General features: G+C 33.2%; 8 protein-coding genes across 12 annotated transcripts; 6 read left to right on the top strand and 2 right to left on the bottom strand.

The window, feature by feature from the left end:
• Positions 1 to 5,272: 5,272 nt before the first annotated feature.
• LOC107936786 (protein LIGHT-DEPENDENT SHORT HYPOCOTYLS 1) lies at positions 5,273 to 7,075 on the top strand. The gene is made up of 2 exons (XM_016869553.2): positions 5,273 to 6,441; positions 6,862 to 7,075. Exons 1-2 carry the CDS (start codon positions 5,841 to 5,843, stop codon positions 6,873 to 6,875), a joined length of 615 nt encoding a protein of 204 aa, XP_016725042.1. The 5' UTR covers positions 5,273 to 5,840; the 3' UTR covers positions 6,876 to 7,075.
• A 5,653-nt stretch (positions 7,076 to 12,728) lies between these two features.
• On the bottom strand, positions 12,729 to 13,562 carry LOC107922312 (uncharacterized mitochondrial protein AtMg00310-like). Its single transcript, XM_016852298.1, has one exon. The coding sequence runs from the start codon at positions 13,560 to 13,562 to the stop codon at positions 12,729 to 12,731; it is 834 nt and encodes a 277-aa protein (XP_016707787.1).
• Positions 13,563 to 27,435: 13,873 nt separating this feature from the next.
• On the bottom strand, positions 27,436 to 34,214 carry LOC107922325 (putative lysine-specific demethylase JMJ16). 2 transcript variants are annotated; one of them, XM_016852316.2, is made up of 11 exons: positions 32,555 to 32,665; positions 32,307 to 32,467; positions 31,902 to 32,045; positions 31,236 to 31,760; positions 30,830 to 31,054; positions 30,336 to 30,497; positions 29,853 to 30,221; positions 28,583 to 29,759; positions 28,405 to 28,508; positions 28,131 to 28,328; positions 27,436 to 28,053 (listed from the first exon to the last, which is right to left on the bottom strand). In XM_016852316.2, exons 1-11 carry the CDS (start codon positions 32,613 to 32,615, stop codon positions 27,727 to 27,729), a joined length of 3,453 nt encoding a protein of 1,150 aa, XP_016707805.2. In that variant the 5' UTR covers positions 32,616 to 32,665; the 3' UTR covers positions 27,436 to 27,726. The 2 variants fall into 2 exon arrangements, with proteins under 2 accessions (XP_016707805.2, XP_040965171.1); XM_041109237.1 differs by adding an exon at positions 33,854 to 34,214 and having other exon boundaries at positions 27,437 to 28,053; positions 32,307 to 32,629.
• A 6,933-nt stretch (positions 34,215 to 41,147) lies between these two features.
• Positions 41,148 to 44,042, top strand: LOC107936792 (RNA-binding protein 42). Of its 3 annotated transcripts, none has more exons than XM_016869567.2 (6): positions 41,148 to 41,598; positions 41,931 to 42,121; positions 42,251 to 42,348; positions 43,400 to 43,496; positions 43,594 to 43,679; positions 43,770 to 44,042. In XM_016869567.2, the coding sequence occupies exons 1-6, from the start codon at positions 41,498 to 41,500 to the stop codon at positions 43,821 to 43,823; spliced, it is 627 nt and encodes a 208-aa protein (XP_016725056.1). In that variant the 5' UTR covers positions 41,148 to 41,497; the 3' UTR covers positions 43,824 to 44,042. The 3 variants fall into 3 exon arrangements, 2 of the variants coding, with proteins under 2 accessions (XP_016725056.1, XP_016725051.2); XR_005923075.1 differs by lacking the exon at positions 43,770 to 44,042 and adding an exon at positions 42,439 to 42,483 and having other exon boundaries at positions 41,161 to 41,598; positions 41,944 to 42,121; XM_016869562.2 differs by having other exon boundaries at positions 41,163 to 41,598; positions 41,944 to 42,121.
• A 2,116-nt stretch (positions 44,043 to 46,158) lies between these two features.
• On the top strand, positions 46,159 to 57,273 carry LOC107936807 (pentatricopeptide repeat-containing protein At1g08610). Its single transcript, XM_016869578.2, has 2 exons — positions 46,159 to 46,322; positions 55,084 to 57,273. Exon 2 carries the CDS (start codon positions 55,243 to 55,245, stop codon positions 57,028 to 57,030), a length of 1,788 nt encoding a protein of 595 aa, XP_016725067.2. The 5' UTR covers positions 46,159 to 46,322; positions 55,084 to 55,242; the 3' UTR covers positions 57,031 to 57,273.
• LOC107922332 (uncharacterized) lies at positions 47,239 to 48,723 on the top strand. The gene is made up of 3 exons (XM_016852328.1): positions 47,239 to 48,083; positions 48,160 to 48,175; positions 48,475 to 48,723. The coding sequence occupies exons 1-3, from the start codon at positions 47,239 to 47,241 to the stop codon at positions 48,721 to 48,723; spliced, it is 1,110 nt and encodes a 369-aa protein (XP_016707817.1).
• LOC107922339 (uncharacterized mitochondrial protein AtMg00810-like) lies at positions 49,788 to 50,905 on the top strand. The gene is made up of 2 exons (XM_016852336.1): positions 49,788 to 50,148; positions 50,256 to 50,905. The coding sequence occupies exons 1-2, from the start codon at positions 49,788 to 49,790 to the stop codon at positions 50,903 to 50,905; spliced, it is 1,011 nt and encodes a 336-aa protein (XP_016707825.1).
• Positions 57,274 to 58,767: 1,494 nt separating the features above from the next.
• LOC107936814 (probable serine/threonine protein phosphatase 2A regulatory subunit B''delta) lies at positions 58,768 to 65,411 on the top strand. Of its 2 annotated transcripts, XM_041109235.1 has the most exons (13): positions 58,768 to 59,311; positions 59,854 to 60,096; positions 60,216 to 60,321; positions 60,403 to 60,502; positions 60,806 to 60,911; positions 60,991 to 61,081; positions 62,001 to 62,142; positions 62,351 to 62,498; positions 62,670 to 62,779; positions 63,275 to 63,431; positions 64,154 to 64,279; positions 64,419 to 64,569; positions 64,843 to 65,411. In XM_041109235.1, the coding sequence occupies exons 1-12, from the start codon at positions 59,162 to 59,164 to the stop codon at positions 64,557 to 64,559; spliced, it is 1,620 nt and encodes a 539-aa protein (XP_040965169.1). In that variant the 5' UTR covers positions 58,768 to 59,161; the 3' UTR covers positions 64,560 to 64,569; positions 64,843 to 65,411. The 2 variants fall into 2 exon arrangements, with proteins under 2 accessions (XP_040965169.1, XP_040965170.1); XM_041109236.1 differs by lacking the exon at positions 58,768 to 59,311 and having other exon boundaries at positions 59,903 to 60,096; positions 60,190 to 60,321.
• Positions 65,412 to 71,012: the final 5,601 nt, after the last annotated feature.

Raw genomic sequence — 71,012 nt, 5'->3', positions numbered from 1 at the left:
TCGGTTGGAGTTGCCCGGTAGCTGGAGAACTAAAATGTAATGTAGATGCTGCTGTTTTTTAAGAGAACTGATGGTCGAGTTTTGTTGCGGTAGTTCGAGACCATGATGGCCAGTTGGTGAGAGGGTTATCGATCACTTTGATGTGACAATGAATCCTCATATAGCTGAGATAAGTGCTATTCGTGAGGCATTGAAATGGCTTCGTAGGCATAATATGGATGATCTAATTAATGAGTCGGACTGCCGGATTATGATTAATGCGCTCAAAGAAAATCATAATGACGTGTCGGATTTCGGATTATTGGTCCAAGATTGTATGTTTTTGCAATCAAGTTTCACCAACTTGTCGTTTAATTGGATTAAAGAGAAGGCTAATAAAGTAGTTTACCACTTAGCGAAGGTAGCTTTGTTACAAGCACCCTATTATTAGTTTGAGGAATTGTTAGAAGTTTCGTCTCCAATTATTCACGCAGATTTATTTGATTACTCGAATGAGCTGAATGAAGTGTATAGGAACAAGTGTATGGGATAAATTGAATATAGTATTTGGCCCCTCTTGATTTTTTTAATTATGTGATTTTGCTTGAAATATTGCCTGATTAATGATATTTTGAGTTTTAAAGTTAGAAAACAAAACTTTCGACATAACTTAACATGATTTTATGTTGTTTAACTAGTAAAAAAAATTAATGTAATAAGTTTATAAATTATAGCATCGTAAACTATTATTTTATACATAGAAAACTTTTCTTTTAATAATGGTGAATTAATATATTAATTTATACAATAAAATTAAATGGAATACATATTTTTTTTAAGGGGTCATGTCAGTTTTTAAGTGAAAATCAAACAGAAAAGGAAACAGTATAAAAATCCAATGGTAAGATGCCATCTACTTTCACATAAATCAAACCATTTGATGGACTTTTTTTTTTATTATCAATAATTTTCACATAAAAATATATTAGAATTGAGCAAGTATAAACTCATTTCAATCTAATTATTAACTTATAAAAATAATTATAAATTTTAATCAACAGAGTAAATATTTTTTTTATTTTCCTAATAAGAAATTTTAATTTTTAAAAATATATACTAATATTTTTTTATATAAAATTTTTGAAAGATTTATTATTAAATAAATATAAAGTAGAACCAAATCAATACAAATACGATAAATAAATAACTGTAAATAATTACTAAAACTCGTCTAGGCCAAAGATGCATCTTGAAATTAAAAACTTATACATTACAATTATGTAGGATGAGATTTGAACTTAAATGCTCAATCCTTTGAATCTTAATGTAACTTTTGTAGAGATCAAATGATTTTTTATACAAATAGTAAAAAAATTTAACTCCATAAGTAGGGTTGAGATTTTGTTGCATGTCTTAATTATTTTTTAAAAATTTTTTAAATAAAACTTAAAGACACGTAATAAAATTACACTTTAACCCCTTAAAATTTATAATTCATTTTTTGCACTTCACATCATTGAATTATATATATATATACCTGCTCATCAATTACCCTTAAAAACCCTAAGAAAGGAACAAACAGAGCTGAGGGAAGAGTGGAGTTAGATTCCTTTCCTTCACAACATTGAATTATATATATATATATACCTGCCTAGTGCCTGCCTATAACTAGCTCCTTGGTTCCAAGTTCCAACAACTATGGAACTGGGCGTTGAGAGTGTGTGTTGGATTGTGATTGAGATTCCAAATGTGTGGGTTTCTTACTCTTAGTGGGAACAATTTGTTTTCTATTTTTAACAACCCCTCTTTCTCGAAGTACTTATTACCATCATGGCTACTGTTTTTTAAGGTAGGGCTAATAACATTTGGGCACTGTTTCTACTTCTTCCAATAATTCAATAATACTGTAATTATTATAATATATATAAAATTTTAAATTTTAAATACGAAAATATAATTATATCGTAATTTTTATATTATATTTATTAGTGTATTTTAATATCTAAAAAATAACATCATTTTATTATTACACCGTTAACGTTAGTTAATAATTCAGTGATCATAACATAATGAATTGTTAACGTTAGAGACCATATAATATTTTTTTAAAAGTTCAGTGACTATAAAATAATTAATACCGTATGTAAATGACTAAGCTTGCAGTTTACACAATAAATTATTATTTTTTGATATTTTCTTAAAAGGAACTGATTTTTTATCTGTGATAATGCTAATTAAGTGATCTAAAAGGTAATTTATCCCATATTTTAGATTTGTGAATTTTAAAGAAAGTAATTAACATAAGGGTAAACTACATAGATAGTCACTTGATTATAATTTTTTTTCATTTTAAGCACTGAAATAAAAAAAATTACAATTTAAGCATCCACGTCACAGTTTGATCATTTTAATTATTTCCATTAAAATTCAAAAAAAAATCTGTTAAATAATAATATTATTTTAAAAATTACACCTTTAGATTGTTTGTTTCATCATCATGTTCATCATCACCATCCATCATTACCAAAACAGTAAAATCCTAGAAAAATTCACTAAAAATTGAATCAAATTTTTAGTGAATTTTTCTAGGATTTTAATGATTTGGTAATAAAGGATGTTGACGATGAACATGATGAAACAAAGACACCAAACGTGTAATTTTTAAAATAATATTATTATTTAACAAAAAAATCTTTTATTTTTTAATGGGAATAATCAAAATAATGAAATTATAAAATATGAATATTTAAATTACAATTTTTTTATTTCAGTGCCTAAAATAAAAAAACTTTTGATAATTGGATAACTATACCCTTAAATAGTGTGTAAAAGAAGAAATTGAAAGGTTAATTCACCATATGTCCCTAAACTATAAGTCAAATTTTAATTTGGTCCGTAACATTCACTTCTCCTTTAAAAGTCGCCAATACATGATACCAACTGATAGTGACAGATGTTAGTGTTATTTATATCTTAAAGTATTTTAGAGTATAATTAATTAGAAATTATTTATTTTTATTAATTCTTTAAAAATATCATTTTATATATATAAATACAAAAAATAACTTATATACTAATCTAAGTAATATTTTTGATAAAAAGTGAAAAAATATATTAAATATAAGGAGTAAAAAATTACTAAAAAATAAAATGAATAACGGGAAAAAGACAAAAAAAAACATTATTATTCAAATATAAATATTTACTATGATGGTGCATTCATACTTTATCATTATTGTCTTTTTCATTTAAGAGAGGCAATAAAATTACATTAAAAGAAAGACAAAAGAAACAGCCCAAACTGTTGTAAGATAATCCGTCATTTTCATGTGTTGGTGGATTAGTAAAATTGTGTAAATTCCAATTTCGTTATCCAATCCACAACTCGATTCATATGTGGATAAATGTGTTGCAAAGTTAGTGAAATGCTTTGAATCTGTTTTGTTTAACTTTAGTGAAACACTTCATCAATTTTACCTAGAAGTGAAATGGACAAATAGTTTTAAGCTTAGCTTGAAAGATGGATGCCAATTCTCCAAACAAAAGATACAGCATTAATCTAAAGATTAAATTTCCTTGGGAGGACAACATGAGATATCAATTGTATCCTACAAGCCTTCAAGGGGGAAATCATGAGTAATAAAGGGTAAACAAATTGAGAGGGATTTGGGCAATTGCTGTGAAGGTTCCTATACCATACAACATTGTCAACTTACCCATCATTTCTTCTTTGGTTCTTGGAATTCAATTGTAATTTTATGGATTTTTAGTGTTTGGTAAATCATTCAAAAATTTTAATCTATTGTTTTTTTTTACACATGCTTGATAATATGAAATTAAAACAACCAGATAGAATTTTTTTTTTCTACAAAGAAATGTGAAAAATAATAAATAGAACAAAGCCACCTATCTTAATGGAGAATATTTTTAATTAAATCAAATTTATTTTATTTATTTTAATATTATACTATTTTATAAAAACTTTACTTTTAATTTTTGATTTTTTGTTTAGAATAAGGTGAAACATTTAAAAATTAAAGATAAAATGTAGAATATAATTTTTTTTATAATTTAAAATCTATATTTATCAATCAATCTAATCATATTTCATAATTAATTTTAATATATATTAAAAAATATAACTTAAATTCACCACTTAAATTTTCAATACTTAATTTTTCCGCACTTAATTTTCAGTTTATCAAATAGCACCTTAATTAAGAACTTTATAATAATTTAGGTATATAGTATGTTAAAATACTAAAATATAATACTTACACATGGATCATCAAAGTCAAGTTAGAGATGGAAAAGTTGATTGAGTTTTAGCTCGGCAGACATCAACATTATTACCAATATAGGAGGACATGGATTTGAGCACGTTAAAATATATTTATCCTCCTATGTAAGGGTTAGGTAGGAGTTATGGTAATTCTAGGCAATACATCAAAAAATTAGAAACAAAAAATCTTTATATGTGTAGATTAAACCCTTCCGTTTGGAAGAGTTTGGATAAAAACCTTAAGTTTGAAAAATAAATTTACACAAAAAAAAAGATTGTTTAAAATATGGATCAAAGTTAGACTTTTAACGTTCAAGACTCGAATCCAACTCAGTTCGATTTTATTCATTTTCTAATTATTGTGATATATTAGGTTTTTATATTACATAAATTTTAAATCTATAATAATATATAATACTAAATTACAGGACACTCACAAAATGAGTGAAAAAACTATACAATTTTATAAAGAAATTATATTAAACCAAATACAGTTTTGGTTGAAACAGTAAAGTGTGATATTTTAGGTTTAAATCTCAATATTCTCATAATATATATATTTCTAGATTTATCAAAAATATAAAAATAGCTTTTTTTTTGTAAAAATAGAAATAAAAATAAAAATGTTGATAGATGACACCATCAAACACGCTATAATATAAAAATTACAAAAAAAATATTAAAATTTGGTAAAAAAATAATAAAAAGGTTGGATTATTAAATATAAATTAAAATAGCATTTTTTTGTGAAAATAGAAAAAAACAATTTTGGGTAATTTTTTAAAAAATAGCTTAATTCGATAATTTTTTTTTAAACGACATTGTTTTAGTAATTTAGTATTTTACGGCAGCTCAACGAAGGAGAGAGAGTTTCAAAGAGAAGAAATAAAAGCGGAAATATTGGGGTACAGCCCAATGTCACTATCAACTCTGCCTTCACTGCCAACTTGTCCTATTTTTGGCAAAACAGTTCCTTTTAATTATTTAATACAACTACTTATTAGCCACTGGTGTTTCACTTACTGAACCTTTCTCCATTTCTCTTGACCCATTGGTCTATAGCATTATATTCTCTCTTTCCTTTGTTTTTTGTTTCACTTCATCTCTCTCTTACTTTATCAATAGTGTTTTAAACTCCAGTTTGCTTCTCCTTTTCGCTCATAATTTCATCTCTGATCTCATCTTTTTCTTTGCTCTTTTAGCCCTATTTTCCTACCCTCAAATTGTTGCAGTCTCGTCCAACTGAAACAATTTGCTAAATTTTATTAACAATGTGTTCCTTCTCTAAATGGAGAAACAATTACAACCCTTTTTCGGTGTCTCTCTAGTTTGATTGTATCTTTCTTTCAATCTCTTTGTTATTTTAATCAGTTAACTGTTATGGAAGCCATGCAGAATCTTGCATTTCATCATTTCTTGAGCTATCATCGTCACCCATATACCTGAAGTTCAAAAAGAAGGCTTTGAAACTGTTCTCCCTCCTTAATTATCTATCTAGGTTCTGTGAGGTAATCCTGATCGGGTTATATAGAAGAAACAAGTGACACCCTAAAAGATTGAGGACATCATCAGCAAAATAATGGACTTGGTTTCCCCACAAAGCAATCCAAATAACTTTCCGAGTCCGATTGTAGGCTCAAACCCCATAGCAAACATCACTGCAACGCCTGCTTCTAGCACTGCAACTCCACCCACTCCGAGTCGGTATGAGAACCAGAAGCGCAGGGATTGGAACACTTTCTGTCAGTACCTGAGAAACCACAGGCCTCCATTGTCGCTTTCAATGTGCAGTGGCGCTCATGTTCTGGAGTTTCTTAGGTACCTAGATCAATTTGGGAAGACCAAGGTTCATAACCAGGCATGTCCTTTCTTTGGCCTCCCAAACCCACCGGCTCCATGCCCATGCCCTCTAAGACAAGCCTGGGGTAGCCTCGATGCACTCATTGGTCGACTCCGAGCTGCTTATGAAGAACATGGGGGTAGACCAGAAGGGAACCCTTTTGGAGCTCGAGCTATAAGGATTTTCTTAAGGGAAGTCAGGGATTTCCAGGCCAAAGCTAGAGGTGTCAGCTATGAGAAGAAAAGAAAGAGGCCTAAGCAAAAGATGGCACCACCACCAGCACCACAACAACCACCTCCACCACCAGCACCACCAATACTTGCCGATGCCACTGCTGCAAGTAAGTAACTAAACACCTGAAACTCAAACTCTCTTTGATTATATATTACTGCTAATTTTTTCCATATTTCTTTGTATAGGGATCTTTATTAGAACTCAATAAAATTTTATGTTGTTTACTTTTTCCTTGTTTGGGACACTGCCATGTTAAGTGGGTACCCTTCAAATTGCTCTTTACGGGACAGTTTGAATGGTAGTGACATGGATGATCAGTTACTAGGAAGCAGAGGTAATTGGGAATGAGTAGTACCAAAAAGAAAATGATGGTCTATATTTCTGGTCAATTCATATTTCAGATTATTGTGTACATATATAGGCTTTCTAGTTTTGGTATGCTTGGTTTTTCTTGGGAATTTTTTAATCACAAATGTGCTCTTTTGGGTTGATGCTAATGGATACATTTCTTTTTCCCTTTTTACAGGGAGTACTATATAATTGGAAGAAGCATAGGGTCAATTTGCAATCAACATATAGTCTGGATGATATGGTTTTTATGGGTTTTGATTGTATAAGGTATTTTTTTCTACTTTTATATTTCAATGGCTTATTTGATAATGTTATACACAATATTATATATATTAATGTAATGATATCTATGTTGCTTTAATATATAAACGTGAAAGCTATTTATATCCTCTCTTTCTGTCATCAACCAACCATTTTTGCTTAATTAAACAATATCTATAGAATTTACCCAAATTAAGAAAGAAAAAAAAGGTGTTTATATCGAAAGACAAGGCACTGGAAGTCAAGCAAGGTCGGTTTATTAAGGTATATTATAGTAAAAAAACACATATTTTTATCGCGAAAAGGACAAAACCTAGATTCATCTTTTCTAATATTAGTGAATGACGACATCTGAAAATACACCCAAACATGCTATAAATATTAATAATATTATTATTAACAAGTATTGGTGCATGCATTTGAATTTGTTCATTTTTTTATATATTTATGTTAGTCACAAAGTTGGAAGCACAAAATCTAATGGACTATAACTATAAAGAATGTAGTTTCCATATATTTATTTTTGGATATATATTGAGCATTGGAACTGTAACTATAAAGAAGCCATATTTGTCTGTATTTGAGTAATGAGTTCCAACAAACCATTTTCATGGTTTTTTTTTTTTGAAGAAAATAGTCCTCGAAATGAACATATAGAATCCTTACTGCACTGCACCGTCCAAGAAAACTGGCTAATTTCTTAGCTTTCAACCTATATATATATACATATATATAACTGCTTCATATAGGCATACATACGTGGATGTCCCAACATGAGTAGTCATATACATTGCAGCACAGAACTCGACAGTGCCTTTACAGAAAGTGTGTCGGGGTCATACAAGAATTTCCTTTGGATATTTGTTTTATGAAGCTACCTTTACATTTGACTGTTTTTGCAGATCTTATATACAATAACCCAAAGTTTAAATTATATACAAGAAAGAGTTATAAGAATATTAGCAAAGCAAAAATGCATGATTCAAGTCGCGTTTGCATTGAATTACACATTTAAGAATATCAATGGAAGTGTGTGTGTGTGTGTATTTTGACTCAGCCTTGAATATTGCAGCAATGGTTAGATCTTACGATAGAAGCATCCTGCCAAATTATAAGTTGCTATGTATAATATATAAATACTTTTGGATTCTGTGTTTAAGGTATTTCGTATTTATATTTATATAAATTTCAATGCGTTAATAATTCGTATTATATGTACAATTTTAAATATTAATATATTCTTATCAACGGTGAAGATTCAATCGCGTCGAGTTGAATCGAGTTGGCAAATCCCATTTTAGCAACCGAACTCAATTTGAAATTTTTTCGAATCGAGTCAAATCGAGACGAGTTAACGAATCATATTATTTATACTCAACGTTGCATTTACATAGACAGATTATTTAACTAGTAGACAAAGTACAATATTATTTAACTACATAAACAATATAATGATTTTGTCTTTTAATTTAATATGTAAACATTTATCAAAACAACCTAGTTTTGACTTTTAACTTTAGAAAATGTAAATATTTATCTAAACGACGTAGTTTTGCCTTTTTTATTCAGATTTTTATTCGAGTTAAACCGAAAATTTTAATTTTTTATTCGAGTTGATCCGAATAACTCGAACTATTTAATTCAAAATTTAAAAATTTTATGGAGTTTTTTGAATCAAATTAGATTTTTCTCACCCCTAATTCTTATTATGTGTTTGTATATACTTATCTGGTATGATGTTTTAAAAGTTAATTGCATCAAACATTATCAAATTATCATATTCATCTTAAGTTCCCCTATATATGATTGGAGCAAAGATTAAAAATTTTATTATAGATAATATGAATTCAAATTCCATCATCTTTCCTTTTCTTAATATCGTATAATAGAAGAATATCTAAAATTCAATCGCAATAAATATTAAATTTGAGAAATAATATAAAAATGAATATTATGGAGATTTTTTAATAAAAGGTGGTACATAAAATATATATTAAAGTTTAATTTTTGATAGCCTCTCCTCTATGGATAATGTTGATGGTTGAAAGCTTAGCAAAATCCTATTTGTTGTGGAGAAAAACCAACCAAAGTGTAATAATTCATGTATTAAACAATAATAAAAACACTATTGTTAATATATTAATATAATAAAAGGAATACCAAAAATTATTATTTTATTTTGAAAAGGAAGACAACATTTGCAAAGGCTACCTTGGACGCACAAGGCACGATCCCCTATAAACAAAAGAAAATGAGTGTCCGTACAAAAAATCCCGCAATCTACGGTCAATAGTGTGGAACTTGACACGTGCGCCTACCGTGTGGTCCCTACCAAGCCGCGTGCTCCCACGTGGACAATTGTACAGCTTGTCGGGAACACAGGACAGTAAATTTTGCCTCGTCTGCCGTGTTCACGGTTTCCGCTGTCCGATTTTTGCCACGTGGTTTTGCATAATCCGTTGATATACGGCCTCTGTGTCCGTACGACATGAGAGCTTTTTTCTAAAATTTTGTTCTTTCGGTTTCTTTTCTGCCCTTCTCAGGCTGTCGCCTACTTTTGCCATTTAGGGAGTGAAACCTTTTATAGTTCTATTAATGATTTAATTTGTTATTATTATTCATTACTTAAAAGTAATTTTTAAAATATTTTTTATACCATAAATATTAATTTTGTTATAATTTGAATTTATTTAATTTTTTAATAGTATAAGGATGAAATTAATTCTTTTAATAATAAATTAATTAATTTGATACAGTTCCTATACGGATCATGTAAATACTTTAACTTATTACTGAGTAATAATAATTACAGATAAAGTCAAATCGAATTTGAGTTGGATTTATATATAGTATTATTGCAATTCATGTTTGCTTAAACTTGGTCAGACTGCAGCTTTGATTAGGCGAATCTGTAATATCTTAAGAAAATCATTGGATTCTTAGATATATTTCGAGAGAGTATAATCAGGTTGCAGATGTTTAGCTAAGCAAGCTTTGATGGAAAAATTTAACCTACAGGTGTTCGATGTTCCACCCGAAGTTACTAGTTCCTTTATCGATGGGGATAGGCATACAGTCAGTTTTTATGCTTAAGTTTATTTTGTAATTCATTAGCTTGTTATTTTCTTCACTAAAAAAAAAAACTTGGTCAGATTGAAATACATCTCTCAAATTAAATTCGCCCAGATTTGTGAATAAATAATACAAATTTGTTTTAGGTCTACATTTATTATTTTTAAATGTTACTTTTAATTTAATATTCGGTAAATTTATAATAAAAAAATTTAAACATAGATAACATATTTTTATTGTTTACATTATAATATTATATATTATTGTACATATATATTTTATGTGATATAAATTACATAATATAAAAAAATAAAATATCATATTACAATATTTACAAACAAGTTAGATCAGGTTGGACTCGAACTTTCAATGTTGGAGTTCTGTGCTAAATGGAGATTACAAGGTTTAAATCCATATCATTTAGGTGTTGAACGATAACTCTAATCACAATTCTAAGTCTTGGTTTGACAAAATTTTTCATCTATATTATGTTTAAAGTTCCTTAATTAAATTTGTGTTGGAAATGATTTGAAAATTAAAAAAATATCATTTATCTAGAATTAAGGTTATACTTTAAATTGAATCAATTTGCAAGTTGTGCTTGAGTGGTAACGGGTGTGTGTGAGGTTGAGATTTTATTGTTAATTTTTAAAGGCTTGTTTAGGATGCATTTAAGGATATAACATTATCGAGAGTAATATGAGATTCTAACATAGGGTTCATAAGCATTTGGTTCAAAGAATGTCAAATTTCTCGAGGTAATTATCCTTTCAGCTTTTATCGTTTTACCCTTAATTGTATATTTATCTCCTCAATTCATATAAACAAAGTAATTATTTTTAAGGTTTATCCCATTAACTAATATATACAATAATTATTTTTAAGTTAAAATTTAAATTTGGATTCAAGTTTTGGCAACTCATTTCTTTATATGTCAAATGCTGATTTACTTATTTTTAATATTTTTCCTTTTTTTTAAACATCACCAAATTAAAATTTAATAACTAATTCATTTTGCATTTTGTAATTGATGCAATTTCTTAAAATATTTTGCTTTTAATCATAAAATACAATGAGGACAGCGCGAAGCAAAAAAAAAATTTTTAGGGGCCGAAATGAAATATTAATTTTTAATAGTCTATATTTTTATAATTTTTAAAGGATTAAATCAAATTTTTATAATTTTAGGGGGCAAAGTACAATTTTAACTTTACTTATTTTTTCCGATAATATTATTTTTTATAACAATTTACCATTCTTTTTTATTATTATTTTGGTTAAACTAGTCCTTAAAAAGTAACAAATAACATGTTTCAATAATTTTTTGAAAAAAAATTAAGAATGGGCTTTATTAATAGAAACAATATGACAAAACTTATAAACCTATTATCCTAGAAAAACCGGCCCAAAACAGATGGCCAAAGTTGAAAAAAAAATCTAGATATTAAAAAGAAAGTTCTGAAAAAAGAGAGTTCTGGAACCTATAATAAAAGCACCGACTATATGCCCAAAATCTATCATTTCGTCTTCCCATCATTTCATTTCCATTTCGACGATTTCTCTGACAAAGCTTCTTTTGAACCGTTTCACTTTCTTCAGTTTTGAAGCATTTCTTCCTTTCTTCCCTCATCTTCTGTCATTTTCTAGTCTGGTTCACGCGACCAGTCATATCTTCTCTGCTCCTTTGCATACTCAGGGACCTCCATTTCAAGGTAAATCTCCTTTTTCCTCTTTAGGGTTTCTGTTGCAAGAATGTGTGCAAGATTATTTGCAGATCTTGGTGTGTGCTGAAATCTGACTTTATTAAACTTACTGATTTCCTACTGGATATCATGAATATAAACCCCTATCATTGATCGATCTTGACCTGTGGTATTGCATTTTTTAATTGTTGCGAGGGAATCTCCCTAAAAAATGACTGATTGCCATCCCCGATCGACTCCGATTTGGACTGCTCTCCAACAAGCTATTGCTTCAGCGGCAAATGCAGAGGTAATGTCTTTCTGTAACTCTGAATAGGATAACAAAACTCTTCCTTCGGCATCTCTGGCCACAATACCTATGGCTGAGCAATACTGACTTTCATGATATGCTCCATCAAAATTTATTTTAATAAACTCACGATGTGGATGCTGCCATCTTTGCTTTCCTGTGATTTTTGCCGATTTCCTTATTTCAAAGTGAGTTAACTCAGTAATGTAATTATTGATGAAATTTGCAGTTTTTTTGCCGTTGCTAACTTTTCCTTCGTGTATTCTTCTGTTTTGATCTCCCCATATGGCCCATAGAGCGCAGCAGAATAAACGACTTTGACAAGGATTGAGTTGTTCAAATACCCAGGTAATCCACTATACAAAATCCATACTCTAGTCTATTAAGAAAACCTTGGAATGATAACGCAATCCATACATCAATTGTGACAGGGCACTCTCGAAAAAGATGGTCCAATGTTTCAGCTCGTGCTTCACAACGGGGACATGTTGTGATGTTTGAAAGCTTCCTGTGCTGCATATTCACTTTTGTAGGCAAGAAGTTCCATGATAACCTCCATATTGTAATTACAATTTTAGCTGGTAGATTTAGGCTCCAAAGTTTTTTGTAGAATTTCCTATAGATAAGTTGTAATGCATAAGCACTAGGGTCTTCATTCGAACTCTGTAATAGTTTATAAGCACTTCGGACCGTGAATTCACCCGTCAACTCACCTCTCTAGATGAGGAAATCCTCGTGAGGCGTTCGTGCCAGAAGGATCTTAAGAATTCTTGCAGCGTCTTCTTCTGTGAAGGTATTATTTATCAACTCCCTCTTCCAAAGCCTGGTATTGCAATCAATTAACTCATTAACTTTGAGATTACGCATTGAATTATTCACTGTTGATAATCTGAAATTTACTGCCTCCGGAACCCAAGCATCCTCATTAATGAGTATATTAGAACTCGTACCAACTCTCCAGCATAACCCTTTTGCCAGTAAAGCCTTCGCTGCCCAAATACTTTTCCATACATAAGAGCCGGAATTTCCCAAACGAGCATTTAAAAAATGATCATTTGGAAAATATTTCGCTTTAAGAACTTGCATAACAAGAGCATCCTGATTATTGATAATTCTCCAACCTTGCTTAGCAAGTAAAGAAATATTAAACTGAGCCATATCTCTATATCCCATTTTGCCCTCCTCTTTAGAGCTGCGCATAGCTTTCCATTTACACCAATGAATCCCTTTCGATTTCTTACTTTTTTGCCACCAGTATCTAGCGAAAATATTTTCGAACTCCTCGCATAATGATTTTGGTAGAAGAAAGCATGCCATAGCATAAGTTGGTATAGCCTGAAGAACAGATTTTATAAAAACCTCTTTGCCCCCTTGTGATAGAAACCTTGTACTCCAATTCTCGATCTTCAATTTAATCCTATCCTTAAGGTTCTGAAAGGATTCCTTCTTTCTCCTTCCTACCATATTAGGCAGTCCTAAATATTTCTCCATATTTGTTGAACGCTTTAATCCCATTTCAGTTGAAATAGCTGTTTTGTCCCCTTCCACCATATTGGAACTGAAAAAAAACGTGGACTTGTTAAAATTCACACATTGGCTTGAACACCACTCGTATTCCTTCAAGATGTCTTTCAAAATCATTGTTTTATTTTTTGAAGCTTCACTGAACAAGATACAATCGTCCGTAAATAATAAATGTGAGATCGTCGGGCCCCTTCTACTAGCTTTAACTCCTTTTATCAAACCTTCTACTGTTGCTATCCTGAGTAAGGACGAAAGTCCCTAACTACAGATTAGAAAAAGAAAAGGACTAAGTGGGTCCCCTTGACGGAGTCCTCTAGTAGGTTTAAAAACAGTACTCCTCTTTCCATTGATGTTTATCACATAAGAGGCTGTAGAAATGCATCTCATAATTAGTGATATCCATTCCTCTGCAAAGCCCATACGACGCATTACTTCTTTCAGGAATGTCCACTCAACTCTGTCATATGCTTTGCTCATGTCGAGTTTCACTGCCATGAATCCTTTTTTCCCCTTTTTTTTTTGTCGAAGTGTATGCATAAGTTCATAGGCAACCAAGATATTGTCAGAAATTAACCTCCCAGGAATAAACGCACTTTGAGCATTGTCAATACATCCACCAATGAATTCCTGAAGACGATTAGCAATAACTTTGGCTATTATTTTATAAATAACTGTGCATAAGTTGATAGGCCTAAAGTTGACAAGATTTGTGGGGTTAGGAATCTTTGGGATAAGTACTATATCAGTAAGGTTGAAATCACCAAGGCTTTTTCCATCATTCAAAACTCCCAAGCAAAATTCTTCAATATTTTTACCCACAATATGCCAGTAATTCTGGAAGAAAAGTGCTGGAAAGCCATCATAACCTGGTGCTTTAGTGGGTCCCATGCCTTTTATTGCATTGAAGATCTCTTCAGCCGTATATCGTGCAAGTAGAATTGTGTTGATGTCTGGAGAGATGTTATTTTTAATACCTGATAAGAGGTGGGAAAAATTCCCCACCCCATTAGATAGAAAAAGATTCTGGACGTACTTTGCAGCAGTCTCAATTATTTCTGCTTCTTCAGCAATCTCCCTTCCATCATCTGTATTTAGCCTGTTAACCGAATTAATACGTTTTCGTATTGAAGCATATTTGTGGAAAAATGTCGTATTTTTGTCCCCTAGCTGAAGCCAGTTTGCTCTTGCTCGTTGTTCCCAGTACATCTCTTCTTTATCAACTTCCAAATTTAAATGGATTCTCGCATTTATTATCTGTGCCATTGTATCATCTCTGTCCTTTTCCAGCAGAATTTCAAGCTCCTTTGTGAATTTATTTGTCAACTCTTTTCGGGCCTTCCTTATTGATTGTGCCCATCTTGTCAGACTAATCTGTAAACTTTTGAATTTTTCAACTAGAGATCTATTTGATGACTCGCATGATTTCTTAATCTCCTCTTCAGTCGATTCCTCTGCAGTCCACCATGCCTCAAACTTAAATCTTGGAGTTCTTTTTAACCTACCCGCATTTGTTGTGCTAATCAAAAGAGGGCAATAATCAGAAAGTGAAGACGTTAAGTGATGAACATTGCCACTTAGGAAAGATTCCATCCATTTTCCATTTGCAACGCCACGATCCAATCTTTCTCTAATGTTTGTACTCGGTAGATTCCCTCTTTCCCACGTATACCATACTCCTGAATATCCTACATCAGTAAGTTGGCATTCTTCAAGTACATCACGAAATGCTTCCATCCTTTTTTCCTCCCTTGCCTGACCTCCCTTTTTTTCAAAAGAATACATTATTTCGTTAAAATCTCCACAAACTAGCCAAGGATAGTTATGTTCCTGCCCCAGAGTTCTTAATAAATTCCATGAACTAGTTTTATCATGTATATAAGGTGATCCATAAAACCCTGTGAATCTCCATTCTGTACCACCATCATCTTCTTTGATCAAAACATCAATATGATTATTTGAAAAGGTTTGAAGACTAACCTGGGTCTGCTCTTTCCATGCTAGACAGACTCCTCCTCGCGAACCTACTGCTCCTACATCAAAACCATTCAGAAAACCACACCTCCGTCTAATACTCTCCATTTGCCTTTCACTAATTTTAGTCTCCATGATGAAGACTATTTGGGGATTATTCTATTTCAGTAAAAACTGAAACCTTCTTATTGCCCGTGGGCTCCCCAATCCACGGACATTCCAATAAATGATTTTCATTGCGTCCGGTCGGCTTGCCTTTTGGCAGCCGCCGATCTATTCTGAGTAAGGTTGGCAACAGACATATTTGTTTCCACCTCATGTAATAACTCCTTTCCTTCACATCTCTTCCTCTTTGTTGCCTTATCCCGTGATTCTTCTGTGATGTAATCATCATAATCAACATCTGTCAATTTCCTCTTCTACAATTTACTCTCAACTCCATGACATTCCATCGGTTCTAACGGTTTAACTCTCCTCCAATTGGATTTCTTAATTGGCTGTAATAATTCTTCGTCGGTTTTGTCTTTTCCTGAAATATTCCTGTCTTGTTCTCCTTCCAGTTGCTTCCTTATCTCTGTTCCTGTTATTATCGCCCACACCTCTTTTTGCAGTACTGGAATCTGACCACTATTTTTGCCATCAAACAAGCACGTTTCCTGATTCGCTGTGACTCCTCCTGTGTACGAGCTCTGTGGTTGTAATTTTTTCCCTATAGCATTAATTTTCATACACTCCTTTCCAATTAAGTTTAATTCTGCTTTAAGTGCTAAAGAAAAAGGTGGGTCTTCTCTAATTCTGTCTTTTTCTACAGGTTCCACTATTGTGCATTCTTGAAGATCATGCCTCATTATGCTACAACCAAAGCAAAATTTTGGTAATCTCTCGTATTTGAAAGGGATCCAGTATCTACTTCCATTACTTCGTAAAACAAATATACCCCTACGCAAGGGTTTCTGTATTTGTAAATTAACTCTAAGGCGACAAAACTCACCATTAACTTCAGATCTGAGAACACCTCTGAAAGTAACCCCTATAGCATGCAAGAGATTTTTTTATCAAATTCTGGTAAACATGGCCCAATCTTGATCCAAAACGGGGATGAAACTAATCTGATCTGATTTCTTTCCATTGGTTTAGTCAGTCGGTCAAAGATAACTAAACTCTTCCTAAACAACCATGGCTGTCCTTCCATAATAGTTTCTAAATCTTCCTCGAAATTAAAGACAATCATAAACACGTTTTGCCCTACCGATTGAATTTCAAACTTGTTCTTTATTTTCCAAATATTTCTCATCTGCGCTTTGAAGCTATCTAGATTGTAAGATTTCTCTATCCAAATAGTACAGATTAGAGTTGGTTTCTCACTTGGTTCCACCATCGAAGTTTTAACCGATAATTGAATTAATTCCTCTGCCAGCAGGGAGATCTCATCGCCCCCAAACCCGTCGTTGCCACCACTTTCCGTCATCTCAAACCGCAACAGCCACTGTTCTTGCTAGGATACTAGGGATAGCACTCTTGGCTTCTAACATGTTTCAATAATTAAAAATGTATTTTTCTTCAATTTTTTCTTTTTTCACTTTGATTAAAAGAGAATCCCTATTTACTTATTGCTCCTCCTCAAATCCGATTTATTTATTTAATTAAAATAAACATTAAATTAATTTACTAGATAAATGCATTAATTTATCAGTAAAATAAGATATATAATATAGACTTCAACCTTTTTGTAGTAAACAATAAAAGATGCAAATTCTACCAGGATGATTTAGTAAAATATATTTTTAAGTAATCTTACATTCCGTCAACAAAACAACATAATCTTATATTCCAACCAAATAAACTAAATAGAGTAATGTTACATGTCTAGTAAAATGCTATGTGATCCATTAAGATAAAATGCACTTTACCCTAAAAAACACTATCGTATGATAAGGTAAAAAGTTTTAAGTGATGAAAAATTAAATATTATAAGTAATTAATTTATTTTTTGTATTTTTAGTAAAAACCATGTACATAATATAACTATGTTGATTGATAAATGTAAATCTTGATTCTTAAATTTTTTTTAATTTTAATCTTATAAAATATAATATTTTATATTATTTTGGATAATTAGTTAAGTATAATAATTTGAGTGTTTCATTTAAAAAAACAATTTATTTCAAGTATAATTTTTTAAACAATAAAAAAATTAATATTGTTTATCTATTTATTTATCTTATTTAACAATTCTTGTTAAAAGTTTTTTTATTAATTAAAAAAATTAATATCACTATTTAACAATATTAATTATCGCTTTTTTTTAAAAAAATAATGATAAAAGAAATTGATTAAAAAATAGAAGCTATTTTTTGGACATTGTAAATGTCATCACATGGAATAAAAGTTTTCTAGACAAAATAATAGGCACACAGTTATAAGTAATATATAGGCTTAATTAATTTAATGTACAAATAAAATTATAATTTTAATTAATATATTAGTATAATTATGAATAAAATTAAATTATTTTTAATATATCTGAAAGTAAGAATTAAACCATTAAATGCACAAACAAATGGATTAATGATAATCGAAATATATCTGGCCTAAATTAAAATAAATTTGGACAGGCTCCGCCCTTGATGGAACTTAAAATTGAATAAAAATTTAGACTAAAAATCACACGTAATAAATGTGCATGATAAAACTTAAACTTGAAAGATCCTTAGTTAAAATTGAGTAGGTTTTTTTTTTTGTATTATTATTTTAGATTTTAAATTAGTATAATAATATTTTCATTAAATAAGATAATTTATAATTAATATGTTAATTATATAGTTTTTTTTTAAAATTAAATACTCTTTTAAGACGATTGTGAATAGAACCCTATTATTTTAGTGGTTACCGTTTGTAGAAGCCCAAATTTGCCTGGGGCCCAAGAACCCAACTACCCAAACCTTAAACCAAACAAATACCCAATAGCCCAAGGCCCAAAATCTAAAACGGCCCATTGGGGCCCAAAAAACTAAACAGCACAGGGAACCCTAGGGTTCCCTACCCTTGCCTCGCGCCGCTGCTGCCCATGTGCGTCTTCGGCGCGCACCACGCCCGAGGTCTGCCACCGCCAGCTGCGCCTTGCACCAAAATGGAAGCTTTTCGTCTCCGTTGACTTCATCAGGTCCTGCAAACAACAACAAAAGCAAAAGAAACAGCAACAGAGAACAGAAAATAGTAGTGTAAACAGCAACACGTCGTTTAAAGAAGAAGAAAGGACCAAGGTGAAAACCCACAAAGGGCACTCTGAGTCAAAAAAAAATGAAAAATGAAAAATGAAAATGAAAAATAGAGAGGCTAAGGGGAAAACCCGGAAAGGGCGCCTTATGCCAAAGGGGATTTGAGTTGAAAACCCGAAAAGGGCGGCTCAAATACTTGTTCAGAATGGGGCATGAGGCGATCAGAGCGATTCAAATTTTGATCATATTGGGGCATGTGGTGATGCCTGAATTAACAGGAAAGGATAAGCGACATCTTGGGGCATCAACAAAGCACTGTAGATCTCCTAAACACATGCCAAACTCAAAATAGTCTTCAAAAAGTTTGTACAGAGAAGTCAAGCTGCGATATCTGAGGCACCCAATTCTCATATTATTTGTTGTTCTTGGAATACTTTTTTCCTTTCCAAGATATACATTCCCAATTAATTTCTTTGTCATCCTTCTTTACTATTTTCGATATTTTATTCTTTCGAGCTATGCTCAGAACCAACTTTATTCTTATCCATTGTTATGACCTTTTTGCAAACGTGTTGCATTGGAATAATGATTAATGGACTAATAAAACTTTCACAAAGAAAGTTTTGCATATTACTCTAGAAAGTTTCTAAATATCACAGGAACCTGAAACAGGACGATTGTTTAGAATACACCAGGTAAAGGTTGGAAATTTGAGAATGAAGAGTTTAAATTTAGACTTTCTCTTTAGATTTCGTTGTCAAATGCATTGATTGAACAAAATGATAAGATGACGGCTTAACGACAAAGCTGGAATGAACAAGCAAGCAATAATCATCAGACAGTAGGAAGAGGTTACCTTAGAGAAGAGATCCTTCATTTGCACATGAGTATGACACATTGGGAATTGTGTGAGGAACTAGAACGATTCGTGTCCTATATCCTTGAATTGTGATAGGAGAAGATTGAGGAAAAGCCACATATTTCTACCATTGGGTTGTAGTGGGAGAATGATGGTACAAATTTTGGCGTCCCAGTGGGTTGAACTTTGAGGTTTACAGTGGGGGCAACCTGGCTAAATGTTTCATCAGAAAAAACCAGTCAAGCGAGAAGGCGTTGTAGCACGTCAATCACAAAGCCTTAATAAACTTCGAGTAGTGACAACCTAAACGAGATCATTCTCGGAAAAATAAAATTCTGCATTCATGCAAACACCATTCACACATGTCTAGTTAGGAGCATTTGATTCATTTTGATTATGTCATCCTAATCATTAGGCATAATTAGGTTCATTATACATGTCATGTTCCCCAGAGAATAGATCAGTGAATATGATAGATCTTGTCTTCCTACATCGACAGCGAAGCAGACCGAAGAATTTCAGATCTTATCTCTCTGAGATTACAGTGGAGCGGATTAAAATAAAAGATCCTATCTCCCTGAAGTTACAGTGGAGCGAATTAAAATAAAGGATCTTATCTCTCTGAAGTTACAGTAGAGTAGATCGCATCAGGTCTTATCTCCCTGATGTTACAGTGGAGTAGACCGAAGAATTTTAGATCTTATCTCCCTGAGGTTACAGTGGAGTAGATCGAAGCCACAAACCTTATCTCCCTGAAGTTACAGTGGGGCAGGTTGAATATGCAAGTCTTATCTCCCTGAGGTTACAGTGGAGTATACCGAAGAATTTCAGGTCTTATCTCCCTGAGATTACAAAGGAGCAGATCGAAGCCACAAACCTTATCTCCCTGAAGTTACAGCGGGGCAGATTGAATATGCAAGTCTTATCTCCCTGAGGTTACAGTAGAGTAGACCGAAGAATTTTAGATCTTATCTCCCTAAAATTACAGAGGAGCAGATCGAAGCCACAAACCTTATCTCCCTGAAGTTACAGTGGGGCAGGTTGAATATGCAAGTCTTATCTCCCTGAGGTTACAGTGGAGTAGACCGAAGAATTTCAGATCTTATCTCCCTAAGGTTACAGTGGAGTAGATTGAAGCCAGAGATCTTATCTCCCTGAAGTTACAGTGGAGCGGATTAAAATAAAAGATCTTATCTCCCTGAGGTTACAGTGGAGCAGCTTGAAGCCAGAGATCTTATCTCCCTAAGATTACAGCGGAGCAGATCGAAGACACTATCTTATCTCTCTGAAGTTACAGTAGAGTAGATCGCATCAGGTCTTATCTCCCTGAGGTTACAGTGGAGTAGACCGAAGAATTTCAGATCTTATCTCCCTGAGGTTACAGTGGAACAAATTGAAGCCAGAGATCTTATCTCCCTGAGATTACAGCAGAACAGATCGAAGACACTATCCTATCTCCCTGAAGTTACAGTGGAGCGGATTAAAATAAAGGATCTTATCTCTCTGAAGTTACAGTAAAGTAGATCGCATCAGGTCTTATCTCCCTGAGGTTACAGTGGAGTAGATCGAAGAATTTCAGATCTTATCTCCCTGAGGTTACAGTGGAGTAGATTGAAGCCAGAGATCTTATCTTCCTGAGATTACAGTGGAGCAGATCACATCAAGTCTTATCTCCCTAAGCAGTAGTGGAGCAGACGAAAGAAATAAATCCTATCTCCCCGAAGTTGCAGTAGAGTGGATAAAAGTCAATCCTATACCTCCGAAGTTGCAGTAGGTCAGATTAAATCTACCACAACAAGTCTTATCTCCCTAACATTGAAGTGGAACCACAAACATCGTCCCTCTGAAGTTGCGGCAAAGAAGATTGAAACTACAAGTTAGATCTCCCTGAAGTGCAATGGAGTGGATTGAAGCGACAAGACGCAGTGGACTGGAAGGATGCTACTTGGAAAAGAGAAACACTCAAAGAAGTCAAGACTCGGCAAGACTAGGAAAATTTGGTCTTTCTTAGTCTTTGCTCTGTTCTCGTTACACGACAACGAGCAAAGAGGGGCAGCTGTAGGGTTCCAAAAAACTACCCAAACCTTAAACCAAACAAATACCCAATAGCCCAAGGCCCAAAATCTAAAACGGCCCATTGGGGCCCAAAAAACTAAATAGCACAGGGAACCCTAGGGTTCCCTGCCCTTGCCTCGCGCCGCTGCTGCCCATGTGCGTCTTCGGCGCGTACCACGCCCGAGATCTGCCACCGCCAGCTGCGCCTTGCACCAAAATAGAATCTTTTCGTCTCCGTTGACTTCATCAGGTCCTGCAAACAACAACAAAAGCAAAAGAAACAGCAACAAAGAATAGAAAATAGTAGTGTAATCGGCTATAAGAGCCGAATCAAACAAAAGGAAAAGGGGGGTTTTTGCTTTTGGTATCTTTCGGTATAAAACCGATCGAAAAATAGATAAAAAGGGGGGGAATCGGTAAAAAATCGATCTTTAGATCTGTTAGGGGGGCGAACTTCATTCTTGTAACAGGGTTCTTTTTCTTTTCTTTCTTGTAACTTATTCACAGAAATAAAAGCAAAAAAAATCAAAGGTGATTTCCTGGATTTTCGATTGCAATCTTTCCTTTTTCTTTTTCCGTTGTATTTATTTTTTATTTTGATTTTTCAAACAAAAACAAAAATAAAGATAAAGGAAAATGGGAAGAATAAACTCACCTGAATCGGCCCCTGAATCCGGCGTCGTCATCGGCTCTTTGCCGTGGCCGAACGCTGGTTAAGGAAGGGACAGAGGCCTTCTGTTTTCTCCTCATTTCCCCATTTCAGAGCCTTGGTCTCTGAGCGCGCTCCAACGCGCTGGTGGGAGACACCCTCGCATGGCTCCGGCCACCGGGCAGGGGAAGGCATGACGGCGACGGGATTCCAAGGCTAAGCCTGGAACCCTAGCAAAAAAGGGAATTTCCCTTTTATTTCTTTTTGCGTCTCTCTGCAGAATGTAGCAGCAAAAAATAAAACAAAGTCTTTAGCTTTTGTGTTGAAGTTCAAACGGCGCCGTGTAAAAGAAAGAGGGCTGTGCATTATTACCCTAATGGGTATTTTACACAATTAGTCCCTCCAATTCTGTGACATATGCGACGCACTCTTTTATTTCTTTTAATGTCGGCCACGTAATTTCTCGCCTGTTCCAATCTGGTCCCGCACAAATCAATGCGCATACGGGATAGGGAATATTGCGTGATCGGTCCTTCCTTCTTAACGCGCATTTTACTGTGGTCCTTTACCTTTTTATTATTTCATTTAAAATCTGGCCCTAGTTTTTATTTTTTATTTTTTTTTCTATTTTGGTTTTATATTATGCCATTAATATTAGTATTTTACTATTTGCTTATTTTAATATTTTTAAACTTCAAAATTTGTTATATACATATACATGCATACATTGTTATAATATACGTACATAATATATACACCTACTTATATATATTTTTATATTCTATAATCTATATTTTTTTTATTTTCATATATATATATATGTATATACATACTTCTTTTATATTTTATAATTTTAAGAAATATACATGCACACGTACGTTCTTATAATCTATACATATATTTTATAAATCCTAAATGTATATACATATATTATGTTTTATCATTTTAAAAATATGTACATGCAACCATATATTTTATAATCTTGACATATATTTTATAATATATATATACGCATTTTTTAAAACTATTTACATATATACATATATTATTTATCTTCATAACTTAAAAACATACATACATACATACATACATACATACATACATACATATATTTTCATATTTTCTACATGGTTTTATCTATTTTATGTATTGTAATCGTGGTTACTTGGTGTTATTTATTTATTCACATACACTATTACTTTTCTAAAAATGCTTTAGTTCTACGTATTTATTTACTTGCTATTTTTTTTATATGTAATCGCTTTGTCATTTTCATTTTGCCTACTTAACATCTGTTGTTACTCACAATATTTATGCTTACCTTGTCATATTCATTTTTATTTCATTATGCATATTAACACCACACTTCAAAAAAGAAAATTTTTCTAAATGAGGCAATATTTAGCATTTGAAAATTCGAGAAAACGTGCCATAATGTGCTGGGTGTCGATTTTTCTCGTTCAACCAAATGACTTAATATCCTTTTAAAATTTTCAAAATAAGGCAATGTTTTGCGTTTGGAAATTTGAGGAACGTACCTTAAGGTGCTGGGTTTCGATTTCTCGTTTAACCAAATAGCCAAATATCCTCTCGAATTTCAATCCATGTCATCCGAGTTTTTTTTAAGGATCGTATTTTAAATTTCTCTAAAGTTTTCAATTTTTCGACACTAAGACATTAAGTAATCAACTAGGTACCAATTTTGGGCATATCGATGGTGCTAATCCTTCCTCGTGCGTAACCGACTCTCGAACCCATTTTTTCTGAATTTCGTGGACCAAAATCGTTGTTTTAATAAAATTAAATTGTTTATTAAAAACAACCACTTTTTGAGGTGATCCGATCACACCTCATCAAAAAGGATCAGTGGTGACTCCCGTTTTCATTTTCATTTTTCAAAACCCAAGTCGACCCCGTTTTCCATAAAAAAAAATGGTCTCATTATTATGGATAAATTAAACAACGGAGGTGCATTATTGATGTTGATTAAAACATGTGCATAACCCATACCAACTTTGACAAAACGAGATTCTATAGAAAATAGAGATTTTCACTTTTTAAAAAAATATATTTTTGACAAATTATTCCAATAATTGATATATTAAGTCCTACATTATTATCCTCAAAGTAAAATTGTATACAAATTTAAAATATTTACTGTTGATGCTGAATTGATTCTTGAGAGTAGTGGTTTTAGTAAAATATTTGCATTATCCATAATAAGAAGTTTAATTTAGGTAAAATTACAATGGTTAATTCTAATCCTACTTATTTTATTTATCAAATCTACAAATGTTAGGGAGTTTGTTTTTATGATTTAAAGTGGAATTTAGAGAATTCGATTTTTTTATTACTAAAAATAATTGTGAAAAAAATTACTTTGTGAATAAATTGTTTTAGCGCGGTTTAGATTGTAATAATGTATTAGTAGTTTAGATCAAGCTTTTATCTGCGTAGATTTTAGTGAAAGAGTTTGCAATGAGCGTGAATGAGGTCGGATTCTGCTATTGAAATTATAATAGTCTGCAGATTTAGGATTGGATCTCAACTCCATTTCTGTTCTTTAGTTGCAATTGAAGTTACAACTCAACCAACAATTCAACATTTTTCCCGACTTTAAGGATGAAGCCAAGAATTTTGTGTTAGCTGAGTCTAGATAAAATTAAAAATTTTGTGAGAAAAATTCAATTTGCCTTTGTTACAATATCGATATTGTGTTTGTTGTTATAACAAGGAATAAAACAATACAATAATACTAGATAAGCAAGGAGAGAAAGAAGATCAAGACACTAAATTCGTTAACCCAATTTGAGTCTAACAATCTCATCTTTATGGAATTTAGTTTAATGAATGAATTCACTCAATAATTTAATTCGGTATAACTAATCATTTAAGCTCGATATCAAACCCAAAATTCAAAATATCAAAATAAATCACTCTCAAAAAGCATAAAAAGAAACATGTTTTTTATTTAAATTTAATTATAAATTATATGAATACTATTTTTAAATAATAAACTAAGCTTTCAGATTGATTCAACTTTAGATTTAGAAAAATAAATAAATAAATTGAATGTTAAGTAGAAAATAATGACACTATTCATGGAAAATCCAAAATTGAAGCATCTTTTAGCATTTAAATTAGCATAGCCGCTCTGTTAATGGTGCGAAGTGCCGTCAAATTTTAAACATGGTGGGGGTCATCTTAATTGTTCTAGTTTATATTTGTTGGGTTTTTCTCTCTTTAATGTTTAGTGTATGCCCATTATCATTATTTGTGGTCTTTGGTCAGGTTTATCATCATCTAAATTTGAATTTGTATAATTAAGATCATCAAGATCTCATTTTTTTTCATATATTCTTCGAAGTATATATTATCTTAATTCCACCTATCATTAAAATTATGAAATATGCAACATGCTAATACGATCCAACTTTATTTTTTTATGCTATACTAAGGTGATGTTGTTAATATGGAAAATATTTTTTTCTAGAATAACAAATATTTTCTGAACCACATTTCGAAACCTTAAATGTATCAAATTAAAGACATCACAAGTTGTCTACAATACTTGTGTCTGACACCATTCTCTCAGATGATATCATACCCTATAATATGGTACAAGAAAATATTTTTTATTTACATAATTAACATTGATATTATAATATTTGGATTCACGGTACAAATAATTTTTAGTTTTAATTATAAAATCTTATACAAAATTAATTTAGAAAATATTCAACTACTTAAGTATAACAACCCAAATAGAGGTCCGACCACCACCATCAGTTTCTTCAACCTCCTATCACCGGATTAGAGCCTTTGATGGAATTCTTTCTCCTTTTCCTTAGGTTCGTTGCGGGACTTTTTTTTTTTACCAAGCGTCTAGTTTTATGTGTTTGTCAGGTGACGTCTGCCACCACGATGGAATTTTGGAGTCAAATCTGAGTTCTAGTGGTTGAGGCCTTGCTTTGAAGGTTTGTCTATATTTCTCCCGTCTTCCATTCGATGTCCATAGTGGTTGTTGGTGCTTGCTTTTGGGACATTGTTGTAGTGTGCCTAATTACTTTTTCTAGCTGGAGGCATATGTCATAGCCGTGGACTTTAACCCAACAAATTGTGCTATTTGAGGCAGTGAATTCGCTTTAAATTGTTGAAGTTAATGTTTTAATCCATAATTCGGGCTTCAATTAGGTTTTTCACTATCAAGATTTTGTTTTTAGTCAATTTTAACAACAAATTTTATATTAATTTAAAATTTTGGTATTTATCCACACCATTTTTATTGTTTGAAAAAAAGTTCACAATTCGCTATCGGGATAAAAATAGAATTTCTTTACAAAAATAAAAATCATTTGAAGTGTTTTTTGGTGTCTTAAGAATGTAAATAGGTCAAACGCAAAATGAACACAAGTATAAGATTCACACTAATATAATTTCTAATCAACATTTAAGAAATTCGAGATTATAAAGACAATCAGTCCTAATTTAATCAATAATTTATATTAATTAATTACTAAATATAATTATCCAATCAAGATATTAGTGATTTTATACAAAATTAATATCTAAAATTAATTAATTAATTAATTCATCTGGCATAAAATTAAACTATCACAAGGAAAGGTGCAATCTATTTTTTTTTTAAGATTAATCAAGAAATATTGAAAATAAAAAGAATAGTTGCTACTAAAGTATGGGAATGCAATTGAAAATACTGAAGGTTTAGCGTCAATATTGTAGAAATTTTTTAGTCTCTTTTTAAAAAAATTATGGATTCAATTTACCTCACAATCTCAAACAATGTGGGCAACGAAAATGAGAGAGGCAAGATGGCAGAAAAGACAGCTGTTATCACCCACCATGGCCCATCCACGATCGACAAAACTGGTTGGTTGCAGCCTGGGCTCTAAAACAACATAGCTACTTAGTTGTCATAGTACAAATCTTTGACCCCATCTTTTCCAGTCTTCCCAATTTTCTTTTCTTTTCTTTTCCTGGATTGTTTGCAGGAATCCCCCCACCATTTAATTTCTCCTATAATCTTCCCACTGACGTTTGGGATAATTTTATTGTAAGGTATTACCCTTTTATTGGGTCGAGAAGAACTATATTTAGTTCTTGGCATTGTGAAAAAAAAAATTATTAAAATTTATAATGAAATTGTTCAAATATAATAGATAAAATTCAGTTACAATTAGCTCTGTTTTTTTAATGAGAATGGTATGAAACCAAACTACCAATGTCCCGCCCAACTCAGGGCCGGAAGCCAATCGGAGCATCGATCCGCATGCAAAAAATTCGACAGTAAAATAACTAACCTACTGTCTTCAATCTTCTCCAATTCAAAACAAAAAATGACGGATTGAATAATTGCGGGCAAGTTGCATGAAAACAGGATGTTGGTACTTAAGAATCTGCATGACCAAAGAATTTCAATCATCCACGACTGTGAATCTCTTCGTTAAGGAGTCGAGCTACGAGGTCTATACCCATGGGTGGTCTTTTATCACTTAAAATACTATAAAGTGAATGTAGTTCTGCTGAGTTGGCTTTCTTGAATAGTCTTCCGAGTAGTGCGTCAACTCCATCAGGCAAGCAGTTATTCTGATAAGCCCCTGCATTTTGTTCCCCAGATGTTGTTTCTAAGTTCCCACCATTACCAGGAGGCTGAAAATGTTGTGGAATCTGCACTTGAGGCCGTGAGTATGGCCGACAGTCCCAATACTCCATACAAACTCGATGTAGATCCATTGCCTCAATAGCCTAGATTAAACCATATGAAATATGAGTTTACTTCATCAGAAAGAATCACTTTTAACATATTATACTAACTGATTTACCTGCACAATTTCTGGTGATGAAAAACCAAACATTTCAAAGCCATCAAGGCTTCCGGGAGGTTGCAATGGTGGGAGGTTGGTTCTTCCTAGTCTGTGCTGCTTTGTGATCTCTTGATTCACTTGCTCCCTCACCATCTCCCAGCATCTGGTAGCTGAAACATGAATGAATACTTCATTGGGACAATGCTCCACAGACACCTGAAATTCAATTAAAAAAATAGTTGATATACGAGCATAAACATGAAGAACATCAAAGACAAACAATTTAAGTTACCATGAACAAAGGTCCATCCCTCCCAGCATCCAGAATTTCTGAGACATAGTATGCCATATTTGTTGGATCTAAAACACTTATATACCTAACGCGGCTCTTAAATCCTGCATTAAATAGAATAAAGGAGTTCATATATACTGACATGCATCAGCCTTAATAGACTCAGAATACAACTTACCTTTAGGGAAAATGGCCTGGCTGTTACACCATAACTTCCCAGAGAGCGCAACTCCGAACTTCAGAGGCTCAACATTACAGTTGATTCTACGCACTACCTTGGCAATTCGAGGACCTTTCTGCCGGAAATTTCTGTCTAGATTATTTTGTGAGCAAGTTGGAGCTCCTACATTACTTCTTGCATTATCAACTGAACTTAAAGAGGCAATAGCTCCTACATTCTCATGTTTCTCCTTGTTAGCTTTTTCACTGCCCAACAGTAGCAGTTCCTGATGGTTGCTTTCCAGGTCATTAGATCCTAGCAATGTGATGCCATTTCCAGTATGCTCCTCTTTCCCTTGTAAATATTGAAATGAACAACCATTCCTTTGTAAATCAGGTGAACTGGCATCAGTTATAGGCTCATTGTTGCAAGTATATGGACTCAAGTTTTCAGTACATCTTGTTGAGGCTTCTGACTGCTTAGCAACAAAATGTTCTGTTGGTCTTTCTAAAACTGGTTTCTTTGGTTCATCATAGCTAAGAAGATTAATATTATCACCCACTGGAGCTACAGGCTTTTTCACTTTACTTTCCATGGCAGTTCGGCCTCCATGCATGCTTAAGTCTGAACCAAAAAGGATCACATCCTCTTTCTTCAACTTAGAGTTCGGATCATTTGATGGTAACGCAGCCTCTGATACTTCATCTCTTTGGTGTGATAACATCGGATTAGATGTCAGAGTTAAAATCAAAGGCTTCTCTTTCAACATCTCTTCTCCTTGCAAATCTTTGAAGGAATCGACCGATGGTTTTGACTGCACCTCTTTAGGTATTCCTTCCATTATATTGTCTTTGGAGGCGTATGAACTCAGAGCCATTCCAAGGTCTAGTCTTGCCCACCTATAGATTGCACTTAGTTTTCCTTCTAATGCCTCAACAAGGATATTTAATTCGTTTATATCGTAACGAAAGAGGAAAATTTTGGCATCCCTAGCACAGGAGCAGAGGTGCTTTGCATGATTGAGGCATGCATATCTATCAGGGGAACAGCGACAACCCGCTGCAGAGAGGTGCAAATCAAAAAAACATATACAACACTCTCTTTCGCTAGTAGCATCAAAGTTTCTGTCCATTTTCACAGCCTGAGAGGAACCGCAGAGAAATTCCCTTGCTAAACGCTCCATCTCAACACGTGCCTGTGAACAAGACAAGTCAAATATTATCCTAAAGACTTTGAGCTAAGTATGCGTTGCGTGTACTTTTAGATAAATCGCGGGCATAATGTTTACCTTGAGAGTTTTAGATAAGACTCCATTCTTTCCGCACACATCTTTCCATCTCATGTTATCAGAAGTATAGTTTTTCACGAAATTGAGCTCCCAGTGAGCTTTGACTGCTTCCCTTGCTGCTCCAAGCAATAGTTTGTCATGCGAGATGGAAGTTTTTCTTCCTTGTTCACGGTATAGCTCGATAGCAATCTGTCCATGGGGCAACCAATCAACAGGACCTACATTTACTGCCTCTGCACAATTGAAACCTGAGTTGAACCCTGCATGATATGCTCTAGGGAAAGTCAGAACAAACTCTCCCGCATTCTGAACACATCGATGGACAGGTACCCCTTCAGATTTTAGTATGGAAGGGGACAACTGAGTGACCTGTATGAAAGAATGACATTCAAAGCATAATTAGTATCATGCAGTAATATTACAGTAATTTAACAGACCTGGGACAAAGATTTTCTGAACCATGTTATAGAACTTTTAGCTCACCAGTTTGTGAAGCAGGTCAGGTTGTTCATCGAAAAGGTCAGGCAAATGCTTTCTCATAGCCTTCTCCAATTTAGAAGCATCCTTTCCTGGGACACCATACCAAATTTTTGGAGCACCCAAATGCATGTAATTCAACGAGTATAGGTGGTGATCTTCAACATGCTGGTCGCATCCATATAAAACAAAAGAAAGCAAAAAGAAATAGCAATTATTAGCATCCTTAAGTCATCCTTTGATTGTAAACAGCTGCCTAAAACAGAAGTGTTGCATGTAAAAGTAATGGCCTTAAATGAGACATCAAACTTGCAAGTTCAAAAGAACCATTGATAGGCCAACAAATGCATGCACATTTTCACATCAGCACTATATTTCAACCTGGATCTGATCACTTTAAGATATACCAACTTCTTAACTGTTCTTATGATGCCATATTACATGCACATGATATATATATTCAAAACATATTGGGAGGTTCATAGACCTAGAAGTCTTACCCAACAAAAGGAGGAAAAGCACATTCCTACATACAACCAAGGAACCAAAACCCCAGAAATGTCACTGCTTTCATACGAGAGGACAGATCCAGAAAGCCTGGGAAAATTGTTTAAGTTCCAGCCTGATTTTATGTATTTTTCATAAGAAGCAAGTCCAACTTGATTTAGCTTCTTATGGAATCCACTACCAAAAACTCCAGTTTCCAGATCAGTCCCATATAAGACCTTAAAAAGAAATAGAGCATAAGAATTAGGTACACATATTTGCAACTGTGAACTTTTAAAAAGGAAAGAAAGATTAGGGCAGATGAAAAACGAAGCTCCAACTGCTATGTTAACCATGCAGAAGTAAATCAATCAAAGAGAGGAGTGGTCAATTTATTTTTCCTAAACTTGCAAGTTGTACCTCTATTTCCTCAGTCGCTTTCTCCACTATCCTCCAGTATTCACCTTCAATATTCTGAATTGAAGGCTCATGGTGATCTTGAAGAATGGCCATTTTACCTTCCATATTTACATCATTTTCCTTCAACCTAAAGTATTGGGTCTTGAAATTATCTGCATATTTCTGAAATCTATCCAGAGTAAACTCAGGGCCAACTTCAAAACCAAACCCCTCCAGTTCAGAAAGTCCAGCATCAGACTCTGAGATGCTTCCACTATCAGGCCCACAGTCTATAGCCATTCTCATGCATCTTCTCCTTTTCCTCCTGATATTGTTATTGGCTTCTGACATTTTTCTCATCGGATCACGATTCTGAAGCTTATCAACCCTCTGCACACGAGTAGCAAATCTAGAATTTTCCCACATATTCTTTTCTTTAAGAGGACAAGGAGGCTTCCAAGAAGATGGAGGAACAATGCGACAGATTCCATATTGTTCTGCTCTTGGTCGTATGCTGGCTATATACTTCAAAGTATCTTCAAACTCCTGGAGAAACAAAATGAAACCAGTTAAGATACTTCAACTCTATAAAGTAGAACTCTAGATTTTACAAGCAAAAGTAACAAGCATGGCACGAAAAATTAAGAAAATTAAACAACTCAAAATATTGTAAGCAACATTAAGTACCTCGTCTGTTGGGTAGAACACAGGTACATCCTCAATATCTGGCCGACATGCCTCTTCTGGACGCCATCTTGCAGTTACCTGTTTCAACACTTGTTCCACTTCATTATCGGAAACTTTGCTTGCTTGTCCTATTCTCTTGTTCCACTTCATGTAAAATTTTCAGAAGTAACATTTGAAGACAATGGTTAATAAAGTAAAACATCATATCAATTATACATTCTAGAATGCATAGTCCATCTGCTTTATAGTCACTGAATTACGCAACTCTACAATACAAAATAAACATGAAGTCATCCTACCAAAAAAACCTTAACTATAAGGGACTTCTAAGTCATTTCATGCATATAAGATGTTGCAGCTATACAATGATAAACAAACAACTTAACAAGGAAAGAAGAAACTAACTTGATTGAGCTTTCCATGATCGGGTTCATCTTCTGAACTGTTATCATATTGACCATAGTTTATCCAAGGTCGACGCCTCATAGACATTGACCTTGTAATCTTTGAACTTTCATCATTGGCCAACCCAGTTCCCTTTTCAACTAGAATGGCTCTAGTAGAGGCTGAACAACAGATCAAATTATCACGCTCATGTCTTTTAGTATCCTGTGCCTCAGTCTTTAAGGTAAACGATGCACGAGGCTCGAAACCTGGTGGAACTGATGAAATATCATCATTCTTTTCTTCAAGACAAACTCTCACAAGTTCCATCCCTATCCGTATTACTACACAAGACAATGGATGACTATTCAAAAAACTACATTTTGTACGAGGAATAGATAACAAATTAATACAAAAGAGACCCACCTTAAAAGCTAAACAACCCAATGTAAGGTACCTATTTGTCTGAACGATTGTAAATATAATATTTTACCCACACAGAAACAGGCAAGCAATTAAAAAATAAATAAAAAACTTCATTTCCATTCAAAATAAAGCATTAAATCCTTATAAGATTAGCATAAATGTCAAAACTGTAATAATGTTACAGATTCATGTTTTTAGCATTGAGGAGGATCAATTCTAAAGCATTTTGGAGATCCTAAAACTTCCAACCATTTCTAATCATTAGTACATTATAACGGGGAGGGGGGAAAAAGTTTACAAACACAGAGTCGAATCCTGGGTCTTATGCCAATCAACTTGAACCCCACACAAATTTACCATCGAGCTAAAATGTGATTCGCCATGTAATTTAATAAAACTCTTGCCCAAATTACTAATATAGCCTAATTAGTTGAATCAATAAAACTAATGTTCTCATATTTTCAGATTGAGTTAATTCAAAACCCTAAATTTACCGACTGAGTCTCAATTCGATTAATATCGACATTATTGTCGGTGCAAGAAGAGGTGATAGTTCAAAACATAATGTTCTCACATTCTCGATTGAGTTAATTCAAAACCCTAAACTTACCGATTGAGTCTCAATTTGATTGGTATCGACATTATTACCAGTACAGGAAGAGGTGAGTTCGAGCATGCTCAAGTACGTTTATCCTCCTAATTAAAAATTGGGAAGAAATTATAGATAATTTTAAACATCGAAAAAAAACCCTAGAGTTATGATGGTGTTTTTCTTTTATTGGTTGAATAATCCAGGTGATTTCATAACCTTAAAAATCATGATCCCTTATATTAATAATCCAGCTCTATTATTTCTAGGATCAGATAAATTCATCCACAAGAACAATTAATTTTAACATTTACAAAGTTAAATGCAGCATTGAACATCAAATTCATCAACACATTTCTTAGATTTTTTTTATTAATTTGAGACCTAAATAAAAATCCATGTATTATTTTCACCATAAATAGGTCAGATTAAATAAACCTGTACCCTAAAATATCACTATCAAAAAAATTGATCAATAAAATTTTCAGAACAAAATCAATCATCAGGAAAGAAAAAAACATAAAATTAAAAGGGAGAAAAAAATTGAGTTTACTTGTTCATCAAAAGTATTTCTGTAATTTGACTTCACCTAAAGCTGCTCTGAAAATTCCTTCTGACTACACCAGATTTATAAGCTGAATTTAATAAATAAATATATTTCCATCTTCAAAAAATTAAAAAGAATAAATATATTCCCAAGTTTGAAACCGCTAAAATTTAAAATAACAATTCTAAAGTGGAAAAAAATTAAATGTTGAATCTGATTTCAAGCATATCTTAACCTAACCATAACCCTAAAACCCCAAATGCAATATGGAAATTTATTACTATTTTTATGATTATAAAAATAACAACATTTTTCTAAATTTTGGTGTTCTTCAAATTTACCCTGAAAATCCAATTAATACCTTTGAAAAAAGAAAAATAAAAGAAACTAATTCATCAATTCTGAAAATAAAGAAAAATCATTAAATGTGAAAAAGTGAAAACAAATTTTTTAATTGATGAAAAACACCTCCCTTTAAACCATTTCATTCGACTCCATTTCAAATTTAATTTACAAATATAATATAAAATTTAGAAATTTTTTCTTAGAGCAATTGAAAGCATATAGTTTATGTTATAAATATATCATTTTATTATTAATCATAAATTAAATCATATAAATTCAATTATTTATCATATTTGTATATAGTATAGTCGATGAATATATATTTGAGCAATTATAAGTAGAATTAAGTTAACTCAAAGTATTATTGGATTAAACACAGGAATAAATTCAAACATAATCCACATATAATGAGATTCAAGCTCAAAATAAATTTGAAAGAGAAACCACGCATTATAATTGCGCATGGTGAAACTTGAACTTAGACATTCAAAGTCTCAGGGCCTTAAAACACATATAACTTTAGAGCTATTATATAAAAATATTATTTTTCTCTTCTTTTTTATCATAACACTAATAATTCTTTATTGATATGTGAATCTTTTAATCTGTAGACTTGACACCTATGGATATTGTTGAGACAATTAATGAGGAGTGCCAAGGAGCAATGCCCATTGGTGTTTGGTACTGCTCAAACTTATAACTTATCTTATTTGTTAGCATGTTTGATCAAAATATTTTGGTTGTATGCTTGAATCTTTTTGAGGATTTTGTGCAAAAAATCCCGTGTTTATTATTGAAGAAGAGATTAAAGCAAGTAAGGTTATTTTTCAAGGATTCTTATGTGATCTACTTACTTACCTTATATATAATATATAAGGGTTGATTTTATGATCCTTTGTATTCCTATATAAAAAGTAATTGTTTTGATGAGATTTGGGCTGATTGTGATGGATTGAAGTTTGTTTAGTGAAGTTAGATTCATGCTCTAAATATGAAAAACTTGTTTGACCTTAATAGAGGTTTTGTTGTTGAGACAAGTATGAGAGAAGTGCCTAAAGTAGTGCCACGACTAGAGTCCATTGTTGTCTGGCACTGCTCAGCCTCATAACTTGCCTTATATGAAGTTGGCCATTTTTGTTTACAAATCTTTAGGTTGTGATCTTTACTGATTATCTGGACGTGTGTAAGTCTATCTATGAGATCCAAACCTATTATAAGAATATCTTGAAGACTGGTTTTGATTGGATTAAGCAAATCGACTTCTCTATTTTGAGGAGATTGGATCGGATCATGCAACTTGGTAATATATTTTGAAGATTTGAAGACTTATCCTTGTCATATTGAAGATATTACTTGGCTGGTTATCTTGTTATTTTGATAGGAAGATTGGTTGTAATTAGTCTTTACCTTAACAAGCTTTAAACTCTTATACATTGAAATGCTTGTGTAGGTAACATGGCACTTATTCTGTTATTTAGAACTTCATTTTCAAAGTGTATTTTGTAAGTAATCAAGTGTGTCACTTAGTTTTTATCCTAAGTTTTCAAGGGGAAATTTTAAAGGAGAGTGATCTAGATTTTAGGTGAAAAAGTGAGAATGTTAATCCAGTGAGTGTTAGCGCTTGTAATCACTTGTTGTACGAGATATTAAGATAATAGATTATCTCTTTGGGCAAAGCCCCACAGACGTATGAAAACTGAATTACGCAAACATATCGAGTGTACATTGTTTTTCTTCTTTATTCTTCACTGGTGCCTGAAGCAATTGACAATTATTGTTTCAAAACTTTCAATTGATATCAAATTAGGAATACTGTTTTATCAAGTTGGGAGCCACCTAGGAAAGAAATAAACGGAGTTGGGATCATCAAACCACTTATATCGTAAATCAAGATAAAGCGTCCAGTTTTAATTCCAAGATGTTAGCTTCAATAGTGTAAATCCACAAGACTTCAAGTATTGCTCATGAGGCTTGGACCGTTCTTAAAACAGTCCAGGAAGTTGCAGATTCTTACCACCAACACTGTAAATGTTCTGCTCGTTGGTTGATTAGTGGGAATCAAAGGCCATTGTCATGGCCATCCACTAAGACATTAGAGTCTCGATCTAATTACCCTTTAGGACGATGGTTAATTGTTCATCAAGCCCCTTTTAAAATCATTTAATACATTTTCCTTATCCCTACATTGACAACATACATGCATTTGCTATTCTCTTCATTATTCTTTTTATTAGATTAAAAAATTTATTTCCATTATTTCTCGGTCCCACATTTAATAAATAAACAAAGGATGATTTATACAATGCTTATATTTAAAATTTAAGTCCTTTAATTTTCAATATGTCATGAATTACAACATTGAAAATTTTGGATTCAATAAGCATATCTTTTTGTTAGGATCGTCCTGATTAAGCAACAAACAAGTAAAAATAGCAGAAGAAATTGAAAAGATGAACACACAAATTTAATGTGGAAAAACCCCTCCAAAGAGGATAAAAAAACCACGGGCAAAGATAATTTTACTATAATGGCAAAAGAATGAAGAGTACAAAAGATGAAGATAAAACTAAACCCCGAAAACCCGAAAAACAAAGAACCCGAAAAACGTAAACACAAAATTTTCTGAATGTGTTATGAGTTCTAATCTAATGGGAGTTATTTCTAAGATTGTAAAAGAGCCTATTTATAGGCTAAATTAGTAAGTCAAATAAACTATACTAATAAATACTAAATCTTCTAGAAAGAAAATATATTTTTGTTTAACTTGACTTGCAAGCAATCTCTTAGAATTTGGGTCACACAACTCTAACAATCTCCACCTTGACACGAATTCTTTCAACGCCATCTTTGCCAAAACCCGCCATGGGCCTATCTTGAACTATGCAGGGAATTAACTGAGTCAAATCTATACTTAGAAGCTGGAAGACTTCTAGCCTTCGACTTGTGCACTGCCAAATCAAAACTAACCCGGGTTTAATTTTCACGAACACAGTGCCCTAACTTTTCAAAACCTGCATCCAAAAGAGAACCTCTCTTCAACGAAACGGTCATACCTTTTTCCCTCCTATGACCAAGTTGCCTCCGCTCCAAACGAGTTGACTTTGACTCCGTAACGGACGAGGGACATTCGATTTCACCGGTCACTGTAGAACCTTCCAGAATATAAAGACTGCCAGTTCTTTTACCTTTTAACAAAACGAGAGCTCCACGAGATACTTTAATGTCGCTCGACTTGATGTTGATTCTACATCCTTTCAAGTCTAAAATACTCAATGAGATGAGATTCTTTCGTAAATCAGGTACATACCTGACATCTGAGAGTGTCCTAATTGTCCTATTGTGTATCCTAATTTTAACAGTACCAATACTGATTATCTTACTAGATGAATCGTTTTCCATGTGCACAACTCCACCTTCAACTGAATTGTATGTGGAGAATCATTCTCTATTGGGACACATGTGGAAGAACATCCTGAATCTAGGATCCACTCAGACGTAAGCTTGGAGTTATCGCTCGTTGACACTAACAAGAAATCATCACCATTTTCATCGACCAAATTTGCACCAACTACAACTTCCTCGTTACTCTCAGCAACTCTTTAATTTCGTAGTTTGTAATAATCTGCTTTGACGTGAACTAACTTTTTACAATAGCGACACTTTTTGTCTCGTTTCTTTGATGCTACCAAAACGGAAGCTTGCCTATCTGCTTTGCTATTCAAACCAAACTCATTGTCGAGTTTGTCTCTTCTCAACAAATGACCCTTCACATCTTCGAACGAGAGTTTGTCTCTGCCATAAATCAAGGTCTCTCTGAAAGACTTGTATGAAGAGGGTAAAGAGCACCATAATAGCATAGCTTGATCTTCATCGTCAATATGAACCTCAACGTTCTTTAAATCATTTAAAAGAGTAATGAATTGACTGATGTGATCTCTAAGAAGCTCACCTTCGTTCATGCGAAACGTAAATAGATGTTGTTTCAACACTAAATGGTTAACTAGAGACTTAGTCGCATAAAGAGTTTTTAACCTTTTCCACAATGCGAATGAGGTCTTCTCCATCAATACCTCCTACAATACTATATTCGCGAGGCACAACTGGATTGTAGACAAGGCCTTTTCATCAAGCTCTTCCCATTCTGTTTGATTTAGATTTTTAGGCTTTTTCCCTGTAACAACCTTTTTCAAGCCGTTTTGAACTAGAATTGCCATCATCCGAACTTGCCACAGATTGAAATTTGTCTCACCATCGAACTTCTCAATTTCAAACCTTGTTGCTGCCATCTCTGAATGGGCTGATCTATGAAAATTAAACTAGCTCTGATACCACTTGTTAGGATCGTCCCGATTAAGTAACAAACAAGTAAAAATAGCAGAAGAAATTGAGAAGATGAACACACAAATTTAACGTGAAAAAACCCCTCCAAAGAGGATAAAAAAACCACGGGTAAAGATAATTTTACTATAATGGTAAAAGAATGAAAAGTACAAAAGATGGAGATAAAACTAAACCACGAAAACCCGAAAAACAAAGAACCCTCAAAACATAAACATAAAATTCTCTGAATGTGTTATGAGTTCTAATCTAATGGGTGTTATTTCTAAGATTGTAAAAGAGCCTATTTATTGGCTAAATTAGTAAGTCAAATAAACTATACTAATAAATGCTAAATATATTATACTAATAAATACTAAATCTTCTAGAAAGAAAATATATTTTTGTTTAACTTGACTTGCAAGCAATCTCTTAGAATTTGGGTCACACAACTCTAACACTTTTATAAATATTTTTACATAAAAACTTTACATTTACTTTATGAAAAAAAGTTAAAAATATCACTTTTGAAATTTTCTATACTTTAATTTTGATACATCAAAATTGAATTGTTCTACTCTTTTTATTTGAAAATCTTGGTGCCTCTATTTAATTTTGTTGCAAATGGCCATTGTAAAAAAGGTAAAATAACTTTTTTAGTTCTCGATATTTACATTTTTTGACAATTTAATCCTTTCTCTTTAAAAGTAAATAATTTTTAAAAAAAATAATTTTCCCATACTTTAAATGAAAACATAAAAATTAAAAATATTTTTTAAAATCTAAAATTATGAAAAAGAACTATTTAAAATTCAAAAATAAAAAATCATTTTAAATAGGGCAATTAGTCAATTATGTTATCGTATTGTAACATTTTAGTCACTGAGTCGTTAATTGTCGCTAATGGTGTAATGGCGAGATGACATGACACTTTAAATCATCATTTCAAACAAAAATTTTAGGGTAAATTATACAATCGATCCCCATATTTTTTATTTTGAACAATTTAGATTTTTTTATATTGTTTAAACTTTTTTTTTCTTTTTCCATTCTCTTCTATTTGTCCCTCTATTTTCTTACCTTCTTCATTTCTTTTAACATATCAAGAAGTCAAATTGGCAGTGAAGAAAGAAGTAGGAAGTCGAAAGTCATCATTGCCTATAACCAAAACCCAAAAACCCATACCATGTTTTTTTCTTCACCACCAATTCGACTTCTTGATATGTTAAAAGTAATGGAGAAGGTAGGAAAATAGAGGGAGAAGCAGAAGAGAATGGAACATAATGAAAAAAATTAAAAGAACATAAAAGAAAATTTTAAATTGCTCAAAACGAAAAAATATGGAGACCAATTGTATAATTTAACCTAATTTTTTGTTTGAAATGAAGATTTAACGTGCCACGTCAGCTTACCGTTAACGACAATTAATGGCTCAGTGACTAAAATGTTACAACACAATAACGTGACTAAAACGTAACATTTCAAACATAAATGACTAAAATGTAATCTGAGGTAAACAAAAATGACCCTAGGTGTAGTTTACCCTTTTAAATATATAAACATTTTCAAAATTTAACTTTTCTAAACCAGATTTCACCAACTAGTTAGACCAATTGGACTGGGAATAGGTTGGGGTATCAGCTCGATGAGAGGTAAAAATTAGATGACCTACAAATTAACACAGACTGGTTGAATCGAACTAAAAAATTGATTGAGAAGATTTTTATAAAATTTTTAAATATATTTATTTTTTAATAATGTATTTGCTTTTTACCGGTCAAACCATTCGAACTAAAAATTTATTAATCTGACCAATTCAACTATTAATCTAATTCTAAAAATATTGCCAAAATTTCAAAAAAAAATATTATTTATTCATTGAATTATAGTATGAGATGTTTATCAACTGTGTAACCCAACCAGCCTAAGTAAATAACTGTTTTATTATTGTAAATTCTGTCAATATTTTTGGAACTAGACTGTGGTTGAACTATTGGTTAGACATTAATTTCCAATTCGAACAGTCAATTGGTTCAATGCAAATAATTTTTAAAAATAAAAATTATAAAATTATAAAATATCATTATAACTATCGTTTCAAGTAGTTTTTTTTAGATTGATTCAAACAATTTGTATTGATTTGTAGGTCAACCGATTTTTTACCTCTTATTAGACCAATATCCCAACTGATTCCTAGTCCAATCGGTTCAGTCCAAATAGACCCAAAAAAGTTATATATTTAAAATGATTTTTTTATTTTTAATTGAATTTTATATAATTTTTATTTATTTCATTATTTTAGATTATTTTAACTTTATGTCTTTATTTAAAATATGGTTAAATTTTTTTATTTACTTTTAAAGGATAAAGACTAAATTGACAAAAAAAATGTAACTATTGAGGGTTAAAATATATTTTACCCTTTTTTATAACAGCCACTATTGATAAAAATAGACGGAGGGATCAAAATTTTCAAATAAAAAAAATACTTAATGTCTCAAAATTAAAGTGTAAAGACTAAATTTTGAATTTCAAAAGAGTGCAGGGACCTTTTACATATTTAAGCTAAAAATTACTTTTACACAGATGATGAGTCTAGTTGTAATAAAAATCTAGGTAATTTAATGGGCGGGTTAATGAGTTCATTTGGACCCGAAACTAGTCCATCTTCCAAAATCTAACAAAAGCTTCCTGTCCTTTTTTCATTCACTTAGGACTCTTTTAGAACATTCTTAAAATCTTTGTTGGTTACTCCCCGCAAAATCCAGAAACTTCCTCCATTGAAGAAAAAAGGAAAAATTTTCTCCTCTTTCTCACCCAACTTTGCTTCTCCCCGAACCCTAAATCGCTCATTATCAACAATGTCGATTCCACCCTCTTCAGCCACAATTCCTTCATCCTCATCCTCTTCTCAATTCACCTACCAAACGTCGGCGAACTCGTCCTCTTTCCCTTTGCCGTTTCATCTCCAGCAACAGGCCCAACCTTATGCCCCGTCTCCCCAGCCTGTTCCGGTCGCCGCAGCCCCTGTCTACCCCGCCCCTGTTGCCACCGTCACCGGTGTCTATTCTCTCCCTCAATACCATCAGGTCAGACTATCAACAAATTATAGATATCAACTTTTTATTTTTAAAAGCAAATTATGGATTCGTGAAGTTTAGGAATTATGTCAGTTTAATTTGTTTTTTTTCCCTCCTAATTCTAGAGGGATGTGATATATATATATTTTATATTTTTTGTTTAAAGTGAGAATGAGAATTAAAAACTCGAAAATAAATTTGTGTTGCAGGAATTGAAAATCGAATATTTAACGGAAGAATTAACTTTTAATTCTAATTTGCAGTCATTACCTCTGATTAGTGTTAATATATTATAGAGCTGTGAGTTCAAGTACACACTTCATTTGTGTAACTTGTTGCAGTATATTTGAACAGGCCCAACAGTTATTTCAAAGGGATGCTCAGATAGTTACCCCTGAAGCACTAGAGAGCTTAAAGGCCGCCCTTGCAAGCTGTGAGACCGAGCACAAAGCCGAAACCAAAAAGAAAGCAATCCCACGTAAAGCTGCTGGTCAGTCATGGGAGGATCCAACCCTTGCCGAATGGCCCGAAAGTATGAACTATCTAATTATCATACTTGTTTCTTTTTTCTTTTCTTTTCTTTTCTTTTTTATTTTATTTCTATGTGTGTTTCCCGTTTTCTTTTAGTTCTGATGTTTTTATTTTTGTTGGTACTCCGCAGATGACTTTCGCCTATTTTGTGGTGATCTGGGCAATGAGGTGAATGACGATGTGCTTTCAAAAGCTTTTGCGCGATTTCCTTCCTTTAACATGGCCAGAGTAAGTTTCCAAAATTACATGATTTTGTATGTTTTCCTTTTGTATACGTTTTTCCCATGGGTGTATCAACTCTTTCCATTTCCTGTTCAGATTTTTGTATGAAGCGCACAGGGCTGTTGTCTGTCTGTGTTTAAGGTAGGTTTTGCTTTAAAATTGGAATTCTGCAATTTAATGGATAATCCTTTGCATTCGTCAATCCTGTCCAAATTGTAGAGACCAATATTGGATGTTGGTTGCTGGAACTGATCTATTGAATATGGTATGTTTAACTTAACTTGTAGAGTAGCTTGAGTTATAGCAATCTCAACTCATTTCAAGCATGTGCAAGGTGAGCCAACCTGTTAATCTATTTAATAGGGGATTGCCTCATCTTTTCTAACTTTAAAGAGAGAAAACTGGAAGTCCACATTATCCTTTGCTTTGATATCGTATAGTGTTGAAATGTGAGAAGAACTGAAATTTCAACTTTCCAATGATGCTTAACCACCTGTCCTTTTACTGGTTCTGAATCGACTTCTGTGGTTGGCACTGGTGTCAAACATATATTCAGATGTAGGTATGGGTGATCCTCCAAATATATGGAAAATCTTAGAAAAAATTGAGCATGTTTGAATCATATATATACTTGTATCCGACAATTCACCCCTCAAGTCTAAACAACATCAACTATGTGTGCACTGGGTTGGGAGTTTGTGGCGAATCAGCATCACTTATGCATTATGGGGTTTTGGCTGTTAAAATGATGACTGGTTAGAGTCAGATTTGTTGATTATGCTCATTTTCTGTCGGTAGTATGATATGAGGCTTGACACATGATTATGGTAATGTTTTAAGTATATTTTGGGTTTATTTGTTTAATACCCTGTCTGTGAGCCATTACATTGGCATTATATTTTGTTTGTTCGGGTTTTTTTTCCTTTTCTTTTTTTTTTTTGAGAGAGAAAGGGAATTGCATGCCTGTTTGCATGGCTTGTGGTGAGGTGCTAATGAATTCCTACGAGATGATTGGATAACTAAGAATATTTGTATGCTTATATTATTTACTTACCAGGTTGTTAGAGACAAACGAACAGGCAAAACAAAGGGCTATGGGTTTGTTAGCTTTGCTAACCCTTCTGACCTCGCAGCTGCACTTAAGGAGATGAATGGTGAGTACTTCTATAATCCTCGGCCAAACTTGTACATCTTATGGCTTTAATATGTTTGTATTCTATGAGCATTCTTTTTGTGGATGATGTGGTGCAGGTAAATATGTTGGAAACAGACCAATCAAACTTCGTAAGAGTAACTGGAAGGAGAGGATAGATTATGATGCTCTTCAGAGACAAAAGGTATATCTTTTTTTTGGTAAATTGTTTCTTTTTTCTATCATTTCGTGTCATTTCTAATTTTTGATAACTGAGTGTTAAATTCCATGGCAGAACCAAAACCACAAAAAGCCTAAACTACAAAAGAAAGGGATATTACACAAGTGAGTAGCCGACTGAGTTTTTTTTCCTTCTATTTCTTGGATCGAGTGAGAATCGAGCATACAAGCATCAAGTTTTACCCTTTTTCTTCCGATATCATGTTTGGGGCAAGAAATTTCCAGAGAAATAAGAGCATAATGTTGGTATACTCTTTCCTAGTCTGAAAAACTGTATATTTGACTTCATCATTCATCATTGTGAAATGGAAATGGCACATTTTATCTAGTATCCGGTGTATCCAGCATGTTTGTGATCAAATTCCAATACTTGGGACCCTGTATAGGTTTTCAGGCTGAAACTTCCTTGGCATAAAAACAGGTTGAAGTCTACGATTATGTTTGAGTGTTCGTCTGAAAAATAGATTATATGTATAAGAAAATTTGGTTCAGAAAAGAATAGTGTGTTGGGAAGTGGTATTTTCGCCCAAGCAGAGGATCACCTGTAAAGATTTCTGGGAAGGAGCGATCATTATTCAAGTAGGATTCAATGATGTTTTTAATAAAAAAAGAATACCATCAACCCTTTTATGTATTGTCAATTTGGACCGACTTGTGGAGTTTACATGATGGATCTGAACTGAAATTACATCCAAACATGTACAAACAAATACAAAATCTACATCACATCTGAACAAGTCTCAACTTTAAACGAAAAACATAATGGAATTTTTGAGGAGCTTGGATCTCAATGTTTTATTTTATTTTGGTAATAAATTTTCATCTCATTTGCAAGTTTTGAAAATTTTAATCAAATATTTAAGAAATTTCTTTTAAAAATTTTAATTAGACTTTTCAAAAACTTAGGTTTCATTTGGTATCAAGAAACAAAAGTCATTTTTGTTTTGTCATTTAGAAAATGAAAAACATTTTGGTTATGAAAATGAAAATGAAAAAATGTGGAAAATTAAAAAAAATTTATTGTTTTTATTAAAAATGTTTTGTAAAAGTAAAAATACTGAAAATAAGGATAAATTTGTACAAAATAACTTCGTCTTTCCTTTATTAAGCAATAGACCAAATGCCAATAAACATGTATGGCTTAGTGAAAACTAAATTATTTGGGGAGTCAATTATAACATTGGAGTGAGATTATGGTATTTAGATTGTTAAATCTCATACTTTCATTTTAAAAAATAGTATTAAAGATGTTGTAATATAAAGTGTAATCTTAAATTATGGGTCTAATTTTAAATTTAGACTAATTTATCCTTTATTTTTCTTATTTTAATCAATTTAATTTTTTTCTTAAATAAAGCTTAAGACTAATTAAAAATGAAAAATATTTTTCTCTTAATAATCAACTGTTAGATGTCATATGCTATAATATTTTATTTTATTTGATTATTTATTTATTAATGTATTAATTATAATTATGATTAGTGTTACAATCACTTTTTATTAATTATCATAATTTTGGTTTATTTTAACATCGTATATTTACTTATTAGTATATAAATTGTAATAAAAAGTAAGAATTGTAATAATTTATCATAATTTTATAAAAATTGACTAAAAACTATTAAAAGAACTAAATTGGTCAAAAAAAATTTATAATAAAGACAATTGAGTAAAATGTGCTCTTAAGTAATCTTAGATTCCATCAATCAAACTCTTTAATTTTACATTATGAACCAAACAAAGTAATTTCACATTCCACTCATAATCTTACATTCTCGTAATCTTGTAATCTTACTACAAAACCAAACACAAACTTAATTCCAATGAATCCCAAACATTAGCTACACTAGGGGTAAGCATTCGATCGAGTCGAATCGAGTCAAGAAAATTCGAGTTAGTTGAGTTGACAAATCCTATTTTAACAACTGAACTCAATTTGAAAAATTTTCAAATCAAATGGAATTGAGTCAAAAAATTTCGAGTCAAGTCGAGTTAGCGAATCCTATTATTGTTGCGTTTACATGGACTAATTATTTAACTAGAAGGCGAAGTATAATATTATTTAACTACATAAACAATATAATGGGTTTACCTTTTAACTTAATAGTTTTGACTTTTAACTTAGGTAAACATTTATCAAAATAACGTAATATTGCTTTTTCTTATTCGAGCTTTCGAATAACTTGAATTTTGTAATTCATATTCGAGTTAAATTAAAATTTTTAAATTTTTATTCGAGTTTATCTAAATAACTCGATTAACTCAAACTGTTTAATTCAAAATTTAAAATTTTTATCAAACTTTTTAAATCGAAATAAAATTTACACACCCCTAAGCTAAACGAATACAAAATTAAATTCCGACACAACCCAATATGCAAAAATAAATAAATTATTTGATGGGTTAGTTAAAGGGTAAATTGGCGAAGTACTTAAACGTAATTTCATCACTAACTGAACCCTAGTTAATTGACGTGACTCCTCCAACCTCATCAACAGAACTAAACCAAATGAACCCGCTGCCTTTTCCATGTCTATAAACAAACAACGTTACTAGAGTTTTTCTTCGTCAATTCCTTCTTAAAGTTTAGGCTTTGAATTGTATCCAGGTAAGGCTTTCTTTAAACCTTTTTTTTTTCTGGTTGGTTCATGGAAGTATATATACCTTTATTCCTTTGTTTTCAGTGCTGTGAAGGTGAAACGGTCAATTTATTGAATGAAAGGAAATGGGTTGTTGAAATTTGAAGCTTTTGGATTTGTTTTTCTTATGTGAATCTATCTAATGTAAATTGTTTATGGTTTTTAAATTATTTGAATTAGGTTCTTGATTTAGTATTTTAAAGAGACATCTTCTTTGCTTCTGTGTATTCTGTACTTTAACAGTGCACTACTTCAGTTTTTTTTTTTGATTTTTTTTTTCTGTTCCTTAGCATATATGCCTTAAAATGAGTAAATATGGGATTTTGGATGATTCCATAGCTTGGAACCTTGGAGTTTTTTTTTCATTGAAAAATCTTTTTGGAATTTGTATTTGATATCGGTACATTCATGCTATGTTTGGTATATTTTAATATATGGGTTAGCAATAAACTATAATTTAATTGGTAATATTTAATCATTCTCATGACTTATTTTTAGCAAAAAGTGTTAGTTATATAGCTTTATTTAAAATCTCGTTAATTAGTTAGCAGTTAGCAGTTATATTTTTTTGTTATCTTCTTTCTGTTATTTTTCATTTTCCACTTGTATATAACAGTATCTTTTGCATCAAATATACTTGAGCAATTTCTTTCACTCCCATTCTACATGGTATCAGATGTGATATTTCTCTGTTATAATTCCTTGTACTTTCTTGTTTTCCAAACAATTTTTTCTTCTTGATTTTCCTTTCCTACGATTGCCCTCCATGATCATACACTACTTTCTAGTCCATACTATCTTCATCCAAATGAAAACCCAGCTTTGGTTCTTGTTTCTCCCGTCCTATCAAGCTCGAATTATCATTCTTAGTCTCGAGCAATGACAATGGCGCTTTTATCCAAGAACAAGCTCCAATTTGTTGATGACACCATCACAGTTCCGCTTCGAACAGACCCTCTTTACTCAGCTTGGGAACGATGTAATACTATGGTGCTTTCTTGGTTGCACCATTCCATCTCACCTTCGATCATGAACAGTGTTCTTTGGCTTAATTTTGGTTATGATGTTTGGCGCGATCTCCGGGAACGCTTTTCTCAGGGAGATGTTTTCCGCATTTCTGATCTTCAAGAAGAAATCAATGCATTCAAACAAGATGATCGCTCAGTCACTGATTATTTTACTGAGTTAAAGATCCTCTGGGATGAATTGATGAATTTTAGACCAATTCCAGTTTGTTCTTGTCCCACATCTTGCTCTTGTGGTGTTTTTGCTACTCTTCAAAAGTATCATGATAATGATTATGTGATTCGATTCCTTAAAGGTCTCCATGATCGTTTTGCTGCTGTTCGTTCCCAAATCATGCTCATTGATCCATTGCCTACGATCAACAAAGCGTTTTCTTTGGTTATTCAACAAGAACGTCACCTACCTGCTGCTGGCTCTTCTCAACTGTTTGTCAGTAACACACTGCGCCAACACCCTTCTTCAAGGAAATCTCAGCCGAAATCTGTTTCTGACTCACGGCAGTGCACTTTTTGTGGCAAATCCAGGCATACTGTTGATACATGCTATGAGAAGCATGGTTATCCACCTGGTTACAAGTCTCGTGGTCGAACTTCTCGTGCACACACAGTACTTACTGGTGGTGCTGCACCATCTTTGGACGCTTCGCAGTCTGTTGCTATTTTGCCACCTGATCCTCCTGTTACTTTAACACAAGATCAGTTACAGTAGCTCCTTACATTGCTTCCTTCTTCTACCTCCCCTACTCATGTTACCAATACCGCATCTTCTTTACCTTTACAGCTTTCTGTATCCTCAGGTAACCTCTTTTCTTTTCAACCCCACCATGGGATCATTGATACTGGTGCAATTGATCACATTACACACTCTTTATCTTTTTTTGCCTCTTTTCATTCCATTAAACCAGTATATATTAATCTTCCAAATGGTACAAAAGTTTGTGCTCGAATTTCTGGTACAGTCATTTTTAGTAATAGCCTATATATTACTAATGTTCTTTATGTTCCCCAATTTGCTTTCAATCTTTTATCTGTAACCAAACTCACTGCTACACTACCTTGCTCCTTTACTTTTCACAAAACTTATTGCTCTTTACAGGCCCTTCCATCTTTGAAGATGATTGGTACAGCTAAAGTTCTACATGGTCTCTATATTTTGGACTCACCAGCTCAAACTCTCTCTATTACCACACCAATTGCCTTATCAGCTACCAACACTTCGTGTTCCCTTTGGCATCCTCGTCTCAGTCATCTTTCTGACTCCAGATTGAAGCTACTTTCTCCTTACATACCTTCTTTGTCCATATCAACTAATGCACCTTGTAAAGCCTGTCATTTGGCAAAATGAGAAAATATCCTTTCCTGTAAGCACTTCTGTTTCCAATGAAAAATTTTCCCTCGTTCATATGGATATTTGGGGCCCAACTGATATTGTTTCTATTACTGGTCATCGTTACTTTCTTACTATTGTTGATGATTTCAGTCGCTTTACTTGGATTATCTTATTAAGAACAAAATCTGAAGTTCGTACCCATATTCAGAATTTTTTCACCCTTGTTGAAACTCAATTTTCATCCAAAATTAAAGTCATTCGAACTGACAATGGCAGTGAGTTTGCCATTCTAGATTTTTATGCTTCCAAAGGCGTTATTCATCAAATCTCTTGTGTTGAAACCCCGCAACAAAACGGTCTTGTTGAACGTAAGCACCAACACATTCTCAATGTCTCACGAGCTCTATTATTTCATGCTGGTTTACCTAAGCATTTTTGGGGACATGCTGTTCTTCATTTTGTTTTTCTTATCAATCGCACCCCAACACCTCTTTTAGCTGACCTCACTCCTTTTGACCATTTATACCAAACTAAGCCATCTTTTTAGCACCTACGGATTTTTGGTTGTCTTTGTTTTGCAACTACCCTTACTGCTCATCACCACAAATTTGATCCTCGAGCTCGTGAGTGTGTTTTTCTTGGATTCCCACCACATGTCAAAGATTACATTCTTTTTGATCTGTCATCTCATGCCATTTTTGTCTCAAGAAACGTTCATTTTCATGAGTCTGTTTTTCCTTTTTCCTCTCAACCATCTTCTTCCTCCTCCATCCCACAATTAACCTTTGACCCCTCCATTACTTATGATTTGCCACTTCAACCACAGGTTTCACCTTTCATACCCTTGCAACCCTCTAGGCCACCTCGTCTTAGGAAACCACCATCATATTTAGACCAATATCATTGTTTTTTAAGCAATGCTGCTACTAATCATCGTCAATGCTCTACACCCTTTACTCTTGCTCTTAATGCCTCTTCTATACCAACTACATATTTACAAGCTAGTAAAATTCTCCATTGGCAAAAAGCAATGCAAGCTGAAATTTCTGCTCTTGAACAAAATTAACACTTGGATCATTATGGATTTACCTCCAGGCAAGACTGCCATTGGCTGTAAATGGGTCTATCGAGTGAAATATCGAGCTGATGGTTCTATTGAGTGTTACAAGGCTCGCTTGGTTGCCAAGGGATTTACACAAACTGAGGGAGTCGATTATTTTGATACTTTTTCCCCTGTCGCCAAGCTTACTACTATTCGTTTACTGCTTGCCATTGCTGCTTCCAAAAACTGGTTTTTGCACCAGCTTGATGTCAACAATGCGTTTTTGCATGGAGATTTGATTGAAGAGGTTTATATGGTTTTGCCCCTTGGTTTTGCTTCCTCTACTCCACATAAGGTCTGTAAATTGCAAAAGTCGTTATATGGCCTAAAGCAAGCAAGTCGCTAGTGGTTTGCTAAACTCGCAATAGCTCTCACTTCTATTGGTTATGTTCAATCTACTTCAGATTTCTCATTGTTTGTTACACTTCTTTCACTGCCTTACTAGTTTATGTTGATGATGTTATTCTAGCTGGTGATCATTTAGATGAAATAACACGAGTGAAAGCCTTTCTGGATTCTACTTTCAGCATAAAAGATTTAGGTGATCTACAGTATTTTCTTGGTCTTGAAGTTGCTCGCAGTTCTGCTGGCATTTCTCTTTATCAGCGAAAGTATACTCTTGACCTCTTGTCTGACTTTGGCTTCTCCGATTGCAAGCCTGTTACGACTCTTATGGTTACCAAACTCCCTCGTGATGCTTCTGAAGAATTGCTTCCTGATAATACTATCTTCAAAAAATTCATTGGCCGTTTATTGTATCTTGTCTCTACTCGACCTGACATCGCTTTTGCAATTCAGCTGTTGAGTCAGTTTTTGGATCAACCCACAGTCGCTCATCTTCAAGCTGCTCATCGTGTTCTCCGTTACCTGAAAGGCTGCCTTGATTTTGGACTTTTCTTTTCTGCTTCTTCCTCACCTATACTGAAGGCTTTTAGTGACTCGGACTGGGCTGGCTGCCCTCTTACAAGACGTTCTGTAACTGGTTATTGCCTTTTTTATGGAGATTCTCTTGTTAGTTGGAAAGCCAAGAAGCAAAACACTGTATCTCGATCCTCTTCCGAAGCAGAATATCGTGCCCTTGTGTCACGGACTTAGAGTTTTCCCACACATCCGTGCGGCCTTAGGCAGTTTCTTGGCTTAAAAACGCCTAAGTCAACCTAACTTCCACCAATAATGGATTCAACCGTAAAAACGCCTAAGTCAACTCAACTCGCAACAATAAAGGATTCAACAGAATTCCCTTAAAGTTTTCACGAAGAACAGCGGAAGAACGAATTAAGAACGATCTTTGAAAGATGAACAAAAGCAAAAACGCTTGAGAGAAAAGTTTGAGTAAATGCTTTCAATTCTTATTCACAAAGAATAATGAAACAATTCAGGAGTGAGTACAAATGAGGGGGAGGCTCTCTATTTATAGTTGAGATCCCCCAAAACCGATGGCTACAATTAAAAGCTGTATTCAATTAGGACTCTAACTTTACAGAATTAGAAGCTGTGTACAATTAGAACTTCTAAGACTACTTAGTCCTATCTTCATTATCGGGCCCATCAGGCTTCAATGTGACAGGCCTGTCCAACAGCTCTTTGAATCGGGCCAGTTCTCGTAGGCCAAATGATCCCCATCTGAGCAACAGACCTCCATTGGATGCATTTGGTGCGCTTGTCACGGGCTTTGAACTGCGGTCCGTGACATTCTCCCCCACCCATTCTCGCAACGCCCTCGTTGCGACTTCTGAATGGCACTGACTTGATTCGCCTCGGTCTCGTCTCGTCGCCTTAGCCTTTCCCTTTCTTTGGGATTCTTGCCTCGGCTTCTGTCGCTTCTTAACTCGAGCCGTCCTGCTCGTCGCATTTACTCTGGTCAACTGTCCCACATGCATCGCTTTTTTTCCTTTAAAGTCTGATGCACCACCTACCTTTCCCATAGGTGGAAGCCTTGTCGATGACTCGGCTAACTCTAATACTTCACTCAACTTGAGCCTCATTGGTCCCAGCTTCACTGTTTTCATCGCAACTTTATCCGCTAAGTTAGATGACAAACTCACCTCTTCCTTGGGTGGAAGCCCCTTCGACGACTCACCAAGCTCAGACGTTGCGTTTCTTTCGACTCCGGCTTGCTTTGGACAGTTCCGCAACTCATGCGGACCACGGCACAAGAAGCACTTAACTTGCTTCTTTTTGCTCCTCTTTGCCCTCTTGGCTTTGGCTTTTCCCTTGCTCGAACCAAGCTTCTTGGGCTCATTGTCTGCTCCATCGTTCCCCTCGATGATAGACTTCTTCGGACACTTCCGCAACCTATGCGGACCATGACACAAGAAGCACTCCATTGGCTTCTTCTCGCTTTCGGCCTCCTTGGCTTCGACACCCCTTGCGCTCGAACCAAGTACCAAGGCCTTACCCACCGGCTTCTCCTTAAGCGCGGATTTCTTCAAACATTTTTTCAACATGTGTGGACCGTCGCAGAGAAAACATTTTAGCTTGTCCCTTTTCCTCTTGGGTTTCTTCTTCCCAACTCGTGGTTTCCCATTACCACCATTGTCGCCGTTGTCATTGCCATTAACTCTATCTTCCTTGTGATCCATTTCACATACGCCCCTTCCATCGGACTTGGAAGACCCAAGCTTGTCTTTCCCTAGACCAAGCTTTACCACGGACTCAACTACCGTCATGGCTTCCGACAGTTTTTGGACACCTCTTTGTTCCACCTCCTGTCTGACCCACGGCTTCAATCCCTTTTGAAAAGCAAGGAATGCTTCTTCATCGGTCACATCTGAAATTTGGAGCATGAGTTCCTTGAACTCTTGAACATACTCCCTCACTGTGCCCCGTTGCATTATCTCTTGCAACTTTGCCCGAGCTTCTTCCTCGGCAAATTTTGGGTAAAACTGTCCCTTCAACTCGCATTGGAACTCTTGCCACGTCCCAATCTCACCTTGCCTTTTATCTGTGGTCCTACCTCGCCACCATAAAAGCGCAATGTCAGTAAGAAACATTGAAGCAGTGTTTACCTTAACCGCATCCTCCATGATGCCTTTGGCACGGAAGTAGTTTTCCATCCTCCACAAGAAATTGTCCACATCACATGCAGACCTTGTCCCCACAAACTCTTTCGGCTTTGGGACATCCTCATTACTGAGTGCTGCAATTGCCACTCCTTTCCCCACGGCTGCTTGACACAAGGACAGCTCTCCCTCGAGCTCCTCTATTCTTGTGCTCAAAGCCTTCGTCGTGGCCATTGTTTCCTCCTTCAAAGCCATCATCATGGCCTCGAGAGCATCATTCCTTTCCGACAGCTTATCCCTGTGTGAATTAAACAACTCGTTTACCTTGTCCATGGTGGAATCAAGAGACATCTTTACATAGTCTCTGGACTGCTCCTCCCAGTTTGTTATGCGATCCTCGACCCATCGACTGCCTCCTTTACATCCGCCGTGGATCCCTCGAGTTTACCCACACGTTCCTCTACTACCGATATTGTCTCCCTCAAAGACTTCCTCGCCCACCTTTGTTCAAACTCTTCTTTCGACATCCCAACGGTGCCTTTGAACCAACAACTCGAATATTACTTGGTTCAAACCTTGGCTCGGATACCACTTGTTACGGACTTAGAGTTTTCCCACATCCGTGCGGCCTTAGGCAGTTTCTTGGCTTAAAAACGCCTAAGTCAGCCTAACTTCCACCAATAATGGATTCAACCGTAAAAATGCCTAAGTCAGCTCAACTCGCAACAATAAAGGATTCAACAGAATTCCCTTAAAGTTTTCACGAAGAACAGCGGAAGAACGAATTAAGAACGATCTTTGAAAGATGAACAAAAGCAAAAACGCTTGAGAGAAAAGTTTGAGTAAATGCTCTCAATTCTTATTCACAAAGAATAATGAAACAATTCAGGAGTGAGTACAAATGAGGGGGAGGCTCTCTATTTATAGTTGAGCTCCCCCAAAACCGATGGCTACAATTAAAAGCTGTATTCAATTAGGACTCTAACTTTACAGAATTAGAAGTTGTGTACAATTAGAACTTCTAAGACTACTTAGTCCTATCTTCATTATTGGGCCCATCAGGCTTCAATGTGACAGGCCTGTCCAACAGCTCTTTGAATCGGGCCAGTTCTCGTAGGCCAAATGATCCCCATCTGAGCAACAGACCTCCATTGGATGCATTTGGTGCGCTTGTCACGGGCTTTGAACTGCGGTCCGTGACACTTGCATCTACTATTTATGAAATTCAGTGGCTTCGATTTCTTCTATGTGACTTGCACTTATCTCTTTCTGGCCCTACTACTCTGTTTTGTGACTATAGTTCTGCTCTTCAAATTGCTGCAAATCCTACATTTCATGAACGTACTAAACACATCGAAATTGACTGTCATCTTGTTCGTGAGAAGGTGTTGTCCGGTGTTGTTAAACTACTTCCTTGTTCTTCCAAGGACCAACTTGCTGATATTTTCACTAAAGCCCTTGCTGCTGCTCCTTTTCAGTCTATTTTGTCCAAGCTGGGACTGTTTCCTATCCACTCACCAGCTTGAGGGGGGCTGTTAGTTATATAGCTTTATTTAAAATCTCGTTAATTAGTTAGCAGTTAGCAGTTATATTTCTATTATCTTCTTTCTGTTATTTTTCATTTTCCACTTGTATATAACAATATCTTTTGCATCAAATATACTTGAGCAATTTCTTTCACTCCCATTCTACAAAAAGGAGAATTTTTCACTTATTTTGAAGGGTCTTATTATGTTTATGAGTGTTTTTACTTATCGATTAAATTTATTCTAAATATTGTTTATTTTATGTCTAACTATTATAATACATGTGTAATGAATAAGCTTTTTCCTTTTGTTATTACACTAATAACCAAACGAAGCATCAATATTATAAGAATTCAGATGTGAGTAGAGATGAAAGTATGCCTCCGAAATGGGTATGTTCAATTTTTTAAAAGTTCCTCATGAGGGTGCTTGGAGGTTCATATTCCATACCATGTTTGAGTTTTCTTGATTGGATGTTCATATTGTTTCATGTTATCTGCAATGTTGACACTATCTACCTCTCCATGTCATTTCAATACTTTTTTTTTCTTTTGCTGCAGATTGAAACTGGTTTAGCTTTAGGGCATGGCAGTTTAGGATTTAGGATTTAAGATTTAGGGTTTTGCATTATCTAATCATATTTTGCTGATTCTTATTGTTCATGTATGTATTTATACAATTTATGGGGTTCTATTTTTGGTATTAGGGTTCATGGTTTTAATGTTTCCCGTTTCTTGTTTTACAGGTTTGATGCTTGTTCTCCATTTGACGAGTGCAGAAAGTAGGAGCATTACTTGCCTGGAATTTGAATTTTAGCCAGAAACCATGAAATAAGTACTTAAGGATTTGTTTGTTTCTGCCTGGAATTGATCTGAGTTGAGTTTGATTGATTGGATAGAGGAAGATGGGATACACAGTTACTCTTCACAACCATTCGGTTGAGATTTGCCGTTCTCATTGTTTGCAGCGGGGTTTGAAACAACCTGAAACAGGTTGTAGCTCTCTGAAGTGCTCGATTGTAAACATACCTACTTCTAATTTAACATGTTCGGTCAATTTTAGTCGTACAATTCACTCTTGCTTGCCATGGAAGGTCAATAATGGTTCAGAAAGAGAGGTGGTATCTTTAGTGTGCCAAGGACTGCAGAGAAGTGTTTGTATTGACACAGATGAATTTGATCAGGATGAATGCTGGGGTTCAGAAGATCAGAATGTGAGTGTTAAGGGAAAATTCAAAGAGCAAATAAATTTGAAAAAGGTTCCGAATTCTTTGATGGCTGCTTTAGATGGACGTTTTGTTAGAAATGACGAGGAAACAAACAATGATATTCTTCAACAGTTCTGTAGCAATGGAAAACTAAATGATGCATCACGGTTGATAGAAATTATGGCACGTCAGAATCAAATTCCCCATTTCCCTTCTTGCATAAACTTAATAAGGGGCTTTGTAAAAGTAGGTGAACTCGATAAAGCCGGCAGAGTTCTTCAGATTATGATAATGTCCGGTGGGATCCCTGATAATATTACGTATAATATGATGGTTCGCAGTCTTTGTAAGAGAGGACGGATGCGATCTGCTATTGACCTTTTGGAAGACATGAGCTTGAGTGGTTGCCCACCGGATGTGATTACGTACAATACAATAATACGCAGCATGTTTGATCATGGTATTTTTGATCAGGCCGTTGGGTTCTGGAAGGATCAATTGAGGAAGGGATGTCCCCCATATCTAATCACCTATACCATTCTCATTGAGCTAGTCTGCAGGCATTGTGGAATTGCTCGGGCAATGGAAGTATTGCACGATATGGCGATAGAAGGTTGCTATCCCGACATCGTTACCTACAATTCACTGGTTAATTTAACTTGTAAACAGGGAAAACACGAGGATGCTGCTTTAGTCGTTTACAGTATTATATCTCATGGCATGGAGCCGAATGCCGTAACATACAATACCCTTATCCATTCTCTTTGTAATCACGGTTATTGGAATGAAGTCGATGAGATACTTGCAATCATGAAGGAAACTTTGCATCCTCCAACCGTGGTTACTTACAATATATTGATCAATGGTTTGTGTAAATATGGACTTTTGGACCGTGCCATCAAATTCTTCGATCAAATGGTTTCTCAAAACTGTTCCCCGGACATTGTTACTTACAATACGCTGCTTGGCGCTCTTTCTAAAGAAGGAATGGCGGAAGAGGCTCTTCAATTACTTCAATTTTTAAGTGGGAGCAGCTGTTCCCCAGGTTTGATAACTTATAACACTGTGATCGACGGATTTACTAGAACTGGTGATATGAAGAAAGCAATGGAATTATATAATCGGATGTCAGAGGAAGGGATCAGTCCCGACGACATAACTCATCGTTGCTTAGTTTGGGGATTTTGCAGGTCAAATCAAGTAGAGAGAGCTGTAGGGATACTGAAGGTGATGGTGGAGCAGAAACACAGGGTCGGAACTAGTGGTTATAACGTGGTGATACATGGGTTATGTAAGGACGGTAAGGTAGATTTGGCGATACAAGTGCTGGAAATGATGGTCTCGAGTCGGAGTAAACCCGACGATACGATTTATTCGACTGTAATCAAAGGTATAGCGGATGCTGGAATGAAAGAAGAAGCTAACAAGCTGCATCAAAAGTTGAGGGAATGGAATGTTTCCAGAGAATGGAAACAATTGAGTTAAAAAGAGCTAGATTCTATGGATTTTGATAGCCAGAACTATTGGCTTAAGAGTTTTTTCCAATGCCCTTTTGTTTAAGTTGCTCGCTTACATCATCTCCTATTAGCTTGTATTGTTGTTTTAGTGGACTGCTTTTAGTTTAAATCCCAGAATCGGAATGAGTGTTAGATATGTGTCCAATAATAGCCTTTCAAAATTAGGAAAAATAATGTAAAAAATTTAGTAAATTCGTGATAATTTTTTAAATTGTTTGATGTCTATTTCGTAATAATTTCAAAATTTTTCAAGCATTTTTGGATTTGATAAATGTGTCTTTTATATTTTTTTAATATACAATTACTATTTAATACATTGGTAGTGTTTATTTATTTATTTATTTCAGAATCCGCTTTAAAAATTTACTACGTGTCACCTTTTTTTTACTATACGTTTAGGATATTTGTCAACTTTTAACTTTACTTGTAGGGTCTAAAAATTCCATTAGCCATGTACCAAATATTTTCCTATATATATTATGAAAAATTTTTGATAATTTCACAAGCAAGGTTGGAATTCAATGGGAAAAAATAAACTATTGAAAAAATAAATATATAAAAGAAATTGGATAGAATACTTGTGGAATTAAAAATGTACACAATCAATGTATTAAATATTAACCTTATATATTATATTAATCTCTTCATTCTTATTTTTCAAATTCATGTTCCTAAACGTATTTCATATATTTGGATTTTGGGGACCCGTTATACATAGACATGAATTTATGAATCTATCCGTATCAAATATCACTTGCATTGTTATTAGTTTCTAAGGTCATATGCTTTGTAAGTACTTTTTCATGCTTAATTTTAATTATTTTTTAAATAATATGTTTTTAATTATTGTAATTAATATAAAGTAATATTTATTATTCAAATTATTAAAAATAATTAAATATTAACTTATTTAACCGCTCAAATATTATAGTAAATTTTTAAATCATAATTAAAGCATTTTTACCGTATTTAATATACAACCTAGTTTTAGACCATATGATTAATACCAAACCACGTTATAACTACCAAACGTCTGGACTTAGAGGATACTACGCAGGCCTGAGTCCTACTATACTGAGAGCTTTTCTTGCTAATGCAGCCGCAAACTCACCTGGGAGGTAGCCATGAAGCTTCTCGGAATCAAGAACAACTAAGGAAGCTAATAATTAATCCATCTAATCACAAAGAGGCTTCTGACTTTTTTGAAGTTCTATAATTAGCCACCACATTATTTTTAATAATTTATATTTATTTTAAAGATTTTTTTAGAATTACTGTTAATTTTTTTTGAAAAATCAAAATGATATTTTAGCTATAGTTCAGGGATTAAATTAGTAATTAACTATTTAAATTAATATTCTACAGTATCATTTAACAGCAAATTTAACAGAGGGACTAATTTCACCAATTTTTTCAGTAGAGTAACTGAAATGCAATTTATTCCGGGATACTTTCGACTTAAAAAAAGCCTTTTGACTTTTTTGGTAAGAGAAATAGTTCGACATTTTGACTTTATTTACCTGTCTAAATATATTTAGATCCATAAAATATAATAATAAGTTATAAATAAAATATGGGAAGCATAATCTTGACACGTGACGTAGAAAAGAATTTACAATTCTTAATTTATCGAGGAAAAAATATTTTCTTTCATTTATTATTATTATTATTATTATTTTCTAAATGTTACTCAAATCTCTGCAATTTCTTAGCTAATCTCCCACTTGACTCGCATCGATTTTTTGTCTCTTTCTCTCAAAATAAAAAATAGAAAAAGTTTGTAATCTCACTTTCTATCGTTTTCTCTCCTCCCAAACACTCTCTTGCTAACATCCAAGGAAAAAAAAGCGATAACGAATAAATCTTATGTAGGTCCGATTCTTGATTTCATGAAGATCTAGGGTGTCCAACGCTTTCTCAGTTCCCAATCGAAGTTTCTCTTTTCATATTTTTTTAATTAATTACTAAAATTAAATTCCTTACCTTAAATCTGGTGTGTTTTTTAAAAGAAGATTAATTTATTTGGAAGCTGATTTTTCATTTGATCTGTGCGGAAGAACTTTGTTTGAGCTGCGTTTTGGTTATGCAAAGAAAAGGAAATGGAGGCAGTTGTTGTTGGAGATATAGCGTGTTTGGATGCGGAGCTATTGCATCTCCAGGAGATGTCTCCTTTAGCTCTCAAATCCTATCCTGAATTCACTCAAAAGCTTTTCGAACAGTGGCTTTCGCTTCCTGAAGCTAACAAGCTGGTATACTTTTCGTTTTTCTAACTTCGAATCTTCATTGTGTTTGATTTGAATTCTTTCCGTTTTGACACTTTAATTGAAAATGATTGATTGTTGTTGCCCCAACATTGTTCTAGTCAAAATGGCTTGGTTATTTGATGGTAAATTTTAAAATTTTTATGTAAAAAATTATTTTTTTATGATAATTAAATTATATTTCATGAAACATTACTTTGAGCTTATTACATGTTTCAGTTTGTTCATTATGTGTATATGTGCCTGAATTCCGCATTATTAAGATATTTTAATGGATAAAATCAATGCGAAAAGAATATTGTGACATCCTATTGTTAAGTAGTGTTATCCTTACATTAACTGCTTAGTTTTCTGTCCAAATAGATTTAACTTGGTGGCTTAATGATTATAACAATATCCCATAATAGGTGTTGTATGATCTTGACTGATTAAATGATGTTTTGTTCTTAAATATGGAAATAGTGCAACTTATTAAAATATTCCTCTTAGCAAATGAGTGCTTCGGCGTTTAATTCTTGTTATTTTGTTAGGTAACATCATTGGTTAATGATGCAAAGGCGGGTAATCCCTTGAATGTTCCTGCAAACACTTCCGGTGGAGGCTCTCCCTCAAGCAATTCGTTACCTTCCATGTTTCCTGCTGGCAGTGCTCCTCCCCTTTCACCAAGAAGTACATCTGGTTCGCCTCGTATAACAAAACAAAGGGCTGGTCTTTCAAACTTGGGTTCTCCCCTGAAAGTAGTTAGCGAGCCTGTGAAAGAGTTTATACCTCAGGTTTGGATCTTTTTTAATTGATATGATATTTTCTTTCTCTATTGCTGTCCTTAGTTGTGTTTTATGTGCTATCTTTACCTTTCTATCATGAAGTTGCGATGACTTGAAATTGCCTCCAGTTTTACTTCAAAAATGGCCATCCACCTCCAAATGATCTAAAAGAACAATATATGTCTCGAATCAGTCAGTTCTTTGCTGGCCACCCGGAGGGACTACAACTGCAAGGTAAGAAACATGCGTGCTTTGCTTCGACAGATATTTCTAGAACTCATTTGATAGTCGTGTTTTACTTTCTATAATTTTCAGAATTCAAACTAGTGACCAAGGAAGTATGCAAACTGCCTTCATTTTTCTCCCCATCACTTTTCAAAAAAATTGATGTTAATAGCACTGGTTTGGTCACAAGGTATGCTTCTTGTTCATGGAAGTGAACTTTTATATTTGTATCTTAGATCCATAATACTTTTTGAGACTAGGATGTTTCTTAGAAAACTATGAAAGTTTTATGTTTGGGTTCCTTTTCTGTGGTTAGGTGCTCAACTATGCTCACCTTTGTTGGAGAACTATGTGTTATAAATTTAACTTTCTAGTTTAGGATCCGACTCCTAACCTGTTACTGTTTCTCCTTGTAGTTGCTTTTCAGCTATGATGTGATTTAGTTCATTTTAGATGGTAGCTTTTTCTGAGTTTTACTCTAATCTGCTTGCAGAGATGCATTTGTTGATTATTGGGTCAATGGAAACTTGTTGACGAAGGATGTAGCAACTCAAATTTATACAGTACTAAAACAACCATATCTCAAGTACCTTGTTCAGGTCTTAAATCAACTGCAATATTTGTCAATATCTAACAGTCCTTGTTCAAACTTAACTTCTGTACTTCTCAAATTGTCAGGATGACTTCAAACCTTTACTCCAAGAACTATTGGCAACTCATCCTGGGTTGGAGTTCTTACAGAGTACACCTGAGTTTCAGGAAAGATATGGTTTGTTTTTCATCTGTTTGATTCCTTTTTACTGTTCTCTCACTGCAATTGGATATTTTAGATGCTAGGCTTTTTCACTTTTATACCCCCTCCTTTTACAATATCAAAGGCATTTTACACAGATATTGAGTTGTTTCCGGACTGATTCCTTCATTAGGTGCTGCAACCACTAAGATTTGAACTTGTGAATCCTGTAAATGCATCTATTTTCATGTGAATTTCTATGAACGCCGTTTGACCAGTTTCTTTGATGAAGTAGCTCTGTCTATGATATGTTTGATAATGTATAATGCTATGTTAAAAATTATGAATGAAATGATGATCGCATATTAATAAAGCAAGACTGCAAAATTATCCTTTGATTAACAGCAAGTGCTGGAATTTGGACATATCTCAAACAGAAAGAATAGGCGCATAGAAAACAGGATTGACATTCTTGTTTTGTTTGTTGGTTGTCTTTAGTAAGAATGGTTGTGATGTAGCTCTCATTTTAGTAGCTGGTTTCAATGGCTTAGCTTCCATTTTCTAAAATTCCTATTTTTAGGATGATGAATTCACACAAGAAATTCTTATAAGCAGACATATCTTTTTAGTTTAATATGAATTGTGCAGTAATCTTATGTCCATCTGAACATATTAGAAGACTGATTGTTGACAAATTGATGAAGTATGAGAGAGGATGAAATGGGAATATTTGTGTATACATTTGCTACTGAAGGAAAATAGAATATCTTACACCAATTTATGCATTACAGCTTATTGATAATCTGTCTTAACATGTTAGGGTCCCATTCTATATGGTGTTTATTACTGCTTAAACATCAGTATAAACTTCTACCTGTGTTTTTCAATTATTTGATAGTCTAGCTTGTCTCTAGTGCTTCCAAATATTGATACAACTTTTGTTTCACATTGCCAGCTGAAACTGTTATATACAGAATATATTACTACATAAATAGATCTGGGACTGGTCACCTCACTCTTAGAGAATTGAAACGTGGGAACTTGATTGATGCCATGCTACATTGTGATGAGGAAGAGGACATTAATAAAGTTTTGAGGTAGGGATTTGACTGAATCTCCTTCAATGCATCGAGTATAAACTGGCTTTCATTTTTTTTTCAAATTCCACAAGCTCATGAGTAAGTTTATATAATTGCATTTTGATACATGCATCTCTTCTACATTTTGATGCATGCTTAATACATCCTGTCTGGTACCAAATAATCTTTTCCTCCTCTTTCAAAACAATTATCATCATATGTGCAGGTACTTTTCATATGAACATTTTTATGTAATATACTGCAAGTTTTGGGAGCTGGATACAGATCATGATTTCTTGATTGACAAGGAGAACCTTATCAGATATGGTAACCATGCGCTTACCTACCGAATTGTTGATAGAATATTTTCTCAGGTTTGTGAGTCTGATGATGTTTTTGTTCCTTGGTCCAAACCACACTCTACCCGCACAAAGAAGTTCTTTATTAATTGAACTTTGTCTGTTCGACCATCCTCTTCTATTTTTTTTTCTGTTTCATTGATTTGTTTATATATTTACAAATATTGAACTTCCATATCATCTTAGGTCCCAAGAAAGTTTACCAGTAAGGTTGAAGGAAAGATGGGTTATGAAGATTTTGTTTACTTCATCCTTGCAGAGGAGGACAAGTCATCTGAGCCTAGTCTTGAGTATTGGTATCTTTTGTGCTCTTTCTTTGTAGACATAAGAATATCATAGTCTTGAATTTATTATGCCTCTACTTCATAGTAGCTCACTTGTTTGAAAAAGTCACCCAAAAAATTTGAAATAGCTTTTCTGCACTTCTCACCCAAAAATTCAGAAAGATCTGTCAAAAGAACAAATTTTGTAAATGTTTTGTTAGTAGCTTTAGAAATATTTGTAAATGATTCATTAGTAGCTCTAGAAATATTTGCCTTAATATTTTCTGCCCCGGGTATCAGAGGTTGAGAAATAGCATTGTGTTTTGAGGTGGTGGAGGTTATGAATGATCACATTATGATTGGATTTCTGAGTAGCTTCTTTTCTTGGCTAGTTTTCCCAATCTTATCATATTTTAAATCTCATTTTTGTGCCTTTGTTCTCTCTTGCGGAATAATCAAACATAGTTTGGCAGGATGGGAACTATGCTATTAATAGTCAGTAATTAGCACATTTTCTTACTTTTATAGGTTCAAGTGCATAGATTTGGATGGCAATGGAGTTCTAACTCGTAATGAAATGCAATTCTTTTATGAGGAGCAGTTGCACCGAATGGAATGCATGGCACAGGAGCCTGTGCTCTTTGAGGACATCTTGTGTCAGATGATTGACATGATTAAACCGCAGGTTTGCCTTTTTATCATTACTCCCTTTTCATCTCCTTGACTGCTTAATAATAATATGGCACATATGGCAGTGTGTTCCTGGAAATGAATCATAGTACTTGTATTTGCTAAGTTCCACTTGTAATTTCAAACTTAGGGTGTGTTTACCATTGAGGTTGAAAAGTGCCATGATCTCAAACCGAAAAATTTGGAAAACAAGCAGCTTTTCAAACCAAACCTTGATTTTAATCTGGGATTTTAAGCCAAGTCAAAAAGCCAAAACTTTTAGCTTTTGGCTTTTAGAAAAGTGCTTTTCAATAAAATTAGTTTTTTATCCCCTCATTAAATCTTCCACTTTACAACATCATGTCCAAAATAGACTTTTTATCTTCCCAAAAGCACTTATAGACTGCAAAGGTAAACACCATCGAATTTTTCAAAAGCACTTTTTCACGGCATTTTTCAAAAGTACTTTTCACCTTCAATGGTAAACTGTTGCGTACAATTGTCCAGAGGTCAGTTTGTCTGTTTGCATTTTCCTCTTGAAGCATGTTATTCATGGCATTGCTGCTTTAGAATTAGATCATTTTGTGCTATTTAAGGCTGAGTGAATTACACCTAGAACTGCCTTTTTACCATATGCTGGTTTAGGAGCTGAGTTTCCATTGAGTGCTTGTTTCATATACACTGCTAGTGAAGACTGACTATTTTACATGTTTGACAATTGAAATTTCTTGTTTGCAGGATGAGAGTTATATCATGTTGCGTGACCTGAAAGGTTCTAAACTATCTGGAAGTGTTTTCAATATCCTTTTCAATCTTAACAAATTCATGGCTTTTGAAACTCGCGATCCATTCCTCATTCGTCAGGTAACTGTGTCAGACACTTCCATCATTTATTTACTTTGAAAATGAACTGTATATTCATTACCCAAAAAGATGAACTGTATATCATCTCACTTGTATGCAAGTTTTGGATGACAGCCTCGTTTATGTTGGAATAAAACAGGAGCGTGAGAATCCTACATTGACAGAATGGGACCGTTTTGCACATCGAGAATATATTAGGCTTTCAATGGAAGATGATGTTGAAGATGCCTCCAATGGAAGTGCTGAAGTTTGGGATGAATCACTTGAGGCTCCCTTCTAAGTTGAATAGGGTAAGCTTGGTCAGTTCTTCCCCTGCTGTTATAATATTTATTGATCTGGCTCTATGTTGTGTGTGTAAAAGAATATACGCTGATTGTTTTCCGGTTCTAGTAATGGATTGCATGCTAGGCATTTATAGATGCATGAGATCAAAGAATAAAGCTAAAAGTAAAGGAAACCATTTATAATCAAGCAACCCGAAATTTCATGCAAACTCGAGAATAAATGTCTATTAATTTCTGATATCAATACTTATTTTTGTTGTGATTTAATTTTCTATACAGGTGCTCAGAGAAGAGCTCAACACACTTCTTCTATGCTGGGCACCAGAAAGACAAATGTCGCCTTGAATCGACGAGGAAGCTACATCTAGTCTCATTGGAGGAACATAAGATATACCCTTGAAGCACCATTGACGGATTTTCAGGTTCAGCTAACAGGATGAATCAAGGAATTGGAGGCTGACTTTATCTAAAGAACTCCCACCATCAAAGAGTTTATGCAGGGAGGTAATTGATTAAAATCCAGATTTAAAGAAGCTCAGAACATTATTAATTATCCTTTCCATTCTCAAATTCTAAGATACAATCTAAGTCCGTCTAGTCCTCCGTTAAGTCCCGGTTGCTTTGTTTCATACTTGGAATGTTATAATTGAGCGTAGCAATTTTGGTTTGGATAAAGGTCGTCTAGCAATTCAATTTTAGTTGTTTTACCCTTTTCATTTTAATTTAGGACTCTATCAGTTAGCTCGACTGTGCTATTGTGAACATAGGTTAAGTAATTGACTTATTTATCTGTGAATTCGAAAATTCCGTGCTTGTTATGATATAAAAAGATAGGAAGTAGTATTGAAGCTTTTTCGTACAGGAGAATTAGTATTGAAGTGCTATCACAAGTTATTGAACTTGTAACTCTCTTTTAGAATAAATCCATTTTTTTAATTAAAAAAGGCAATAACAATAAAATTAATAAGCTAACATATTTTTAGCATGGTTTTTGAACCGGACCAGTTGGATTGGGAACTGGTTGGGGCATCGATTCGAAGAGGCATCAGATTGGTTGATTCGAGAACTGGTATGGGCTAGTTGAATCGAAATCTTTTATTTGTCAACATTTTCTTTTTGTCTTTTATGAATTTTTTAATGATTAACTTAATTGAACCGGATGAATCAGTCTGGTCGATGAATTGGTAACTTGGTCAGTTCAATCACTAGTTTGATTCTTTACGATTATTTGAAGGGTTGATTAATTCGTATTCATCTATAAACTAGATTTCAACTTAGGGGTACGATTTAATGTGGTTTAACAAAGTAGTATTGGTATCAACATTGTGATAATTGATTTGCTATAAGAACTTGGGAGGTTATTTTTATTTTTGGTATTATGTGAAGGTTAGATTTGAAGATGTGTATTTGTAATGTATTTGTGTTATATCATTAACGTGTTAATAATTATATGTTAATAATTTATTTTATAAAATATTTTAATATATCATGCCTATATTATTTTCTAATTAATAAAGCATAAAAGTATTTCTATAAAATCTATTTTGACCACATAAATCTACATGTGGGCATAAATTGTCCACCTAAACTACAAGAAAAAGAAATATATGAACGAAAATGACTAATAAGAATATTCAAATTAGGTCAAACAATTTGCATGTGAGATGTCTTCATTTGTTGAATGATTAAAAAAATGATTGAAATAGTATGGGTTAGGTTTTGTCAAAAACCCCTCCAACAATAAAATCCCACAAATTTGATTACAAAAAGCATCAAATCAGATCATCAGCCTTGACCAAAAGTCTAATGTGTTCATATTTGAAAATTTTGTAACTCTAAGCCAAACCAAGTGACATTGTCTAGTCGAATACATTTTTATGTATTTACTGATCAAATAATTTTTTTTTATCCATATTAGATTTAGGAGTACTAACTATGGCTAGATGTATTATTGCATTTTTTAGGTAGAGAGTTTAAGTTCGAATCCTATAAATGATATTGTTGAAAGAGGTAATCATAGATCATAAAATGATTCGTTTTCATAAATTGTGAAACAAATTTATTAATCAATAAAAAATATATAGATTAAATTCCTGGATTTGCATCATATAAAGTAGAAGTAGAAGCTGAGTTGCCATCATATCAGCCCCTTGTAACTTACTCATAATTATCAATGGTGACAGTTGCCAGTGTAGTGTACCCTAAGTAACAGGCCTCATCGCACCATTGTTTCATCACCCATGGCCATACAATTGTGAAACTGACCTTGGACTGGAACATTGTTATAGGTTTTTCGATTTGGATTTATGCATATCTTATACATAGTATTCAATTTCTTTTAAATTGTGTATATATGTAAACTGTTATATCTCATAAATGTGTGGAATATGAATTTGGTGTGAGTTTTGAGTAACACCCCAAACTTGCTAGCCAGGCAATGAGAACTGTCTAGTTCTTGGGCGAAGGCTAAAACTAATGGTGTCAAAATTATAGAGGATTTGGTGAGAAACCAGAGCTCGCATGGGGGGGACCAAAAACAGATTTTAAGGGCAAAAGCATGTGGTTGTTAAGCAAAAAAGAAAGCACCCCCAAATCAGAATATTTTATATATACCCAAACATTTTGAGCTCAGAACTCTTGCTAGCTAGTATATGGATCTTCATTTCTATGGTCCAAATAATAAAAAAGAAGAAACCCTAAAAGTTTACAAAATAGAACGTGCGTGGATGCATCTGTTTGATCTAATTTGGGTGAATTGGGACTTTACAGACATAGTGGATTTTCTAAATATCTAACTTTTATGATTATTAAACTGATAACTAGATTGGTTTTATCATCCATTATCTTCTTACCATATTTGTTAAGGTTTAATTACTATGGATAGGGGACTACATTTCATTATTTCCATCGGTTCAATCAGTTTTTTTATTAAATCAACTTTAACTAATTATAATTTATAAAAATCGATCTAACCGTATTAGAATTAAAAAATTGTCATAATCGAATCGATTGTAGGTCGATCAGTTAACCAACTTAACCGACTTTAGTTATTGGATTGAATAATATATTGGCTTTATGGTGCAAATAGCCCTCAAAATTTAGAAGAAAAAAAAAACAATTAAGCCCCTGCTTTTTTTTCATTCATTTAGGTACTTGAACTTTCAAAATGCATCAAAAACATCCTCAAACTTACAAAAAAATCAATTAAGTCATTGTTTTTATTAAAAATTAGATTTTTTTTATAAAATATTAAAATCAATAAAAGTTACAATTATTATTAAATTTTAATAAGAAAATTAAAATATTAAAAATTAGGAAAAAATCATAAAAAAATATAAAAATTTATAAAAATTATAAAAAAATTTAAAATATATAGAAATATGAAAAAAAATTATAAAATTTTATAAAGTTGTAAGAAAATTATACAAAATGTAAAGAAATATAAATTTCGTAAAAAAAATTATAAAAATGATCATATCAAAAGAATCATTTTATAATTTTTCTATAATTTTTATTGATTTTTATTTTTTTTATCATTTTTCGCCACATATCACATTATGTTGTGACACATGATGACTTTAATTGAAAAAAATGCTTATTAACTTTAATGGTCAATAGTTAAAGTTAATTGTTAAAGGGACTTTTTGATGCATTTTATAATTTTTTTTATTTTTTACGTTTTTTATAATTTTTAATAATTTTTAATTTTTTTATATTTTTATTAAAATTTAATAATTTACCTAAAATTTATTTTTTATAATTATTTTTTCTAATTTTTAATAAGAGCAGGGGCTTAATTGCTTTTTTGAAGAATTTTGAGAGTCTTTTTGATGCATTTTGAATGTTCAAGTACCCAATTGAGTGCAACAAAAAAATAAGGGCTTAATTGATTTTTTTGAAAAAGTTTGAAAGCCTTTTTTATGTATTTTAAAAATTTAAGTGCTCGATTGAGCGCAAAAAAAAAAAGACTTAATTGCTTCTTCTTTTTTTAAGTTTGAGGACTTTTTACACCCTTAAGCCTAATATATATTATAAATTAAAAATATATTTAAAATAATTAAAATATATGTTAAATTAAATCGATTTTTCGATCAAATCAATTTAAAAATTCAAAAATTAATAACTGACTAAAATAATCAAAAAAATCAAACCCATAACTAAAACACTACTCAGATCTCCTAATCCGAAATCGACTAAACCGATTACATCTTTTTAATCAATTTTTTCGGTTTTAATCGAAAATCACACTCCGCTTATTATGGTAGAATAAATGCTATTTTGATGGTAAATCAAATATTATTGCAACTTTGAGAGAGGAAACACCCTTATTATTGGGTGATTTTGAATTCAAAAGTGCTAATACACTATTTGGTACATATATTTGACTTTAATATTTTATTTGATATCTGAGTTTTTTTTGTCTCAATTTGGTACTTCAATTTAGTCTTAATGTCTAACTTGGAGCCTAATTTCTTTTCAAGTTGATACTAGAGTTTTACTTTGTCCCATACAACTTCCTAAGTTTGACTTCAATGTGTCATGTGGTAAACATAATTTATATTTTTGTACTTTTATTTACGTTCGCCACGTGACATGCCAAGTGGTTGTCACGTAACACTACCAGATTAGCTAGAAATATCACTACAATACAAATTAATGATGTTAATGTGAAACAAAATACAAATCAAGTTTGAAGATTAAAGAAACATGATGATAATATTGGATGAAGCTTGAAGCATTGTGTGATTTGATGATTGATGATTCCAAATAATTTATTTGAACTTTTGCAATAAGTCAAAGTTAGATGGAGTGCTTATAATTTACTATTGTCTAGAGATGGTTGCATTTATGATATGGATAATCATTTTTTGGTTAGGTTTTTTCCTAAAGAAAAGACACAACAAACTTACAATAATGATTGTGTTCTTTGTTTCTTTGAAGAGAAAAAAAAAAGAAGGGCCTAAAACTTATTTCATTACTATGAATTTCCACTCATGTAAATCCATCCAAAGGTCTGTAGGTGAGCAATTTAAGGCTAATTCCTTCGGTTTGTGTTTTTCATGTTTTGATTCATTTTCGACTTTTAAAAATTACTAATTTATTTATTTATTTTAAAATGAATATTTTTAGAAAAATATAAATTAAAATAGTTTTAATTAATAAATAAAAATCAAGTCAACTTACCACCTAAATTACAAAGTTTCCTGTCCAAAGCTCGACGGGACATGCCATTAGCTAACCATTGGATAGGATTATTGGTGAGCTAGATTAGTTTAAAATAATAATAATAATAATAATAAAATTTTATGTGGTAAGTTTACTATTGAGGTTGAAAATTGTGTTTAGTCGATTGAGTTTTAACTCGATTAGTATGAGCATTGTTGTCAATGCAAAAGGATGTGAGTTTGAGTTGTCTTCCTATTTATGGGTTGAAGAGGAGCTATGGGTAGTTCTAAGTATTGTCTCAAAAAGAGCAAATATAATCAAAATTTATAATGAAATTGTTCAATTTTGAAAATTTTGATAATATTTACCATTACGGTCAAAATGCGCTTTTTGAAAATATAAAATATCCATTGTGGACATAATATTGAAAATATAAAATTTATTCATATATTTTGAATTGAGTTAAATTTTATCGGACTAAATCGAGCCCATATACTTTTATAGTTACTCAAATAAATTCAACTTCAAATGAAATGTTGATTTATATTGAGAGTTCTATTTGAGTATGACATAAAGTTTAAAAGCATTATTTGAGAAAAGATTCAAAGACATATCAAATATATTATCCAATAATAAAAAGTTAGGTAGAACAAAGTCTTTCCAAACCTTTGGTTAAATTATGCTATTAGTCCTTATACTTTGTAAAAGTGGTGGACTATTTAGTCTCTGTACTTTATTTTGATCAATTTTAATTATTGTGCTTTTCAAATTGGTCAATTTTAGTCCCTATACTTTTCGAATTTTGAAATTTTAGTCCTGACCCAAACAGTAGCAGTTAAATCTATTTGGTTAAATTTAATTACTAGTCTTGTACTACAAATGCAATTGTAGTTTTGGTCCATATTATCTAATTGGATCATTCTAAGTCTCTATACTTTTCAAATTTTGAAATTCCAACGGTGACGCAAATGGCATTCATTAATCCACTAACTGGATTTTTAGTGAGTAATATGTTGAAATAACAAGCTTATATGGCATTACGCAAATGATAATATGTTTGACGCCTTAAATTTTGGAAATAACATAACTTAATAAATTTAACAGTTATCGTTTGGTAATAGCTGAAAATTTAAAATTTAAGAAAGTATGAAAACTAAAAATAACCAAATTAATGTATAGAGTTTAAATCCACAACTTTCACAAATTACATGAACTGGTAGCATAATTTAACCCAAATCTTTTGGTGAATGAACTCATCACCACTCAAATTAAGGCATTGATTA

This window comes from Gossypium hirsutum, chromosome D13 (assembly GCF_007990345.1).
Source record: "Gossypium hirsutum isolate 1008001.06 chromosome D13, Gossypium_hirsutum_v2.1, whole genome shotgun sequence".
Classification (NCBI taxonomy): Eukaryota; Viridiplantae; Streptophyta; class Magnoliopsida; order Malvales; family Malvaceae; genus Gossypium; species Gossypium hirsutum.
This window is presented reverse-complemented; position numbering and strand designations above follow the sequence as displayed.

Excerpts from the sequence above, each read along its gene's own strand:
- LOC107922312 (XM_016852298.1), bottom strand. The coding sequence starts at position 13,562 with ATGGTGGAAGGGGACAAAACAGCTATTTCAACTGAAATGGGATTAAAG.
- LOC107922339 (XM_016852336.1), top strand. The coding sequence starts at position 49,788 with ATGGATTTACCTCCAGGCAAGACTGCCATTGGCTGTAAATGGGTCTAT. Across the intron at positions 50,149-50,255 it reads ATATGGCCTAAAGCAAGCAA|TTTATGTTGATGATGTTATT; the intron begins GTCGCTAGTGGT and ends CTGCCTTACTAG.
- LOC107936786 (XM_016869553.2), top strand. The coding sequence starts at position 5,841 with ATGGACTTGGTTTCCCCACAAAGCAATCCAAATAACTTTCCGAGTCCG.
- LOC107936792 (XM_016869562.2), top strand. The coding sequence starts at position 41,371 with ATGTCGATTCCACCCTCTTCAGCCACAATTCCTTCATCCTCATCCTCT. Across the intron at positions 42,349-43,399 it reads CTTCCTTTAACATGGCCAGA|GTTGTTAGAGACAAACGAAC; the intron begins GTAAGTTTCCAA and ends TTTACTTACCAG. Across the intron at positions 43,497-43,593 it reads TGCACTTAAGGAGATGAATG|GTAAATATGTTGGAAACAGA; the intron begins GTGAGTACTTCT and ends GATGTGGTGCAG.
- LOC107936807 (XM_016869578.2), top strand. The coding sequence starts at position 55,243 with ATGGGATACACAGTTACTCTTCACAACCATTCGGTTGAGATTTGCCGT.
- LOC107936814 (XM_041109235.1), top strand. The coding sequence starts at position 59,162 with ATGGAGGCAGTTGTTGTTGGAGATATAGCGTGTTTGGATGCGGAGCTA. Across the intron at positions 60,322-60,402 it reads GGAGGGACTACAACTGCAAG|AATTCAAACTAGTGACCAAG; the intron begins GTAAGAAACATG and ends TATAATTTTCAG. Across the intron at positions 61,082-62,000 it reads TGAGTTTCAGGAAAGATATG|CTGAAACTGTTATATACAGA; the intron begins GTTTGTTTTTCA and ends TCACATTGCCAG.
- LOC107922325 (XM_041109237.1), bottom strand. The coding sequence starts at position 32,615 with ATGGAACTTGTGAGAGTTTGTCTTGAAGAAAAGAATGATGATATTTCA. Across the intron at positions 31,761-31,901 it reads TGTTCTACCCAACAGACGAG|GAGTTTGAAGATACTTTGAA; the intron begins GTACTTAATGTT and ends TTGTTTCTCCAG. Across the intron at positions 28,329-28,404 it reads GGGATGGACCTTTGTTCATG|GTGTCTGTGGAGCATTGTCC; the intron begins GTAACTTAAATT and ends ATTGAATTTCAG.
- LOC107922332 (XM_016852328.1), top strand. The coding sequence starts at position 47,239 with ATGGCGCTTTTATCCAAGAACAAGCTCCAATTTGTTGATGACACCATC.